The 72,089-nt window shown below is 39.0% G+C and overlaps 1 protein-coding gene across 1 annotated transcript; it reads right to left on the reverse strand.

Moving 5' to 3' along the window:
- Positions 1-16,255: 16,255 nt before the first annotated feature.
- TMEM106B (transmembrane protein 106B) lies at positions 16,256-37,530 on the reverse strand. The gene is made up of 8 exons (XM_079785600.1): positions 37,364-37,530; positions 34,137-34,358; positions 31,134-31,197; positions 29,192-29,351; positions 27,372-27,512; positions 26,573-26,622; positions 24,094-24,147; positions 16,256-22,952 (listed from the first exon to the last, which is right to left on the reverse strand). Exons 2-8 carry the CDS (start codon positions 34,354-34,356, stop codon positions 22,814-22,816), a joined length of 828 nt encoding a protein of 275 aa, XP_079641726.1. The 5' UTR covers positions 34,357-34,358; positions 37,364-37,530; the 3' UTR covers positions 16,256-22,813.
- Positions 37,531-72,089: the final 34,559 nt, after the last annotated feature.

Below are 72,089 nucleotides of genomic sequence, written 5' to 3' on the forward strand. Positions count from 1 at the left end.
TGTGTTTGCATATATGTAAACACATATATGTTTTTAATAACAGAACATTTCTAAAAAGACAAACATCAAGTTTTTAAAATTTGTTACCTCAGGTAAGTGGAACGAGGAACTGAGGATTGATTTAAATAGATTTTACTTAATACTTCATATATATTTGTACTGCTTAAAATTGTATAGTAGTCATAAGTTATTTTGTAATTTATGTTTTCGTAGACTCTCCCATTTGCCTATAACAATGAAGCTTTCTTAAAATACCAATTAAGAGAAGTTCAGAATAATATAAATTAAAGAACCGCTACATAGTTTTTCTTAACTGAAAAGGGGCAATAAAATTAATTTAAAAAGTTGTGTCATTTTCATAAAATTTTTGTTGTGAAACTTACAATTATACTCTTTTTAGAGTAAACAATTTTGCTAATTCAGTACTGCATATACAGTATATTTAAGTTGGAAACCAGTGAATTTAAGTTAATGAGAATGGTTTACAGTCCCATGAGTGTTATCGTAAGATTAAAATTAATTGCTCAGAATTTTCATGAGGCCAAACTGGACAGGTAATCAGTCATAGGATAATGTTATTAGCTTGATTCATGTTATCAAACTGTATTTCTGATAATACCAGGCAATGGGATAGATGGGAGAGAAATATTACATATCAAAATGATAGAACCAAGTTCTTTTGTTTGCATTAATTCTAATATTTAGAGGTCACATTTACAGCAAAGAGTTAGGTGTATTGAGTAATTCAAACACAAAGCTCACATTTGCCTAAATTTATGAAAGCGAAGACACCACAAAATAATGTTTCTTCTTATAAGTTTGTAGAGTGCCTTTAATGTGAAAATTTTGGAAGCTTTAAAAGACTGAATTAAAGATACTTTAAAATGAATTCATTAACATTTTACTTTAGAGATAGAATTAAAGCACACTATTCGTTTGACATATATAATCCGAGGTATGAAGGAATGAAGTGACCTTCCCCAGAATTCATAAATCAGATGAAATGCAATGGCTAATTTTCAGTAGAAACTAAAGTTATTAAGGGTCAGTTTTGAATGTGTACAGATTTTTTGTTTTTGTTTCAGAAGATGAATTCTTTCTTTCATTTTGAAAAAAATATATTTTATATATACGAAGGAAAATAATGTTGTATCTCTAAAGTTAAAAGGCATACCAAAATGAATACCTACAATTCAATCATCCAATTCAGAAATGTGCCAATGCCAACCTCTAGGCTCTTCTTATAATCCTGCTCCTCTCCACCCCAAACTACTGTCCAGTGTTTTGTTTTTATTGCCTGTGCTAGGCAACCGTAAGATAGTCCCCAACGACTACCACTTTCAGTTATTCACACCCTTATGTAATCCCCTTGCTTTGAGGGTGGGCTGGATTTAGTGACTCACTTCTAACAAACAGAATGTGACAGAAGTAATGACTGTCACTTTGGAAATTAGGTTATAAAATTACTAGAGCCTCTCTCTCTCTCTCTCTCTCTCTCTCTCTCTCTCTCTCTCCCCCCCCCCCCCCCACTCTCCTCTTGCTCCATCCTGCTTGCTCTGAAGAAAGTCATTTGCTAAGAGGTCAGTTTAATCTATGAAAAGATCTATGAAAAGATCTATATATTGCCAAGAACTGAGGAAGGTCTCCAGCCAAACCAGGAAGAGCTGAGGCCCTCAGTCCAACAGCCAGGAGGAACTGAGTCTTAGAGATCTAAGTCCAGGAGAAGAGAGTTGTCAGAGCACGTATTCCCTCTCTCTACCTGAGTAGTGTTAATGTTTTTACTTCTTTGTGAAGCTGGTCTTTTATTTATGAAAGACACAAAAGCACAGAGGGTATTTTTCCTCAAACTGCAATGGGACAACCTATGGGTCTGGGCTGCCTGTCCCTACTTGAGCCAATTAAGCAGAGACAGGGTTGAATCCTATATGAGCATTTATTCCAATACCGCCAGCAGAATGGGAGAGCAGCAGGTCATACACAAAAATCTGCTCTGCAAAGGACAAAGATGACCCGGGGAAGCAGGAATTACAGGCATGGGGAGCTGGGACCGGACTCCATTGTTTGGGCAACAAGGTTGTTAATCTTTCCATGTTAATTGGCGGTTCTGGAATGAGAATGGACCGCATCCCAAAGTTGACTCCCAGGTCCTAGGGGTGTACAACTCCCATCCAAGTTAGAATGTCCTTTCTTTAACCAGAACAAGGCAATCACGATTAACAGAGCATCATTAATATTTCTTATAACTATAGCTAGTCCCCAATATTCTATTTGTGTCCCTAACAAAACAAGACTGAATTGAATTCTTCAGAATCAATGAGCAATTCCCAAATAAACCAGGAAAAACAAATCGTTTTTGCTTCACCTGAATATTGCCATGCTAATCATCACGAGTATTTTATGTGAAATTGCTTCAAGAAGATTAAAGATAAATAAGCAAACCCTTTTCCACTCTAAATAAAAGGGGCAGAGCAATTCTCCAAATGTGGCACCTCTGGTAACAGAATGGGCATTGTTGAATGGAAATGGAGAATCTCATAAAAAAGGAAAAAAAAATGTTTAGAGATTTGGCCTAATGTGATCATGTTACAGAATTTACCAGGCAACCGAAAAATACACAGGGAGTTCTCAGAGATAATGGAAAAACCCATTTATTTTCAGACTAGTTTATTTTCAGATGTACTAGTTCAGTGACTCAGGGTTTCAGTTCTCCAAATCCCTGAGTGAATATGGTGGAAGCTTTTCCTTATCCCCTTTGGTTTCTTTGTCCCTCAAATATTGATCAGACTTCCAGGCCTTTCTTGGGCTTTGCGAAAAGCCCCGTGTGTTGGGATGGGGGACGTGAGACCACACCCAAAGGCCTGGCCTGGTACCAGAGTTGATAACCCTCTCCAGGGTTTGTGTATGGTTCTTGGTTTATGGTCTCTGTAAAATGGGAGTATTCTGGGAAACAGGTTCTGCAAGACAGGACAGACATCAATGGAGTTAATTATCGGCTAGCAAGAGTGTGTGTTAGAAGGCAGGTTACTGGCACAGATTCAGATTGCTAGCCCCCCTAAAAATGTCTTATATTCCCCAACAAGAAAAGCTTTCAGAAAAAGAAAAATAAAGACTACTGAAAAGTGAATTAATAATCCACAATGTTTTTTTCTTACTGATATAAAAGATGGATGCCAATCATAAAAGTGCTTTGCTAATTTTGTATACAGTTTTATTTCTTATTTATAGGCAATTACTTTATATTAATGACATACATAAAGTAAAAAAGAATCATTGTAAGTTAAGAAAAACAAACAGAATAAAAATAAGTGGAAGAAACTAATTACACACCATAAAGGAAAGCTGTCACATTAGCACAAAACTTCTTCACCCCTGTCTATATAATAATCTATATAATAATAGAGGAATATGCAAATTAGCCAGAACACTGTAATGTCACCACCAAATAGCAGGGACCTGAGGCTGCATGGTGCCTGGCTGGGGCGAGGGACCTCAGGCTGTGCCCCCCCCCCCCAACCCCAGCACTAGGCCAGGAGACTTCAGGCCATGTCCTCTGCATGGTGGGGCTTGATGGGGGACCTCAGGCCACACCTTCCACCCAGCAGGGCTTGACGGGGGACCTGAGGCTGCGCTCCCTGCCTGGTGCCATGAGGCTGTGACCCCCACCTGGTGGGGCTTGATGGGGGTGGGGCCGGCTGGGTCTGGGTCTCATCCAATGGGGGTGGGGCCGGCCAGGTTTGAGTCTGCTGCATTTGGGAAGTGTGTGCGGGTGGTGGGCAGGGACTTGACTCTAGGTCCCTCGGTGCACCCCAGACTCTGACAGGAGGGAGATTTTCATATACATTTTACTAATTTTCTTTCATCTCTGACACTTCTATTATAGAGAAAGGGCAAATAGCAATATTAAAATATTTCCTCTAATTAATTCCCTTTTAAGGTGCACAAATTTTGTGCACCGGGCCACTAGTATTTTATAAACACTCCCTGACCACCTACTTTTAATACATATGAGAATGGGCACTGCAGCAGTCCAGGTTCATTTTTAGGTTCCCTGGAAAGTGCAATGAAACTGAAGCATGTATATGCCATTTCCAGAGCTTATTTCTTCACTCTCAACATGCCTACTTTTAATTATTAGTAGGAAAGCTTAACCAACTACCCTGGTCTACCCAATGATTATTTCAACAAACATAACCTGTCATAGTCTCACCAGGTCCTTGAGATGAGAAATAACTATGTTTGTTTGTCCACTCCAAAGCGTCTCTAACCAGTTTCTCTTTCTTGGGCTTTCATTTTGACCTGACTGTGCTTTTAACTATCTGACAATGACAGAAATAAAATAGTAATAAGTGCTACTATGACAACTTTTTACCTTGATATGCATGCTTCTAGTTGTTAGTTGTTAGGTCAAAAAATATTTTAATGCTTACATAAAGGAAATTATTTATAATATTTCAGCACAGATAAAATATAGTTCAACTGCCGAAACCGGTTTGGCTCAGTGGATAGAGCATCGGCCTGCGGACTGAAAGGTCCCAGGTTTGATTCCGGTCAAGGGCATGTACCTTGGTTGCAGGCACATCCCCAGTAGGGGGTGTGCAGGAGGCAGCTGATCGATGTTTCTCTCTCATCGATGTTTCTAACTCTCTATCCCTCTCTCTTCCTCTCTGTAAAAAATTAATAAAATATATTTTAAAAAAATATAGTTCAACTATCTATACTAATCTATACTAATAATAGAGAAATATGCAAATTGTCCAGAGCGCCATCACATAATGACCAATTAGGATGGGGGTGGGGCTGCAGCGGAGAGCTCTCAGTACACCTGTGCCTGCATCTGAAGGGTGTGGAGAGTAAGGGAGAGCAGATAGGCAGTTAGGGTGATCAGGCCAGGAGGGGAGAGCAGTTAGGGGGATCAGGCAGGCAGACAGGTGAGCAGTTAGGAGCCAATGGTTCTGGATTGTGAGAGGGATCCCAGATTGGAGAGAGTGCAGGCTGGGTTGAGGAACCCCCCCCCACTCCCGTGCACTAATTTCATGCACTGGGTCTCTAGTGAAATTATAAACGTGTAGCTCAGCCAGCATGGTTCAATGGTTGAGCTTTGACCTATAAACCAGGAGGTCATGGTTCAATTCCCAGTGAGACTGGGCACATATCTGGGTTTCGATCTTGATCCACAGTAGGGGGTGTGCAGGAGGCAGCCAATCAATGATTCTCTGTTATCATTGATGTTTCTATTTCCTTTCCTCTCTGAAATCAATAAAAATATATTAAAAACAAAACATTAAACAAACAAAGATTTAAATCAGGGGACAAAACATCTAATAAGATCCGGTCTAGTATAATTCATAAGACTAAAAAGTATTGATATTTATGTTTTGGAGGTAATGTAAACTTATCTCAGAAGTTTTAGATTTAGCTAAAGAGAAATCCCCAATTCAGAGGATTACTGACTAAAGCAACAGTGTATTTCTTTTAAAAAGATGTTTAGCCCTAGCCAGTTTGGCTCAGTGGATAGAGTATTGGCCTGCAGACTGAAGAGTCCCTGTTTGATTCTGGTCAAGGGCACATGCCTGGGTTGTGGGCTTGATCCCCAATAGGGAGCATGCAGGAGGCAGCCAGTCAATGATTCTCTCTCATCTTTGATGTTTCTATCTCTCCCTCTCTCCTTATCTCTGAAATCAATAAAAATATATTTTAAAAAGTAAATAAAAAATTAAAGTGTTTAAAATAAAGTTTATTGCAAACCAACAAAGGCATACTTTGTGTTTTCAAAGTGCTGTGAACATGGCAAGTATAAATATTTCAAAAACTAAATTCAATTTATTCTAATCTATATATATAATAGAGGAATATGCAAATTATCTGGGATGCCATCACATCAAGAGCATTCATAGGATGGGTGGGGCTGTGGGGCTTTGGGGCAGGACTCCGGGTCTAGCATGATTTTGTTCCACCCAGGCAGGCTCCTCTGTGGCCCTGCAGCCGAATCCCGACGCCAAACTGAGGTTTACTAAACTTTATTGGAGCTGCTCCCCACACCCGCTCCCCTACCCCAGGACCACGCTGCCTGCAGCAGGGCGCCCCAGCAGCCTCCTGACAGGTGGGCGGCCAGTGAGAGCCGAGTAGGATGGGGGCTGCAGGGAGCCACAGACGGGCGGGGTGGCTGGAGCCAAGTTCCTGGGGGTCTGAGGAGAGCTCCTGACAGGAGCCCAGCCTGAAAAGAAGGAAGAGGAATTGGCCATGGGGAGCTCTTCTAATCCCCCTGCACAGACACCCTACCCCAGCCCCTGAACCCCCTAGGGCAGTGGTTCTCAATCTTTCTAATGCCGCAACCCTTTAATACAGTTCTTCATGTTGTGGTGACCCCCAACCATAAAATTATTTTTGTTGCTACTTCATAACTGTAATTTTGCTACTGTTATGAATCGTAATGTAAATATCTGTGTTTTCCGATGATTTTAGGCTCTACAGCAGCGGTTCTCAACCTGTGAAGGAAGGGAGGCCTCAGCTGGCAGTTGGCAGCCGTTAGGGACCCTACCAGTGCATGAATTTTGTGCACTGAGCCTCTAGTTTTAAAAAAATTGACTGGAGTATAACGTCAATGAGAAAATGTGAAAAGCACTCTCTATGTTGCTTAAAGTTAGACAGGGAAAACCATGAACAAATGTATCTGTCTTGAAAAATATATAACTGGGCTCAGCAAATAGGTACTTTTAATTAATTATTAAGGATGCATGTAAAGGGAATTTTTCAGCACACTTTTCTTCCCCCCTCTACCTTATAATTTTAAAAGCTCCTTGTTCCTTCTGATTAATTGTCCTGTTTGTGCATTCTAGCCCCGGAGTCAGAGTTAAGGGGACAGCTAAAATTAAGGGACTAAGAAACAATCTGTCAATCTTTGCCCCTTGGGTAGAAGGCTGCTATAAAACAAATGAAAAATGAAGCATCATTAAGAATAAATTGTAGGTTTTCAGTACGCTGCTTTATTCTCAAAATGGGTTTTCTTTTTAGAGAATCATCTTTTTCCATTTGAATTGGCTTGTATTATAAGCTGATTGTGTCATTCTGTTTTCATCTGAATCTACCCAGATGTTCCTTCCATTTACAGGAAAAATTTCTATTTCACATACAAAGTTCTGTATTTTTAGGCCCCATCTGATGACCTAGGTTTCAAAGTCCTAGGAAAGTTCTCAGCAGCTTACAACTTTTTTTCTTTGAATCTGTATTTTGCTTTTTAATTTGAACAAAACTTTTGTTGACCTTTTGGTTTTGTTAAGCTTGGAATGTTTTCTCCCATATTTCCAATCAGTTAAGTTTTGCATTTCAAAGCAGCACTTCATGTTTTTTTTAAATGTAACCTCCATGTTCAGCTCTGAATGTGTCTCAATATTCCCATAGGAGGGGAAGGAAACACATTCAGGTAACTCTAGCCACTGACAGGAGGCTAACGTCCAGACTCCTGTCATGGCAGGAAGCACTCTCCAGGGTATGTAGGCAAGAACAAGAGAAGAGTGAAAACTCCCCAATAGCTCAGCCACCCTCCCTGGTCTGTATTCCTCCACATCATGTCCCACCAGCTAGAGTGGCCTCTTTCCTCTCCAGGCTTCTCTCTCCTTTCCCAGGCAGCTGAGCACCTGCATGCCCAGACCTGTGCATATTTTAACTGTCTCTTATACTCCACTAGAGGCCTGATGCATGAAAATTCATGCAAGAATGGGCCTTCCTTCCCCTGGCTGCCGGCACTGCTTTTGCTCCCGCCCAGATCCGCCTTTCCGCCTTCCTATGCTGCCCAGAAGCCCAGAGCAGCCGGGGGTGGTGCAGAACGCCTGTGTCGTCACCATGGCAACGACACAAGCGTCACGCCCCGCCCCGCCCCTGGCCGTTTGGTGCCTGTTTATGCAAATTAACCCGACATCTTTGTTGGGTTAATTTGCATCACTCCTGATTGGCTGGTGGGTGTCATGAAGGTATGGTCTATTTGCATCTTACTCTTTTATTAGTGTAAATTATATACTCCTAGCACCATAACCACGTCTTATGTATATAGTATGTGATCAAAAAAATGTCTGGGGGATTCATGAAGGGATTAACAGAGCAATTTACTTCTATTTAAACTATAGATTGACACAAGATTTTTTAAAAATTAAATTAACAATTAATAATAGTAAATTGATGCTTATCTTAAGGGGATTGATCATGTTTCTTTTAGAAAGCATATCTTCAAACGTATAAAAACTAGGTGTAATTATTATAAGAAAGAGTATAAGTGATTCCAATATTTTTTTAAAATTTTATTTTATTGTTTAAAGTATTACATATAGTAGTACATATATCTCCTTTTTTTTCCCCCATAGACTTTCCCCCAGCCTCCCCTGCCCCCTGTCACATGCCCTCATCCCAATATTAACTTTTAGCTGATTGAAATGCTGTTATAAATTTTTTAAAAAGGCAGGATCCTCAGTTACCTAGTGCAAACTGTTGGGCCATCAGTTTTCACCACACTGAAATTTAGTAAAAGTGTAGAATTTTTGTCATAAAGAGACTCTTAGGCCAAATTACATGTCACTTTACAAGAATTGTGTTCTTACTGTGACTTGGAAATATTTCTTAGAGGGGACATCGTTTAAACTCCAACATTTTTTAGATCCAAAGTGTTAACTATAAATCAGAGGAAACTGAACTTTGTTTCTAGGTTCTGAGTTACCCAGGAGTCGACAATTGTGAAGAGAAAATACCAAGATTTTCATGTGTACAAAGCTGAGTCTATATTTGGAGAGAAAATAATTACTTTATATCTTCAAACTAGATTATGTAGAGTTATCCCGGCCATATTTTTCTGTGTTATTTTTTCTTTGTGCTGACATGTGCATATCATCATCACAACTTTTGTTTTAGTGTGGTTATTCCTTGGGACTCTTTTATAGCTTTCCCAGTGCCAAGATGAAAGAGATGGCACACAATGGATTTACAGGCAGTGAAAGTCTCTTTAAACATGTTTGGGAATCAAACCTGGGACTTCCTGGTCCATGGGATAACCCTCAATCCACTGAGCTAGACTAGCTAGGCCAAAGTGATTTTTTAAAAAGTCAGTTGCATATACTTGTGTATAGGGGTTTCTGGTAGCAAGAACTAACCAATCAAATGCAACCTTATTATGCCATGTGACCAATAAGAAGCAACTCTATTATATAACCCATGTATTTATGGTTCAAGATGGCATTCACACCAGACAGCTTTGGTTGTGTTGGCTGTTGTCATGTTTAAATTTGACAATCTAAAGGAAAAGAGGCCAGTGCCCCTGACTAAACAGTCAGGTATTGCAAATTAAAAAAAAATTTTTTTTCACCCTAGCCGGTTTTGCTCAGTGGATAGAGCATCGGCCTGCAAACTGAAGGGTTCTGGGTTAGACTCTGGTCAAGGGCACATGCCCAGTTTGCAGGCTTGATCCCCAGTAGGGGGCGTGTAGGAGGCAGCTGATCAAGATCAATGATTCTCATCAGTGATGTTTCTATCTCTCTCTGCCTCTCCTTCCCTCTCTGAAATCAATAAAAATTAAAAAAAAAAAATTGTGTGGCACCCCAATTGCAAATCGCTGCCCTAGATGCACAAAAACAAAGAACAGGGCTTACTTAAGGTAAATATAAACTTTGATCTAATAATCAAATTGACATGTGACAGATTAGCAGGAGAAAAACAAATTGAAGTTTAATAGCATGTGTACCTCCTGTGTGCATGGGAGGGACTGAGTAACTCACCAAAATTACTAAGGCCACCACCTTAAATACCCCTTAAATACCATTCTCAGTAAAGACAATAGCAGATGTCGGGGAGAGGGGTAGTCAGTGGTGGGAGGTTACCAGGAAAAGCCCAGTAAATAAGAGTATAGTTGCTATGCAGATTTAAGTCCTTGCCTACTCCAGTGATAAGAGTTTCTGGATATGTCATCTCCCTCTTCCTGGTACAGGGCTGAAAACACCCTGAAGTTATATGTCTGGGGCATGACTACCCACTGGCTCTGTCCAATTATGATCAGTTCACCGTATAAGCTTACTTCCACAAACCCTTTTCCATCCACAAATATATACTTAAACCAAACGCCATTATATGGTGATATTTTCGTAAAAGCTAGAATGCATGGGTCTGGGTATAAGGCATGGGAATGGGGGTAGACTCTCATCATCATTCCTACTGACCCACCTGGGGACTGGGTGCTTCACTCTCTCACAACTTTAGGCTCTGCTGAACTAGAGGTACGGGTCTGGAGAGAGGTATGGGATGAGATGCTTCCCATCAGGGACACAGCAAGGGTTTGCAACTAAACCTACAGCGGTGGTTGCCACCTGGGCATTTTGGATTCCTGCTACCAAAAGACAAATGGGCCCACAAAAAAGTTACTATACTGGGAAGGGTAATGGGACCTGATTATCATGAAGAGATAAGGTTGCTGCTAGTAACAGAGTCAAGAAAGAGTGTCTGAAATTTAAATGGTTCTACTAGTTGTCTCTTGCTTCTTAGTTACTCCCAGTGATAGACAATAAACTACAATCAGTTATCACATTGGTAAGGAAAAAACTCAGCATTGTGATGCTGGATTGATATGTAGAATTTTTAAGACACCTAGGAAAAAAAAAGCAGTTTCTAAATTCAGTTGAAATTTAAAGAAACTTAATTGTTATTCTTATTATTTTTCAGTATCCCTTATCATATGGAATATGATTTTAATTAGAAAATAATGGATAATGCACAATCAAAAAGATAAAGTTGTATATATAAAGTCCACTTTTTTTTAAACACTAAAATTTGTTTGAAAAACTGCTGGGTAATAAAACCTCAACTGAAAACTGAGAAGATTGACTTATTTGTCAGAGAACACCTATTTCTAATTTAAAAGGTTATTAAAATCAATTTAAAAAGTCTGTTTTGCCATATCCTTCCATTCCACTTCACAGCACTCATATCAAACCCCACAGGGCTAGAAAAACCACACCAACCCGGTTATCATTTTAAAGTCTGTTGGCACATAATGTAATCATTGAGAAGATTGATTTTTTCTAGAGTCATTTTCATATTTCTGATTAAACCTTTCCATGGATTTATTTATAAAGTTGTGGAACACATCAGAGATGTATGACATAGTAAATTAAGCCCAAGTCGAGACCTCATTTAAAGCAATAGTTTATATTTTACTAGAGGCCTGGTGCACGAAATTCGTACACGGATAGGGTCCCTAGGCCTGTCCGGCAATCAGGGCAGATCGGGGCCTTCCGGCTGCTGACCGCTGGCTGGGGCCTTCCTTCATTCTGTGCCGCCCCCTGGTGGTCAGCATACATCAAAGCGAGCGGTCGAACTCCCAGTCTAACTCCCGAGGGGACAATTTGCATATTAGCCTTTTATTATATAGGATTTTAACAAGCACATTTAACTAATTTGCTCCTGTGAAGGAGGAATTTTCTTTTGAGATATTCGTTCATGTTTTGTTTCCATTGCTGGCTGACTACCTTCTCTGCATGCAAATACCTTCTCCATCTTTTCCACTCTGTCTGTACTGCAGGATGCTGAATCCAGAAGGCATCAGTGACTCCCTTTCCCACAGGCTTTGGCTCCAGCCAATGGGACAAAGCTAGGCGTTTAGAGCAAGTGAGGAGATTCAATCTTTCATATTGCCCTATGCAACAGCACCTCTGGTTGTTTCTGGTCTGCTGACAGAACCCCTTCTCTATAAAGCTTTCTTCTCCTGGAAAACTCCAAAAAGGTGGGAGAATGTAAGGAGGGGATTGGATTACAGGATAGTTAACAAGATTATGTGTTCTCTTAAGGTTAGCTTCTGGGGAGGGTCTGAAAAAGACTTTTCAAAGGTGTTAATCTAGATGCACAGAAACAATGGACAGGACTTACTTAAGGCAGAGATACAACTTTTACTAAAAAAGTGATATGCCTGGGGCGTGGCTACCCACAATAGTCTGTCCAGTTAGGAATTCATGATCAGATCACACTGTGAGGTTCCTCTTGGTTAGAGCACCCCTTTCTCATTCACAAAAGACACAGCAAACAAGCCAACAAACTGCTGAATAAAATCCTATCTACTTTTAAAAAACAAATACAGCTTTAAAACAAAAAAAATTTAAATGTGGGTAAAAAAAATCAGTAAGATAACACAATTTCAAAATTAATTTAGTTATTTGCCAAAAACACTGAGGCAAGGCAGCCTATGCAGGAAAAGGGAATCTGTCTTAAAGGATTTAATGTTTCTATTTATCCAACCTGGTCTGTACCTGGAATCCCAGACTCCTCCTGTTGGGTTCGTCTTTAAAAAGTCTTGAAAGAAGTTTGAGGCTGGAAGGCCAGGTTCTAACTGAACTTCTCAGAATTTTCTTTGTTCTGCAACTGAATGTGGGGATGGCGGGATTTGGTCCCCTGCCTCTAGCTTTTTTTCATTCCAATTCCCACTCCTCTTCCCTGTCCCTCCCTACCCCAACATCACTCTGCCCTTGAGGGATCTTCAAGGCCCAAAGGACATCTTCAGCGCCAAGACCCATAAGACATCGCGTGGTCTAGAAGTGTTGACCCCACTGCAAACAGGCCTGTGTGAAGAAAGGCTCTAGGGAAGAACCCCGGAGGGCTGAAAAGTGGGTGTGGCTTGTGGAACAGACAGTGCTGAGTCCCAGGTACCCATGGCATGGTCTAGAAGGTGGAACACAGTCTCTAGGTGGCCACATGGCCTTGGCCCTGTGGGGAGTGACATGATGAAGGACAACTCCAGCACCTGCTGGGGTAGTGGCCCCTGTGGTCCAAGTCCAAGAATTATAAAGATCATAATGCTACTGGAGTGACAAAATTTAGGATGTTGAACACATAAACTATGGTTAACTGTATTCAAACAATCCCATATAATAAAAGCCTAATATGCTAAGTGTCCGGTTGACTGGTCAGCTGTTCAACCAATCAAAATGTAATATGCTAATGATATGCTAAGGCTGTTCAACCACTCGCTATGATGTGCACTGACTACCAGAGGGCAGAAAGTCAACCAGTCAACCAGTTGCTATGATGTGCACTAACCACGAGGGGGAAGATGCTCTGACTAGTAGGTTAGGTTGCTGCTGGGGTCCAGCCAATCAGGACTGAGCGAGGTGGGCCAGACATGCCCTGGAGTTCCTCCCCAGTTGGCAACCTCCCGCGTCTCTCCCCAGCCCTGATCTTGCACCAGTAGGGTGCCTTGGCCTGGCCTGCGCCCTCTCACAATCCAGGACCTCTCGGGGGATGTCAGAGAGCCAGTTTGGCCCGATCCTGCAGGCCAGGCCGAGGGACCCCACTGGTGCATGAATTTGTGCACTGGGCCTCTAGTGCTGTAAATAAAATGCTGGGCAAGAATATTCCGTGGATGGAAAATATGATCAGAAGCATAGGACTCTGATATTTATTGGCAATCACATCTAGTTCTAGGTAGAACATAAAGTGTGTGGATGTCCCCTCTGCCCTCTCTCAGGATGAGGAACCTGCTCTAAGTTTGGTATGGAGTTGTCCCACTCGGAATTACTCTCCTCATAAAAAAGTGACATTATTTTTCTTTTCCTTCTCACCCTGACAAACTTCCTTTGTCTTGAGGAAAGTGATGTCAGGTAGGTGAAAAGGAAAAAAAAAAAGGATGAGAAGAGCAGTTTCCTCAACATAATCCTCTCAGGAGATTTTTCATTTTATTGATATTATTAAATATAACTTTTATTGATTTCAGAGAGGGGAACGTCAATGATGAGAATCATGAGAAATATTCTATTATATGTTATTTTATATTTTATTTCTTCTATAACTTTAGTCTCACACAGTGCCTACCTTAGAAGAGACTATAAGAAGAAATTATCAGGAGAAATTCAATACAGAAATAACAATGGTATATTAATGGTATATTTGTTATTCATTTATGCTTACAGAACTTCAGAGGTTCCACAACCATTGAGTCATCAAATCTTAGTAACCCTGTGAGTGCACTTGGCTGTTATCATTGTAACTTACTGTAATTCAGACAGATCGAATTTCCCCTGGAGTGCTGAGTGGCTCTTGCAGAAAGTGTTGGTTTTTCAATATTCTGCATCTGAGAATCACATTTCACGTTTATAAAATTAGCTCATTTTCCCTAGGATTGTCTCTTGTGAGTTTACCAGCCATCATCCACTCCAGGTAGCATAGCAGAAATAGTGCTCACCCAGCTTTTAGAAATCCCTCAAGTTCAAAGGCCATTTTGTTTCAAGAGATATGGAGAAGATGCAAAATACTCGAGGGAATAAAAAGTGGTCAGTGGATGGTCTGCTTTCCAACACTATCAAACAATGCTACAATTCTCAAAGGACACTGCCTAGCTATGCTACAGATTTAACTCACTTCTGACATTATCTACCTAGAGATAGCGTCAGATCCCACAGGTTAATGGTTCAGTCCCATGAGGCTGCCCCTGCTTCAGACACCAATTGCAAGTCCAGGTTGTCACCTGAATTTCTGACCCACTGGCTAAAATCTGCGGTTTCTATGACCCCTTCCTTGGATTCAATAATGGCTCACAGAGCTCATTTACTTAGAGTTACCAGGGTATTACAGAGGATATCATAAAGGACACAGATGTACGTAAGGCCACAGGGTCCTGAGCATCTGTGCTCATGGAAGTGAGTTTTACTACCTCCCAGCATCTGGATACATTCATCCACCTGGAAGCTCTCCGAGCCCCGTCTTTTTTGTGTGTGTTTGTTTACTTATTTATTTACTTACTAGAGGCCCTGTGCACGAATTTGTGCACAGGTGGGATCTCTTGGCCTGGCTGGTGATCAGGCTGCTGGGGGCTGGCCCCGATTAGGGCCCATCAGGTCAGCCTGGGAGGGCTCCAGGGCATGTCCGGCCCTCTCACCAGTCCTGATAGGCTGGACCCCAGCAGCAAGCTAACCTACCAATTGGAGAGATTGCCCCCTGGTGGTCAGTGCACATCATAGCAACCGATCGATCAGACACTTAGCATATTACGCTTTTATTATGTAGGATTTTTATGGAGGCTTCATTACTTAGGCGTGATTGGTCAAATCATCAACCACTGGTGATTAAACGAATTGTGAGTTGGAAATAGATTATTTTCAGTCTTTTTTATTTTCTAATATATGCATTTTAAGATATAATTTTTCCTGTCACTTTGGATATATTGAAAACTTTAAAAAATGTAATGCTCTCAGTTCAGTTTTAAGTACTTTCAATTTTATTTTCTATTTGCCTTGTATTCTACACCTTTTAATTTTCTATTTTATTTTTTTTAAATCCTCAACCCGGGATATTTTTTCCATTGATTTTCAGAGAGTGGAAGAGGGAAGGAAAGACAGAGAGAAATATCCATGTAAGAGAAACACAGTGATTGGTTGCCTCCTACACAGGCTCCGACCAGAGCCAGGGCCAGGGAGGAGCCTGCAACCATGGTACAGGCTCTTGTCCAGAATCAAACCTGAGACCCTTTGGTCTGCAGGCCGATGCTCTATTCACTGAGCAAACACACACACACACACACACACACACACACACACACACAACAACAACAACAACAACACACACACAAAAAAAAACCACACACACACACAAAAAATACCACACACATACAAAAAAACACCACCACAACCCTCATGAATTTGTTAATGATTCTTCTTTCTCCCTTGATTAATTGGCTAGGTAGAGCACACCCAGGTAATCTCATTTTCCCCATTATCCTACCAGGATATATATATATATAATTTTTTTTTTTGGTCACAACTTCAGAACATACAATTTTTTAAACCATAATTAAAACACTAACTCTAAGCTGGTACTATGTTTTTCAGTTTAAAACAAAAAGTTTTGAGTTAAAAAAAAATTTTTTGTGATTGGGGAATTCTTTTAAAAGTACATTGGGGGTGGGGAGCAATGTCACCAAATGTTTCGGTTTGTTTGGAGGGAGAGAGGGGTGGAACACTGCAGCTGGGCATTGAAAGAAATAAGATTAAGAATATGGCCAAATAATTTTATAGGAAAACAGATTTCAAGTATGAGACAGACTCCAAAGATATTGGAGATTGGACAGATAGAATTCAGCAATGAATCAGAATCTAAGGGGATGAAGGAAAAAGAAATCAAAGATGATATTAACGTGGAATTTGAATAAAGGTTGTAAGGTCTTAAGAGCTTTAAGCTAAAGGGCTTTCAATATCTAAACTGATTTATTTATGTAAAGATAATTTCAAAAGCATAACCAACATACTTGAATAATACAACTTTTATTTTTCATGCTAAAATTGTTACAAATTTTATTGTGCTATACACAATTACAGGAGTTCACAGTTACAAGTGAATTAAAAATAATAGCATTTGGGGGCACTTCTCATTTTACTATCATAAGCATGTTTTGTTACATGAACAGCAGCAATAGTTAACTGCTCGACTTGGAAGTTTAGTAAGTGTTATGATGGAGGCTAATGTATAATACAAAAAGTACCCTATACACAGTCTCATATCTGTATTACTCTTTATTCCATAATTAGAATCATGGGTTAGAATCCACCGAGTAATGCCATCATTTAAATATTTGACCAGGGAGGTCAAGTCAGCAAGCATTTCAAATGATTTTCCAAAATCTCATGTAATTTAGTTCTACAAAGAAATGTAAGACAAAACACACAAGATGTGGCTTGCTGATATCTCATGCCTGAACAAACCATTACATAATGAACTTATGCATGTTTTGCAAGTTGGCATATGCTCCATGTCACACAGTAATTTTAAGATGAATCACCCAACTACAGCTGATGCTGCATCTCCCAGACTTCTAGTTTCTAAAATTCTGGGGGAAGTGAAACAATTTACACTGTAACAGTCTACATGGTAGTAATATTACCTCTTGGCCATTGGCTCAATACTAATCCCTTTTGGTTTTTTTAGTATACAAAATATGCTGAAAGCATTTAAATACATTTCATTTAATGTAATTAAAAAGAAGGCAACAATTTCCTTCTAGAAGAATTAGATTTAGCTATGAAAAACTTGACCTTTATTATATTAATTTATGAAATATTTTTTGGATCAATACAGACCATAGTATATTTTTAAACTTACAGCCTGTGCTAAACACATGTAAAATGAACTACAAACATAACCAATCATATTATTAGTTTTAAAAGAATTAAAATTACCATATTTCCCCAGTAGTAACTTGATAAACATATAATTTGCTTTCTTCCAAATTAAGGATAATTTAAAAAATCCACTGTGAAATTTACATTCTGACTAAACACAAAAATACACAAATATTAGTTCTAATCAGAAATTTCAGCTGACAAATGAAAATGTTTATTTTGAAAATAAGACGATCTGGGATATAGAAGTGAAATTTTTGTTTCAAGAACATTGTAAATATATTGTTTTCATGTAAAAATACATTTTTTAAAGAAATAATGTTTAACAGTCTTTTAAACCTATATTCTCAAACACATTTTTCCCTTAAAAGTTTAAGATAAACATTTCATTTCAAATATTTTACAAGATAAATCAAATTAATTATTCCTATATGAATGTGAGACAAGTATTTGCTGCTTTCAAGATGTTATGACCGAATGTAACAACCTTTGGCTTGCAACTTAATAGCTTGAAAGTCAATTTATACTGCTAATCAAAGAAGGTTGATACATATTTGTAAATTTAAAATTTTTCATCTTTTAAAAGAAATAAATCCTAACAAAAAATATATTTTAAAAATCAATGATAAACATTTTATTATGCCAAGTATCTACAAAATAATAAAGTCTCCTAATATTATTTTTGAAAACAGTTGATCCTTGAACAACACAGGTTTGGACTGCAGAGGCCAATTTATATCCAAACTGGAGGCCAGGTGCACGAAATTTGTGCACCTGGGGTGGGGTGGTCCCTCAGCCTGCGCCCTCTCACTGTCTGGGAGCACTTGGGGAATGTCCGACTAATGGCTTAGGCCTGGAGGGAGCGGGCCTAAGCCATCAGTTGGACATCCCTAGTGCTGACTTCTGGCTGAGCGGTGCTGCTCCTGTGGGAGCACACTGACCACCAGGGGGCAGCTCCTGCGTTGAGCGTCTGCCCCCTGGTGGTCAGTGAGCATCATAGCGACTGGTCGTTCTGCCATTTGGTCAATTTGCATATTAGCCTTTTATTATATAGGATTGAACAGTGTAATTTAAACCCATATTATTCAAGGGTCAACTCTGTGGATGAAAATCTGTATATGGCCCTAGCTGGTTTGGCTCAGTGGAAAGAGTGGCAGCCTGCGGACTGAAGGGCCCTGGGTTCAATTCCGGTCAAGGGCACAAGCTTGATCCCCAGTTGGGGGCTTGCAGGAGGCAGCCGATCAATGATTACCTCATCATTGATGTTTCTATCTCTCTCTCCTTCTCCCTGCCTCACTAAAATCAATAAAAAAATATTAAAAAAAAAGAAAATCTGCATATGCAGATGACTATATTTACTAGCATATGCTGATTATCAACTGTGTGGTAGTTCTCCATCCCTAACTTTCCCTTCATTGTTCAAGGATCAACTGTACTATCAAACACCTCAAAGTTTTATATGGTAATTGCAACAACCAATATATTTTTGCAATCACTTTCAAAGACTAGAAAGAAAATATGCTAACTGTAAGAGCAATAATGCTTGAGTTACAGACTTGTAAATCTTGAATCTGCCACTTAAAATCTTAACTATATTTCTTAACTTCCTTAAGACTCAATTTTCTTAGATATAAAATGAGAGGTTACAACAGTATCCACCTTAGAGGGCTCTGCTGAGGAGTAACATAATGCACACAAAAGATTAATACAGTGTGTGACACGTAAAGTAACAATAAATATTAGCTATACCTAGCAGTGACTTAAGGGTCAAGTACCTAACAAAGTATATTCTTAAATAAGATGTAATCATTATATAAAGAATTAAGAACTCTAAAAAAAAACAAAAACAAAAAATAGCGTGGGAGACAGTTGGGGACATGCCCTCCAATGAAATATCCAGAATTATATTGCAATAATAAGGCTAAGAACCACAAAGGACTCATTAGACTAACATTTGAAGTCTCCTAGGTTACTTTTATCGTGTTTTGGCAGTCATTTCCTATACATTTTAACACTGCACTGTGTCATCTCCAAACTACAATTCAGAAGATCTGAAGTGAATTTTATTTTTTTTTGAATTTTATTTTGTCATGAATCTTTAAGAAAAATAATTAACTCATTGTCCTAAACAAAAAAGGCATAGAAAAACTACACAAATAAAAAGTCATTTACATGTTATGTATTATATAGTAACCATTTTAGCAATTTCAAGTAATTTGTCTGGTATCTAATGTCTTCATACTGTTCATATTTCAAATCTCAAAAAATCTCTATTATTTATAAATAGTCTACTCTGATGACATGTCATATCTTTATTGGAATGATCAAGTACTAAATTTTACAAAAACATTAAGCTACAGATTATGGTCCAAAATATTTTATTGGTGTTCATTTCCCATTTAAAATATTCCAGGTACTTAGTTACCCAAACCATAGTACATCAATATTATTTTGAGTGTGACTATTAAGCATGTGAACAGTTCCTCTAATTTTTGATCATACTAACCTGAGTCAATGACATTTCCAATGGATATTTTAAATGACAGAGCACAGATATAGGAGACAGAAAAACTAGGTCTGGCCCAGTCAAAGTATTTACTAAATATGTGAAGGTTAGCATGTCCCTCAACTCCTCCATGCCTCTCCTTCCTGTTCCAAAAGCGGAGGATCCTGCCCTCTTCTGTCTAACTCACAGGGCTACGGTAAATCACCTAAGAAAAACATATGAAAGTGCTCTGAAAAGGACACAGTGCTATATACATGTGATATCAACACACACGGGCTTGTTATAGCATTATGCCTTGTTAGAATGGCCAGGCTATTAAAGGTGTAATTTAAGAGAAAGTTACCCTTGGAATTATCAGAAAAAAATATGTAATATCTTTACCATGTCCTTTGGATAAGGTTTGAGAGCAGTTTTAAAAAAATGCACTGATACCTATCCTATTACCATGTAAGAAACTACATCAGACAATGACCTAAGAAAAGATAAGCCTCATTTATTCTTCCCAGATTTTTTTAAAATGGCTAAAATTCAGCCTTACCAGAATGTGTTATTAATTTATAGCCTGCTGTTTTAGGCTTATTCTGGTAGTTACTTAACCCACTCTGAAAGTAGTCATAGATGATCTTTATTTCTCTACTACCTTTTTTTAAATACTTATTTTAAATTCTAGTTTTTTTTTCTGACTTAAACTCACAGAAAGTAGGTATAGTATGTTTTTTACTAAAAAGCAAATATTCCTTCACTTTCCTAACTCTTCATTAGATACTATGAATCCAAAAGTATTTTAGAACCACAAATCAACAAAAAAATCCATTTAATTTACACTATATAATTTTCCAAGGTTAAAAGATACAAAGCAAGAAAATTAGGATTGATTTTTGTAGAAGACATATCTGAAGGATGATTCTGAAGAAATGAATGTGATTTTTAAGGAAACAGGACATGAGGACAAGATGAGAACAAAAAAAATAAGATTTTGTAAAACATTGTTTGGTTTTACACATAGTCACTGAAATATTAGTATCTCTAGGTCACTAGCGACATGGAAACTAGATGGGTAATTGGTCAGGCATGTGGAAACAGATTTGGAAGATCTGATACAGATGACTGCATTGTTGAAGTCAAAGGAGTAGAAATTATGAGGTGAAAGAGGGTCTAGATAATACACATTAAAAGATGTCAGAAGAGAACGAGGGAAAATGAAATGACAATGATTTAAAAAATACAAATAGAATCAGTACACTAGAGAAGTGTGGGAATTTAAGAATGGGAGTAGTCAAAAACTAAGGAAAAAACTTAAAGATTGGGTTTGACCAGAAGTCCATAATAAATATGAAGAGCTGATTTTAGTTTAGCAGTAACACTGGATTAAGTTAGCAATAAATTAAGGGATGACCAATAGTTAGAAAGGAGGGCTTCATAATAATTAAGTAAATAATAATTCAATAATTAGTTATTAATATAAATAATTTAATACATGTTTCAGAATTGAGTCAGACTGATTAATAACAATGTTTCAGACTTAAGTCAGACACTTCGGGGCAGGTGGCCAGGGGAGCCTTATTCTTGTTACGAGGCAACAGAAAGACATTAATCAAGTCGCCCCACCCTCTTTTTTTGAATAGCATAGTCAGCCCCTACACTCAGTGGTATGTATTTAAAAGGTAATTAGACCTTAGTAAGTAAAAAGGCAAAAAGCCCAGTTGGTAAGTGGTATTGAAAGCATAAAACAACAAAGTGAATAAGCCAATAATTTACACTTGAAAACAATTTTAAATAAAATTCAAACCAAAAGTAGAAAACCTTAAAAATGTAACTGCTAGAGGCATGATATCCATGTGATGTGCAAAGTGGTTAAATATTTAAAAGCATAATATAGATTTTATTTTGATATAGCCACTTTCATTCATTGACAGGATTTCTTGGATAATTTCAACCAAAGGAATTTCTACCTCAAAGCATTCATAAAATTGATAATTTGGGTACCTAGTAGTTATGAAAAGTGTCTTCACAATTTTTAGTATGAAAAGCAATATTAAAAAAGAAATGGAGCATCAAAATATTTTATTTAAAATTTACTTTATGCCTGATCTAATATGTAAATGGAAATATATTAACATTCTATAGGTTTCTGAATTTCATTTCCTATTTTATTTTTATGGATATCTTACTTTCTTTTGAATCTGTATCACTTGACATTAAAGCTGTATAAAAACCATGCAGTTTATTTACAATATTATACATTAATTATGTTTGAAGATTATACCAAAATTTCATAAAACTGTAACTAAAATGAAAAGACAAGTAAAACATTTAGAGACTTTAAAAATTTTAGGTATAGAATTTTGCAAGATTATTTTGGTTAATTTATAAGTGTTATTCAAGCACTGGCTTGAAATAAAATGGACAAAAATGCAAATGAGTAGAATTTCAACAAATGAAAAACTAAAAATGTTTAGTGAAGATAGAAGACTATACCATATAGATGGAATACTTCCTTGTAGCAATGGGAATTATAAAATAGGATAAAAGGTTAGTCCTTAAAAGTCTTTCATAATGAATAAGCTATCAGTAATAAGTCTATAAAAACTTTCAGAAATAAAGTGTTTTGAATTATATTCATTACCAAACTTATGTTTTTGGTAGTGATTGGAGCTGTGAACCTTAAATATTTATTTTTCTGTAGGGAAAGTCTCAGTTTCCACCTTTGGGGAGTGGGGGTTAAGGGGTGGGAGGACAAGAAAACCAATCAGTAACCTTAGATTTAAGTAAAGATCCTGGTACCAATATCATGTTCTTGGGAGTAGAGAGCTGCAGAGACTTGCAAGTCCACATACTTTTAGCTGTATAGAGTACTGTAAATGTAGAATAGTATAAAATTTAGGTTGTTCAATGTAAGATCCCCTATCAGAAAGTAAGTCCCTCATCCTTCAGAGTTTAAAAAATATCAATAGGGCCCTAGCCAGTGTGGCTCAGTAGACAGTGTGTCAGTCAAGGGCACATACCTCAGTTGCAGGCTCAATCCCCGACCCCATTGTCTCTCTAAACATCAATGTTTCTCTGTGTCTCTCTACCTCCGACTCTCTCTAAAAATCAATAGAAAAATATCCTCAGGTGAGGATTAAAAAAAAAAAAATCAATACTGTTTCTTCTTCTCTAGCTGCATCTTGTCCAGCTTTCACTGTTGTGGCTGAAGGACATTCAGGTACTCAGACTGCCCCAGCTGGTAAGTCGTGTTCCTTCCACAGTCGACGTACTGGTACCTCTCCTGGGATATCTGTTCAGAGTGTCCAAAGTATGTTGTTGTCACAGTGACTCTAAAAATAAAATAAATGCGGAGAAACATTCAATAGTTACATATATAAAAGTTTTCTCAATTAAGCATACTTTTATACATTAAAATTCTCTTCAGAGAGAGATTATTTGATTGATGATAGCTTCATATTCTAGACATGGGTCTCTTAGGAAATATCTTCCCAACAGACAACAGGAATGCTGGCTGAGCAAGCCTTATCCAAATAATTATATACAACAAATGTAATTTTTTTCAAAACACCTATCTTTAGTTAAAAATATAGCGTAAGTTCATCATACTATTAAAAATCATACAGTTATAGAAAAAGGGTTCATCAAATGTTAGGCTCATGGCCCAAATTCCAAACCTATAACCTACAATGTTTTAACAGCGTAGGGTAACATCCAATATACAAACCAGTAACGTTATTTCTCCTCACTAATGCTAATGATCATTTACCAAAGGGAGCAAGGAATTGGATGCTAAGTTCAGTCCTCCCCTCTGTCCCAACCCCTGACATTTTCCTGAGGTCTTGCAAGGTCCAGGTTCACTATTCAGCAGCATGTGATCCTGTACTAATACTTCTTGAGCTCCCAGCTCCTCATTTGTAACATGGGATAATAGTTATTTGACATCAGAGCACTCTTGTAAGACATAAAACCCAATTGAGATGGCATTGTAAAAATGCTGTGTATGCTCCAAGTCAGTGATTTTCAACCTTTTCAGCTCATGGCACACATAATCTAGTTACTAAAATTCTGCAGCACACCAAAAACTTATTTGTTGATCAAAAAAGGGGTATAATTTTGGATATACAAAAAATAAAATAATAGTGATTACCTACCCTTTTTGCTTCAAAGTATGTCAGATGCAAACTTATGCAACATGACCAGTAAGATGCAACTCTATTATGTGACCTATATACTTATGGTTTGTGACAGGGCATTCACACTAGAAGGCTATATTGTGTTGGCTGTTGTCATTTTCTTTTTCTTTTTGTATTTGACAATCTAAGGGAAAAGAGGTCAGTGTCCCTGACTAGTCAGGTATTGCATGCTTTAAAAATTCTCAGAGCACATCAGTTGAAAATTGCTGCTCTAAGCCAATGTTATGAATCTGAAATTTAAACAAAGAAATGTCTTTTTCAAAAAATTCATACTCACTGCATCATGAGAACTATGTTATGCACTTTGATGGATGGCAGTGTACAGAAGTCACTGTTAAAGAGAAAACAATGTGAACACATGATACCTATGACATAAATGTAAAAGTTTAATTACAATGCTTCCTATGCTAAAGCTAAGTGATACTATTAAGATATAATAAGTAAGCAGTATTGATCATTTCCTCTATCTTACATAATGATTAATATTTTCATTAACAGGTGACCTTTCTGTGCATGAATGACGCTCAACCAACTGAACCACATGGGCCAGGGCAATTTACTTTAACTTTTTAAAAAATTTATTTATTTATTTTTATTGATTAAGGTATTACATATATGTCCTTATCCCCACATTGCACCCCACCCCCCTGCTCATGCCCTTACCCCCTTGGTGTCTGTGTCCATTGGTTAGGCTTATATGCATGCATACAAGTCCTTTGGTTGATCTCTCCCCCTTTACCCCCACCCTCCCCTACCTTCCCTCTGAGGTTTGACGGTCTGATTGATTCTTCTCTGTCTCTGGATCTGTTTTTGTTCATCAGTTTATGTTGTTCATTATATTCCACAAATGAGATCATGTGATATTTATCTTTCTCCAACTGACTTATTTTGCTTAGCGTAATGCTCTCCAGGACCATCCATGCTGTTGCAAATGGTAGGAGTTCCTTCTTTTTTACAGCAGCGTAGTATTCCATTGTGTAGATGTACCACAGTTTCTTAATCCACTCATCTGCAGATGGGCACTTAGGCTGTTTCCAAATCTTAGCTATGGTAAATTGTGCTGCTATGACCATAGGGGTGCATATATCCTTTATGATTGGTGTTACTGATTTCTTGGGATATATTCCTAGAAGTGGGATTACTAGGTCAAATGGGAGTTCCATTTTTAGTTTTTTGAGGAAACTCCATACTGTTCTCCATAGTGGCTGCACCAATCTGCCTAATACTGTCGCCACTTTGTCTCTCCCCCTACTTTTACTTTTCACCTTTTGAAATTTCACTAATCAGTTTGTTGTTCAGAAATTTTATATCAGGCTGATAGATGATAAAAATTTATCACTATTTTACTTAACAAGAGTAAATAATCATTTAGAAAGAATTTATAAGTTTTAGAACATCAAAATAACAGAGTATTACACATTAGAGTGGAACATCAGTTTAAACTTAATTTGTTCCACAAGAGATTTGTTTGAAAACCCAAATCATTTTCCCCATTAGAAATAATATAAATTGAATGAATCCATTCCAGACCCCCAAATGATTCCCTGTTTTGACCTTTCTTACATCGAGTACATGTCTAATGTACTGTTTAATCTAAAAAGAACAAAACACTTTACTTATTAAATTTATCAAACCACCCCTTACTAGCCTTAAAGGAATCACTTTTAGCACTTGTTCCAGGGCTATCTTTCAGGTCAGCATGCAGTGTCTTTGCTTGTTCATATATCACTGTCTCTGAAATGTTGTCACTGGCTAATGGCTTTTTATTTATCCAAATCAACAGCAGTTTTCCTACCTCTTCAATTGCCTGTAATCATTTTTCTTTCACAGCCTCAGCAACACTAGCACTCTTTTTCTCCCCCCATTTTTTTAAAAGAACTTCTTTACCTTCTTGTTCTAAAATATAAATTTCATTATATATTTTATTATTATTTTTAAATCTTTTAAAATTCTTTGTTGTTGAAAATATTACATATGTCTCCTTTTCCCCCACTGACCTTTCCTGCCCGCTCTGACCTTTTCCCAATGTTTTTATTGATTTTTAGAGAGATAGGAAGGGAGAGGGATGACAACATCATTGATTTTCATGCCCCCTACTGGAGATCAAGCCTGCCTCCCAGGCAGGTGCTCTTGACTGGAATGGGATCAGGGACTCTTTAGTCCACAGGCCGAAGTTCTATCCACTGAGCCAAATCAGCTAGGGCCATTAGCACTCTTGAGGACCTCTTTATGTTTTAAAATTGTGCTAATGGTTGATTTAGCCTGCAACAAAAACATTCTCTCCCAGTTGCCTAAGAGAGACTTTTTTGTCATGCTGAGGTATCAGCATGAACATTGAAAACCAAAGTTTGGTTTACTTTAACAACCCAGACTTTTTTTTTTCTGTGAACTGGGTTGAGAACAGAATTGTTCGAGATGAGAGACATTTGAGAAATGAGGCTTGACTGTATTAGCATTATTAATCTTCCCATACTAAAACATCAACAAATAGAATATATGAGAATATGATTTTAAAATAGTAAACATAAAGTGACATTGTATATATGATCTTAATTCTGGGGGAAAAAAAAATCAGGTGTTGCACATAAATGTCATGTATGTTGAAAAGGGAGAGGAAGAAAACAGAGATAAGCAGAAGTCAGAAGGAATATTCCAAAATGCGGTCTTGTGACTGCTAAGATTATGGGAGATAAAATACATACATATTTAATTCATACTTTATAATTTAATGAGAGAAAATAAAAATCAGAACTTACTACATATAACTCATTTCCTCTGCTATGATAGTAGGTACTGTGTAATCAATCTGGAAGGCAAAAAATAAAGATAAACAGAGAGAATTGGATCAATAATCAAACATTTCAGATACATTTCATAACTTCAAAGAGTTCAGAAATCTTTCCCTTTATGAGTCTGATACTAAGACTTACTCTTATACTAGAGGCCTGATGCATGAAATTCATGCATGGGTATAGTCCCTAGGCCTGGCCTGTGATCAGGGCCATCTTCCCCAGCTGCCCGCAGCTGGCCCCATCACTCACCCCCAGTTCCCCATTCACCATCTGGTGATCGGTGCCTGACGGTCGGGGAAAAGAACCGAGAGGTCGGCTGTTCCCATCCGCTCATGGGCCCCGGGCCTGCCGAGGGTGGCCATATGGCAATGGGAGCCTGCTGGCCAGGGAAAGGGACCAAGAGGTGGTCGGTGTGCCTCGTAGTGACTGGTCCAGAAGTTGTTCTGCCGTTAGGGTCAATTTGCATATTACCCTTTTATTATATAGGATATTCACTAGAGGCCCAATGCACGAAATTTGTGCAAGGGGCTCAGTCTTCACAGCCTGGTGGCTTGCCTCGGCCCTATCAGCCCCGGCTTCATCCAGAAGGTCGTCCAGAAGGTCGTTCGGCTGTCCGATCTAATTAGTATATTACGCTTTTATTATTATAGATGGGGCACATTGCAAAGTCAAGTTTTTGAGGAAACCCCCACCTCCCTCAAGGTAGTACGATAAAGTTGAGACTCATTTAACTTCTTCAAAGTATTTCATTACTGAAGCTTACCTGTCTCATATCCAGTGGACCAATGTTTGTTATGTTGTTTAAGCGTGACTTTCCAATAACTGTTTTTGAAAACTGAACTTGTGCAGTGATGTTTTCAACTTCAACAGCATAATAGTTATTGTTTGTTATATTTAGCGTGTTCTGCAAAAGAAAGGAGGCAGAAAATGTGTAAGTTATCTGAAAATAAGCAAAAGGAAGATGTATTCAAACTAATAAAAATGACTTCAGTTGTGGCCATGCTTCATTATTAGAATAAAAGTTTTAACAAAAGTGTCAAAGCATATCAAATGAACCAATTCTTTGGTTTTATGTATGAGTACAATGTATTGAATATGCTACAATAGTGTAAAAACAAAAAAAAAAGGCCCAGAAATGGTACAGGCCAAGAATGTTAGAAAAGGTATTTGCGGCGTTAGCAAAAATTCAATAAAAATAATTTTTAAATTTCATCGAAATGTTTACTAAATGTTAATAAAGTTATTTCTTATTCTAATAAATACAAATATGGCCATATAGCAGCACTTTAAATAAATTTGGTTTAAAAGAAATTGGTATTTTAGATTATACACAAATAGAAATTTCTACCAGGTCACCATGGAGAAAAAATGGAAAAGATTTAAGTCTGTTTGGTTGGAAAAAGATAAAGGTACATCACTAGGTCCAACTTTTTTTATTCTAATTCACAACTGTCTCAAATTCAGAAACAAATGTTGAAAAGTAAACAGATTATACATAGATTAGAGGCCCGGTGCACAAAATTCACAGGGGGGGGTGGGCCTCAGCCTGGCCTGCACCCTCTCCAATCCGGGACCCCCGGGGGATGTCCAACTGCCTCCCGCAATATGGGACCGCAGGCTCCTAACCGCTCACCTGCCTGCCTGCCTGATCGCCCCTAACCCCTCTGCCTGCCTGCCTGCCTGATCGCCCCTAACCACTTCTGCCTGCCTGCCCGATCGCCCCTAACTGCTCCCCTACTGGCCTGATCGCCCATAACTGCTCCCTTGCTGGCCTGATCGCCCCTAACCACCTCTGCCTCGCCCTGCACCCGTGACCCAGGATTCCCTTCTCCAGCCAGTCACGGGCACCCGGGACCCGGGCTTCCCTCCTTCTGGCAGTCCGCAGGCACCCAGGACCCAGGCCAGTTTCGCCTGGGCCGGCCACAGCCACAGGGGAGCCTTGGGCGGGCGGCTTTGCCTGGGTCGCAGCCGCAGGCGCCCGGGACCGCAGAGCGGACAGCTTGTCCCTCTCCCAGGCCGCAGCCACAGGTGCTGGCGCCCGGGATCATGGGGCGGGTGGCTTGTCCCTCTCCTGGGCTGGGCTGCAAGCGCAGGCGCAGCCACTGGTGCCCGGGACCATGGGTCGTGCGGCTTGTCCCTCTCCCGGGCCGCAGGCGCAGCTGCTGGCACCCAGGACCGTGGGACAGGCGGCTTGTCCCTCTCCCAGGCCACAGCCTGGCTGGTCCCCATACCTCTCTCCCCAGTGTTGAGTGTCTGAGCCGTTACGGTGTGATGGTGTGAGGGCGTGATGGCCATTTGCATATTAGCTCTCTATTATATAGGAAATTTTGGTAGTAATTGTTTAATTCATTTATCCTCCTAAAGGCATCTTCAAATGCTAAATGATTCTGCATACACAACTGACCGTATTTATTATTCACCATTTTCAGCAGAACCAGAAATGACAGAGACGGTTAATACTGTAGACTCATAGAACGCAAGCTGACCAGCATCACATTTAATCTTCTCTCAACAAGGACAAAGGTGTTGCTTAATATCATAAAGGAATGAAGTAAACTATTTTTAATATAAATTTTTACTTACTGTGATATTTAAATATATTGTACGCTTTTCATCATCATAACCGACGTATGCTGATTTGACACCAATGTATTTCACGTCGATAGAGCGAGGGAAAAGGAAAAACACAGCCAATCCAGAAATCAGCAGACAGACAAACACAGAAGCCATCACATACAGTTTTCTGAAAAAGAAAATGGAATATTTAAATATATGTGCACCAAAAATTACACAATGAAACATATGGAGAGGATATTTCCAACTTGAACTTCCCCCATTATGCTAGCTGTGTAAGATGTATTTTATCAACTTTTTACATTATAAAAGTATTAAGTAGGCTTGGGTATGAGTCTACTAAGTACTGAAATGTTCTCCTTAAAAGATGTATTTACCTTATCGGAGACTAGGATTTCAGACTTGTTACAAATATAACATCACTGTAGTGACTCCCAAAGTGGGCTGCACATTAAAATCAAGACAGGGAGCTTTCAAAATATATAGATTTCAAGACTTCCTCTTGATTTCCCTAAAGCAGAATTTTCACATGTGAATTCTGCCACTGTGATTCCCTAAAGTGACTACTCATCAATAACCACCTCTGAAGCTCTTAAAACAATGAGATATCAACATGGCTTATCAATTTCACCTCAAGTTTATAGCCATTCTCTGTTGTTATAAAAGGTATTAAAAAATGGCCAGTATGAATATCCAAGACTATAGTTTTGAGATTATTTCTCTAGTGGCTGAACCTGTTCTCCCCTTTACAAACTGGATCCTACCCCCAGCAGGTTCTTCTCAGGGTGTGCCTGTCCTTTCTGTAAGAGTTTTTATCCCGTTTCCCTCAGGCCTTTGAGGGCTTAGGATGGCCCAGTCCACTCCGATCTTTTCATGGTCCCTTACTGGATCTCTGTGGCCTTTTTCGCACTCTCTCCACGCTGGAGCATGAGGAGCACTCCCATTTGAACACGTTATTCTCAGAGGTATTTGCTCAAAGTCCTCTGGGTGGGATCCTCTTCCTATAGGTAAGGTATTTGCTTTGGGTATCAGTGGCGTTGGGACTCTTAGGAACTCTCTGCTTGCTTCCATTCACAATTTCCACACAGCTGCTCAACATGTTAAGTCCTTGCTGTCATCAAGGCTTGAATACCCATTTTTATCCTGTGGCTAGTGGAAACACCCATTTTTAAAAAATAAACATGTTTTCTCTATGTGTGTTCCCTACTATTAATTTAAGTTTGTCTGTTTTAATAAATGGATTTGAGAAGATTCAGATACTATGCTGCTTTCAAGACCTTACCCCAACTAGGAATCTCTCTCTCTCTTTTTTTTTTTTTTGATGACACAAAAGCATATGAGAGCATTACTTAACAATCTGATAGCATTTTCCCCTTTTAATAGTGTTAACTAGAGTAATTATTATATACTAGAGGCCCGGTGCATGAATTTCATGCACCAGGGGAGTGGGGGGGGGGGGTCCCTCAGCCCAGCCTGCACCCTCTCCAATCCAGGATCCCTCTCGCAATCCAGGACCACTGGCTCCTAACCGCTTACCTGCCTGTCAGCCTGATCACCCCTAACACCTCTACCTGCCGGCCTGATCACCCCTAACTGCCCTCCCCTGCTGGCCTGATAGCCCCTAACTGCCCTCCCCTGCCGACCTGATCGCCCCTAACTGCTCCCCCATGCCGGCCTGATTACCCCTAAATGCCCTCCCCTGCCAGCCTGATCAGCTCCCTAACTGCTCCCTACTGCTGGCCTGATCGCCCCTAACCGCCTCTGCCTCGGACCCTGCCACCATGGCTTTGTTTGGAAGGAAGGCAGGACTACAGGAAGATGTCTGGTCGACCTGGTCTAATTAGCATATTACCCTTTTATTAATACAGATAATTTGAAAAGCAAAAACAAAACAAAACAAAAACCACACAGCAAAACAATTTGCCACTTTTTTATGAGTATAATCACTTACGTTCTTCTTGGCCTTAATCTCTGATCACTATATGGAATCAATGCCACCAGCTGGTTTTCTTGCCCTAAGAGTTAAAGAAGTTTAAAAATTTATTAACATGGTTAATTAAAAATGTAGTGACTGCTCAACAAAGTCTGGTTTGGAGAGACCAAAATACCATGTGGTTCTCATCACATTCCTTTAGTAAACTGCTCTCAAAATCTTCAGAAATTATCCAACTTGGATCTTTGTATTAACCATTAAAGAACCAAAGTTAAATTCTCTTTTAAAGCTTTCCATAATGCTTCAATTATCCCTTCCAGACCCCTCCATAACTCTCCCCTCATTTACACTACTCCCAACACACCCACATATGAATATATAAATATAAATATAAATATATATATATATAGTATGAATATATGTCTCTTTGTGTATATATACATATTGCATCTTTGTGTGTATATATATGTACATATTGCATCTTGGTATTCATTTAGATAAACTACAATCCTGGTTAAAACCAACCCTTAGCTACTGTGCCTATATCCACAGTTAAATGTGAGAGAGAAAAACATCCAACTATACTCACTGGTCTGATTTTAGATCACTAATCTCAAGTAGCCCTTAATGATGCCAACAATCATACTAATTTTCTTAGTTCACACTCTCAACCTGACATACCAAGACCACCATTTCATAACTTCAACTTTTTTTGAAACATCCAATATCTTCTTCCCCATATTCACTCTGAGCTCAGGATGTAGCAAACAGAAGAGAACTTTCGCAAGCTCCCACCACCACATGCACCTAAACTATCTACTGCTGTGTCCACACATTCTACCTTCTTTCCTGTTACTAAGAGTAGCCCCCTGCACTAGGTCTAATAATTCTCCCGGCTCCTGCATTATCAATGCTTTCTCTGTGGATCATTCTCTCCAAATATTATTCACTCCATCTTATAAAAATCCCTCTTCTGACCTCACAGTCCCCTCCAGCTATACTACTTCACTCCTTTTTTACACAGTAAAACTCAATGCAAAAGCTATCTTCCCACTATATAACCGCTCTTCCTATGTACCTGATTCCACTCTACACGGGATATACATCACCAAATCCAATGGGTCTTTACATCACCAAATCCAATGGTCAGTTCTTAGTCCTCACATTAATTGATCTATCAGTAATATTTAACACAGTCGATCAATTTTTCTCCTTTGTATATGTTCTACATTTACCTTCTAGGACACCAAATACAGATTTCCTCCTTCTGCTCTGTCAGTGTCTCCTAATTCTTTCTCATGCAACTGACCTCAAAATGTAATGCTCAAGGGTTCAGTGCTAGGGCTTTTTATTCCACGCGGCTGAACTTGGTGCTCTTGTTACCGGTGAGACTACAAGACCTTGGTTCTTATCTTCTTAACACATAAAGCGCCAAGCCTGTTTTGTCTTCCTTTCCGTTTAGCCTGAGATATCCGGTTTCACCGATATGCTGGCGGCACCAGTGACTGACGAGGTCCGGACGGAAAGTATAGTGTCAGTCACCGGTGACTGACATGGTGTTTAACGTGTTAAAGGAAAGGTTTCAATCAAGAGACAAAGTGCAGAAGAGCAAGCAAGAATTTATTGACGGTAGCAAAACCACACTTAGGAACCAGGAAGGGCATGGAAGAAGCATCTGGAGAGCCCAGGCTGGGCTGCCTTGGCTCACTGGGAAGTCAGAGAAAAGGGGGCCTTGGAGGCAGGTTCAGGGGTTATCCTGGGACAAATTGCTGCCGCCCATTGCTCCCCTGGTTGCAAGCCTCATGGGGTCCCTTGGAGTTCGGGAGACTCATGCCTGTGGGGGAAGAGAATGGCATGGCCTGCTGGGACCTTTCTTTTCATGGGGTTTTCAAGGCTGGACATTTAGGAGAGTCCTTAAGGGAGGATCAGTAGAATATCCATTAGCTTTATGCTGATGTACCAAAATGAGATTTATTCTCTTCATCTGTCTGTCCTTGGGTGTGGTTGGCAAATGGCACTCACTGGATTTCTGTTACCTGTCTCCCTGAGGAGGGTGATTTAAGCTATTACCTACCCGCTGGTTAGGGAGAACTACAAACCATTTACTCTTAAGTGTCCTTGTTTAGGGAAGATAGGATTTACTAGGTGGCTGAAAACTGCTGTTTAACTATCTGTTTAGTTTCCCTATTTCACTTGTCCTAGAATTTTCATACCTTCTTACTATCCTATAACATTCTCATCCATCTCAGCTTTAAGTATCACCTGTATACTGATGACTCCAGCCTACACGTTGCACATGAATTCCAGGCCCTTGTTATAACTGCCTATTGCACATATCCGTGTAGGTGTCAAATATGCATCTCCAAACATACATAACTAAAACTGAGCTCCTGAGCTCTCTCCTGACATAGACCTTCAAGCCTTTTCTCCATCCTAATAACTAGTTCATTCTTCCAGTTGCTCAGACAAAAAATACCTTTGGAGTCATCCTTGATTCCCCACTATCCACTTCCAGTTGCCAAAAAAGCCCATTGGCCATACTTCAAAAACATATCCGGGTAATCTGCCCCTCCCCTAGTCTGGTACATTAATCCCTTCAATGCAAATAATCCTTTTATTCTCAGTCACTACCACTGCAAAGATAAAAATCATCACATTCATTCAAAGGCCAACTCCTCAAATATAAACTTTTCCAACCCAAGGCATCTATCAGAGACTCTGCTAGACCTCCTACTGCCACTCTGTCCTTTCCTTGGGCTTCTCCAGAGTCACATTATCAACTCTAACCAAGCAGATAGCGAGAAGAGCACAAACGTGCTTTCACTATTTCTATTGTTGCCATTGCTCCTAAAATAGCCTGAAAACAGCACACGGGAATTACTTCCCTCTGATTTCTATGATATTCCACAAATTGATATTTTTTTTCCTATTTGACTCATCATCATATACCATCCCCCTTCATGCAGTTCCTCTTGTGCCAATGCCTGAAATCATTCTTTAAAGGGAAAAGAGTGCACATACCCCTAGGAATTCTTCCTGTTCCTTGACAAGTGGGGCAGGTGACACTGTCTCTTCCCGTAAATTCCACATATGGAAACTGAGAGACATCTCCACTTCTTCCATCTTCATTATGGACTTCATTACCAACCAGCCCGTTCCTCATGTTTTCAGTTGATGCGACTCCACCGTAAGCATCTTCTTTAGTTGAATGCAAAGGCAAATGAGAAAAAGACTTTCCCATGTCTAAAGAAAAAGAATAATCTTATAGTAAACTTCACACACAAAACATGTATGCGCAAGAACCTTATGAAACACTTATACCAACCTAATTAATTTAGAAAACTTCAGGGGAATGTTCAAACATTCAGACAGACTACTTTGGGAATTAGAATTATATTCAATCAAAGTAATGTCTGAAACAATGAAGCCACTTACTTGAGTCCAAAAGTGTTCATCTATCAAAATATCTATATATCTATATAAAACCCTAATATGCAAATAGACCGAACGGCGGAACAACCGGTCGCTATGATGTGTGCTGACCACCAGGGGACATGCGGGGAACATGGCAGACATCAGCAGTGAAGGGATGGTGGAGCAGGTGAGTGAGGGGGGCCCCAGACCAAGGCAGGGAGCCTCTGGTGGTTACTGAAAATTCTTTGCTCCCGTGTGCTGTGGTCCCGCCTGCCGCTCAGTGCCATCAGTGGGTGTGAGAGGCAGATGCTGGCCCCAATCGCCCCTCAGGGATTCTCCACCTCTCCCTGCTCCTGAGGGGCGATTGGGGCAGTAGCCACTGCTTGCACCTGCTGAAGGCGCCAGCCCCGCTCACACTTGCTGCTGGCGCCGGCCCCAATCCCTCCATGCCATCAGCGGGTGCGAGTGGGGCTGGTGCCATCAGCATGTGGGAGCAGTGGCGGGGTTGCTGGCAGACAGGGGACCAGGGGGCCTGGCGGAGGGGCTGGACGGGGGTGCGGAGGATGGGCCAAGACCTGCCCCTGTGCCCACCACAGCCTCGCGGTCCACACTTCCTTTCAAGGTGCATGAATTCGTGCACTGAGCCCCCTGGCTATGAAATAATATCATATCAGACTTGTGATGAGAATGGGCTTTCAAACAACATTACAACTTAACATACTTTCTCTGGGTTCTCTGGAAAGTAATGTGGGCTTCACATTTCTTAGAATAAAACACAAACACATATTGCCTTTTAACCAATTAGCACCAAAGGCAAAAGTTTCTTTAACAGTTAAGAAGGTAACAATTAGGTATCACCAAGCAAATTCAAAGTAGTATTTTTCAATCTTTTAAAATTCATGCTCCTTTGTCATAAATAAAATTTAAAATCCCTCTCATCCATACATTTTTTTTGCTTTAAACATTTAAACACTTGCAACAAAAATAACTCAAAAACCAAATTCTACATGTTTTTCTCTCATTCAGCAGTTGGCAGAGTTAAAATTATGAAAGGAACATTCCAAAATATTGAATACTAGAGGCCCGGTGCACGAAATTCATGCATGGGGGGGGTTCCCTCAGCCCAGCCTGCACCCTCTCCAATCTGGGACCCCTCGGGCTATGTCCGACTGCCGGTTTAGGCCTGATCCCCGGACATCCCTCTCACAATCCTGGACCGCTGGCTCCTAATCATTCACCTGCCTGCCTGCCTGGTCACTCCTAACTGCCCCGCCTCCCGCCAGCCTGGTCACCCCTCACTGCCCCCCCTGCCAGCCTAATCGCCTCCAACTGCCCCTCCTGCCAGCCTGGTTGCCCCCAACTGCACTCCCACCCCGCCGGCCTGGTTGCCCCTTAACTGCCTCCCCTCCGCCAGCCTGGTTGCCTCTTACTGGCCCCCTCTGTCATCCTGGTTGCTCCTAATTGCCCCCCTCTTGCCCGCCTGGTTGCCCGACGCAGCCTCCTGTTCAGTCGTTTGGTCATTCCTCACCAACCCCCCTGCCGGCCTGGTCACCCCTGCAGCCTGCTTGTTCAGTCGTTTGGTCATCCCTCACTAACCCCCCTGCCAACCTGGCCGTAGGCAGCCATCTTATGAGGGCATGAGGGTTAATTTGCATATTACCTATTTATTATCTAGGATAACTTACCCGTACAAAACATCAATTTCAAAATTTTAGCATAACTGTCAAAAATAACGTGGGGAAAATTAAGTATAAATTTAAAGCCATTTTTATATGTATAAGTTCAAAAACATAATTTATGACTTCTACAAATGCATTATCTTCTCTTGATTTGTTTCAATGACATTAAATCCCAGCCAAACCAATACTTGCCAGGCACAGGTATGTCTTAGGAGAGAAAGACACAGAAGGCAAAGCCAGGGGCTCTGTCTGGACCTCATCTAACAGTTGCCTTGATAGAGTCTGCCTCAGAAAGGTGTGTGTGTGCCCTGCCTGCTTGGCTCAGCTCAACCTATGAACCAGGAGGTCACAGTTCGATGCTGGTTGCAGGCTCTATCCTAGTGTGGGGCGTGCAGGAGGCAGCTGATCAGTGATTCTCATCATTGATACTGATGCTTATCTCTCTCTCTCTCTACCTCACCCTTCCTCTCTGAAATCAATAAAATTAAAAAAAAAAAGAAAAGAAAGGTGTTTCAAGGCTAATGGCCAAACACCACACTTTGTCAGGTACTGGGCATCCCCACACTTGTTACTCCATTTTCCTCAGAACCCTTATGAACTTAAGCACTTTTATTCCTGGAGGCTGGTTGGCGTATAGAGAGGTTCTAAGCCGCCTTCTTCTTCTGTGTGCTCCAAGTGTTTTTTGTTTGTTTGTTTGATCGCAGCCTTTTAATTTACTGAAAACCAACATGGAACTCAGACTCGGTAGGAAGAGAGAGGAAAAAAAGTACAGCAGTCCATCCAATTTAAATGGATCGTAACTTCCTGCGATAACGAAGGAAGCCAGTCCCTTCCCTAAGCTACAAAACAAAAACCCAGCCTACAGTCTACACCGGAAAGGTTAAAATGAAGACCCAGCCAACCGTGCAAGCAAACTCAAAACCAGCAAAACCAGCGGCCTCCCAAGGTGTGGGGGCGTGGAACCAACCCATGGCGTCGCAGCCTGAGCCCCTCCGCAGGAGTCAGCCTGGGTCGGAGGAGGAGGTGGTGGCACAGCACCTCCATCAACACAGCCCAGAGCTCCTCCCCTGTCGCCCGGCGGGCCCAGCTCCCCGGCGGTCTCCCCTCCCTCCGCTCTGGAAGGGGACCTGGGGCCGCGCAGCGGGGGTCGCTCACCGGCGCTGGGTGGTCCCGAGCTGCTCCGGCGCGCACAGGCCCGAGGACAGGGTCGCGGAGTCCGCGGTCAGGCTGCCCGGGCTGGAGCGACTGGCCTGCAGCAGGGCCGCCGCGGAGTCAGGGGGCGGGAGCGACGCGAGGGCGGAATCAGCTGATGCCTGCCCTGTTGCAACCTGCGCCCGCGCCTGCGCAGAGCGCGCTCCTGGGCGTGCGTGTGTGGCCAGAGCCGTGCCCCGCGCCTGCGCCCTTGCTCCGCCGTCCCGAACCGGAAGCGCAGCTGCCCTGAATGTGCGCGCTTGCGTTTGTTACCTTGGTCTCCCAAGACTTCAAGGTAAAAACTGGCCGCCTGGCCCTAGAAAATGTAAAAGTAAGAGTATTACTCCGCCCTTCCACCCCCCGTTGAGGCCATTTCCCTTTGCAAAGGGGAAAAACGTGCACGAGCTGCTTCAGGTCCTCGCTCTGAGACTGGACCCCGACCCTGACCATCGCGGCGCCGGGAGGGGGATGAACTGGATGACAGACTCACGTCTGTTTTAATTTAATTTAATGTAATTAAGTCGCACTTATTTTAACTTAGAGCCTCTTGTTCAGTAGAAGGAAAATATAAGCGGGAGGGAATCCAGTTTGTGTTCGCTTTGGTTTTGGTTCGGTTTGTTTTTGCACAGGGCGTCCCCCGCCCCTCCCTTTCCCTTCTCGGTGGTTGGTCAGCGGGAGTGGGAGAGTCCCGTGCTCGGTGGACCTTGGGCGACTTTCCTCGACGCCTCCAAGGTTAGGTTCTCTCATTTAGAAAATGAGAACAACAACAATACACAGTTGTTCTGAGGGTTAAATGAAATGCAGGGAATAACTGTTGAGCACAGACGGGACTCACGGCTTGCAGGAAGTTGAACATTTCATGAATTTAAGTAACATATTCTCCCAGTATTTGTATCTTTAGTAGCTCCTGTATTTGTAGTTTAAGGGTATGCATTAATATAATCAGAACAGCAATCTCAGGTGAGACAGTAAGTGACCTGGGAGACAATGGGACTGTTCAAGTTGGAGTTCTAGTACTAAGGAAGGGGAAATCACAGAAATGTTTTTCTTCGGAGGCCATAACTGTAGCTGAAATTAGAGAATGATAGGCAAGTTTTATGGGTTCAGCGGGGCAGTTTGCCAAATCCAAAAGGTCAGCCCAGCTGGGATGTAATACTTCCAGATTCCAGGGTTAGGCAAGATGGTTAGAATTAAAGAAAAAGGTTTTAGGAAGAGGCCATCCTTTAAAAAAAAATCAGAGAGGAAGGGAGAGGGAGAGAGAGAAACATCAATGATGAGAAGAATCATTGATCAGCTGCCTCCTGCACACCCTCTACTGGGGATCCTGCGGCAACCTGGGCATGTGCCCTGACCGGGAATCTTAACTGTGACCTCCTGGCTCATGGACTGACCCTCAACCACGGAGCCATGCTGGCGGGGCCATCCTTAAAACAGTATGAAAAACCCTGAACAGACAGCCACCATAATGCAAGTTAAGGATCTAGGCAAAAGGTTTAAATAATACATGTATGGTAGGTGCTAATCCAAGAGTGGAGCTTAATAAACCAAGGACCTTTAAAGTAAGTTCTACTTACATGTTTCCTACGAAAGGTCAAAATTGTTCTCCAAGTACAGGGAGGCCCAAGAGAATCATTGATCGGCTGCCTCCACACTGGGGATGGAGTCCGCAACCCTAAGCATAGGTAGAGAAAAAGGAAAGCATGATGGGAGTGAGAGACTCTGGGAATAAGAAACAAGGCCGGTTAGAAAAGTCACAGTGGGTTTCAGTGGCTTTTTCCTATGCCAATGCAAAGGAGGACAGTAAGTAAAGTTAAGTGGGAAGGGGAGAAAAGGAGTACTTTCAGTCTTTTAGTAAGTGATTGTCACTACTACCTAATGGAGAATTCGGTCCAGGAACCCTGGAGAAGGTATTCTGAAACGGTTATAAAATAAAAATAGAGACCGATCAGGGTTTATAAAGTTATAAGAGACTTGCTCCACTTCACAACAAGCACAAACCAGAAAAGATTTGTTAAAATCAGTTAAAAATGATCAGAACTGAGGGCACAAATAAACATTCATAAATTTAAATCCAGAAGGTAGTGATAGCTAAGAGAGGAGAGAATGACAGTTTCTTTCATTTCCTACAGAACAGTTTATGGTACATCAAGTAACTTTTCCTACATGAATGCACCATAAACAGGTAATAGGAGACCATCCAAATGTTGAATGGCTGTGTGCGGGCTGGAATGCTAGATTACATTTGCTTGGAGCTCCAGTCCAGAGTGAGTCTTCTGCGCCCACCCTCTAACTCTGTCCCAAAGGCCATAAGTGCCCAAAATTAGCATGTGAGAGTCAGGATGGAACCATCCCTTTGAGGATTCCAGGCCTTTGTTAGGTGTCCCGAGCAACCCTCTGAAGGCTGGGGCAGGGCAACGGGATGGAGAGAATTCTACTGAGGCACAGAAAGAGAGAGAAGACTGCAAAACACACAACAAATATCCATCCAAGGACATACAATTCATATGGAATACTAGTCAGCAATAAACAAGAACAAATTACTGATGAAAGCAACATGATGAATTTCAAGAACATTTTGTACAAAACAGTCTGAATGCAAAAAAAAAAGTATACAATCACAATGTGTTTCCATTTACATGAATTCCAAGAAAAGGCAAAACTAATATATGGTTAAATTGGAAAGTAATTGCCTCAGATAAAGGTAGCAATGGACAGGAAAGGGGAAAAAGGAACTTTCTGGGGTTATATAAATGTTCTTTGTCTGGTTTTTGACAATAGTTAACAGGTTTCATGCAACTGCCCAAACTCATTTAACTGAACAGTTAGGATTTTCAATTTATTGTATGTAACAATGGTTCAATAAAAAATTAAAAATTCATACTTAGAAAAAGTATTAGATCAACTTTTCTTTCTCATCACATTACTTCATCTTCCAGCCTGGAGGTTCCTATTTATCTTGGATTTTCATTAATTACTGACACTCAATGCTTCATACTTTTATACTTCAACAATAGGTCATAAATTCAGTTCATTAGTTTGGGGCCCTATTTGATGGTGATATTCTATAATTCCCATTAATATTCAGAGTTGGGTTCTAAATTCCTATTATATAGAAGACTAGTAGCCCCGCACACGAATCCGTGTGCCAGTAGCTTGCTGCCACCCTCTAGTAGCTCTCTGCCCACTGCCCCGCCCTCCTGTTGCTCCCTCTGCCCACCTGCTCCTCCCTCATAGCTTGCTGCCCTGCCCCCTCCTGTAGCTCTCCGCTGCCCGCTTGTACCTCGCTGCTCCACCCTCCTGCTGATCCGTGATCCTGTTGTTACTCGCAGTTGTAACGACCATTTGAACATTACATCTTTATAATACAGAATTTGCCTTTATGTGGCCTGTGTTGACCAGTCTCTGCTCCATTTTCTTACTTCTGTTGCCCAAACTGTTTTCCTGGATTTAGAACCTATTGCCACTTCTGACCATCAGTACCTGCATGAACTTTAAAGCCTCCTCTTGTGCCTGTATATCCTTATCATTCATCGCACTATCTCTGTAATGCTGCTCCATGAGATAGAGGAACATGTTGGTTTTGAATACTATAAATTTGAAATAAATTACTTTTCATGAAAATTAAAATAATGAGGGTGAATAATAAATAGAAGTTGACACTTTGACTCTATTTATTATTTTGTAATAATTCTTCATTGTAGAAAGTATTACATATGCCCCCTTTTACCCCCACTAGCCTGCCCCCACCCCAGGCCTTCAGCATCCTATTGTCTGTGTCCATGGGATATACATATGTGCATACAAGGTCTTTGGTTGATTACCTCCACCCACCCACTTTCCCCCACCTTCCCTCGGAGATCAGCACTCTGTTCCATGCTTCCATGCCACTGGATCCACTCCATTCATCAGTTTGTTTTGTTACTTAGATTCCACATAGAGTGAGATCATGTGATACTTGTCTTTCTTTGACTGACTTATTTCGCTTAGCATCAATCTCTCCAGGTCCCTTCATGCTGTCTCAAAGAGTACGAGATCCTTCTTTTTTATTGCTGCATAGTATTCCATGGTATAAATGTACCAAAGACTTTTTATCCACTCATCTACTGATGAGCATTTGGGCTGTTTCCAGATCTTAGCTATTGTAAATTGTGCTGCTATCAACATAGGGATGCATACATTCTTTCTGATTGGTGTTTCAGGTTTCTTAGGATATATCCCTAGAAGTGGGATCACTGGGTCAAATGGCAGTTCCATATTTCATTTTTTGAGGAAATTCCATACTGTTTTTCATAAATGGCTGCACCAGTCTGCATTCCCACCAGCAGTGTACGAGGGTTCCCTTTTCTCCACATCCTCACCAGCACTTATCATTTGTTGATTTGTTGATGGTAGCCTGACTGTATTTGAATAGATGCAATTTTCTCTTGTACACCTGGTCTGAGCTTATCCTAAACAATTTGGATGAAACATTTAAATTTAATACGAAATCATTGTGTATTATATATTTTAAACTCTCTTTCATATTTACCATTAGTTATTTTCTGATTTACTTGTAGGATCTTACTGGATAGAGACTAAGAAAAGAAAGAAAATAGGCATAGGTAATATCCAGAATTTTGAAACAGCCTATAGCTATTGAGTCCTATAAACCAACAGTTGACAGTGGCTTCAAAGAGCTGATATGAGATGATGGCAGCACCATGCCATTTGCACTTTTTTCATGAGAAGGAGTTATAGAATATTGTCAGGTACTAGAAAAAAAGAAATGAGAATTATGTCCTGCAGAGCTGGCTGGTTAATCCCACACAAGTGTGCCCTTTTGTTGTTCATCTGGTCACATTTGTTTCAGCCCCTCGGGGTCTGACCCTGGACGTCTGGGCTTGAGTGTTTACTAGGATGACTATTTATTTATCAGGATACTGATGCTTCAAATGGAATTGTGCCAACACTCTGCCAGGACACTCCAGTCCGTGCTCTTCTGCATTTCCTGTCTTGTTCTTCCTGCCACTGTGGTTTCAATCCTGTTCGGCTTTCTGCTTGGGATGTGCCCATCACCTTCCAATCTTAGTTTTACATGTTTTTACTTCTTAATCATTATTTCCCTGCTAATGGTAAATACTCAGTACATCATCAGTATCTTCCTTTTATTGTCCTTATTGATAGAGTTAATGATCTAGCCCAGCTGGCATGGCTCAGTGGTTGAGCATCGACCTATGAACCAGGAGGTCATAGTTCAATTCCTGGTCTGGGCTCTATCCCCATTGTGGGACGTGTAGGAGGTAGTCGATCAATGATTCTCTCTCAGCATTGATATTTCTATCTCTCCCTTTCCCTTCCTCTCTGAAATCAATAAAAATCTATATAAAAGCCTAAGTGACCATTCGGCTGTTTGACCGTTCGACCGGTAGCTATGACGCGCCCTGACCACCAGGGGGCAGACACTCTGACTGGTAGGTTAAGTTGCTGGCCGTGGCTTAGCTTGCTGCTGGAGCCCTGTCAGTCCTGCATCTGGTTCACCTGCACCCCTGACCCAGAGAGGAGGGAGGAGGGAGTCTGATTCCTTGCAGAATTGGCCATGGGTTAGCTTGCTGCAATATTAAAATATTTCTTCTAATTAATTTTATTTTAATGTGCACAAATCCGTGCACGAGGCCACTAGTATATTATAAAAAAAAGGAGTCCTAGCTGGTTTGGCTCAGTGGATAGAGTTTCGGCCTGCAGACTGAAGGGTCCCGGGTTCGATTCCCGTCGAGGGCACATGCCTAGGTTGAGGGCTCCAATCAATAAAAAAAATTTTTTTTAAAAGAAATGCCAATTAAAATTAGATTAAAAAAAAGACTTAATGATCTACATGGAAGTGCTTCCCTTCCCCACTTGCTTGTACTTGGACATTTTTTTCAATATAATCATTTCTATGACATTTGCCAACCTATTTTCATTGAAATAATTTAGAAAGCTCATAGAATACTTGGAACCAATACTTTGAGTCACAAATAAACAACACATGGAACATTTGAACAGACTTTGGCACCAGCCAAATGAATGAATTGGAAGACAATCTGATGCTTGAATCTAGTACCTGATGCCGAATGGAAAATTACAGAGCCTCACTTCTAACCTTGACATTCCTAAAAGGTTTTAGTTTCACAAGAGGTCAGGCATGCATAGATAATAAGTGGAGCACCCAAACAAAAATAAGCCTTGTTCACAACAGTCATCTGTGAGAAGGTTCTACATATTTTTGTTTTTCCTGCTCCTGGCACTAGAACTTGGCTAGAGTAATAATGTAGAGGTCATTGTTGCACATGTGCCTGGGAGGATTGTTTTATTAGGACTCTAAAAAGACTTTATGTTTATGTTTAAAATCACTGAACTCACTATGGAATGATAACTATACAAATTGTACTGTGCAATCAACTGGGAACATAATTATGTGCAATAGACAATGGGTTTACATATAGCTTTTCCCCAAGAAATTGCCATAAAATTTACCCTGTATATGTAGGGACATCACTTTTTAAAAATAAAGTCTGGGTTCATTTTTTTGTGATTTCCAAATAACTCTTGTCTCTTGAGCAGCTCTTGACCAAGGAGAGACCGCCGCAGAGGATGCATGGATTGGTTATCCAAGCATTCTTCCATCTTATGAAACAGAAAGACCTAAAAAAGAAAATGAAATGAGATTTCACTTACTATAAACTGTCATATACCCTTAAAACACACACACACACACACACACACAAAAACACACACACACACACAAAAAAACCACTATCCTGGACAATAGCACCACTAGCTAAAGGTTTGTACCTTTAATTTATTTTCATTTTTAGAGGAAGTGGAAGAGAGCGGGAGAGACAGAGAGAGAAATATCTATGGAAGAGAGACATATCAATTGGTTGCCTCCCGCACGCACCCTGACCAGGGCCTAGAATGGAGCCTGCAACCGAGGTACATGCCCTTGACTGGAATCCAACCCAGGACCCTTCAGTCCTCGGGCCAGTGCTATATCCACTGAGCCAAACTGGCTAGGGCTAAACTGTCAATATACCTTAACTAACTGGTCAAAAATATTTGACAGTAAGATGTTATATATAATGAACTAGGAGTATTGTCTCAAATTTGGGCCACCTGGAAATTATTGAAAGTGAAAGCAGTACATTAATTCATTTTTTTTTAATGCAGGGAAACCAAGTTAATTTAAGTTTTATCGATTGATTTGAGAGAGAGAGAGAGAAACATCAATATGCTGTTCCACTTATTTATGCATTTATTGTATGTGCCCTGACCAGGGATTGAACTCGTAACCTTGCAGTATCAGGATGATGCTCTAACCAACTGAGCTTCTTGGCCAGGACTACATTAATTCATTTTTTGTAAATAGTTTTCTTTTTTTTGTGTGTTTAATTTATTTAAGTGTTCATTTTAAAATACTAAAACAGCATGTGGTAATTAATCCTAAAGTTGAATGTTTTCAGCTTTTGTTTCTAGGTGGTGAGATTTCTGGTGTTTCTATAAGTCTTTATTTTACTTTGTCATAGTTTTGAAAATTTGTGAAATAAAAAAATGAAGACTTATAATCCAAAATATGAAATAATATCTAGTTTGAGATTTTTCTTAACCAGGGAGGGCTATCAGGAAAATGGCAGTGTAGGAGTTTCTAGCACCTTCTCCTAGAAGCATCCATTTGAATAACTGTCCATGCACAGAAGAATCTTCACAAGAGCTAAGGATACCAGGTGAGGGATTCCTGGCCCCGGGCTTACCCCAGCACCTGCCGGCTCTAGGATGTTGAACAGATAGATACCTGCACTCCCATGTTGACTGCAGCATTATTTACAATAGTCAAGACAGAAACACTGAAGACACTGTGGGGCAGAGATCATCCATCCTGCTATGCTCTGTCTGAATTTCTAACCCACAGAAGCTATGAAGATAACAAATAGTTGTTTGGAGTAATTTATCACATAGTGTAACTAGAACTGAAGGTGTATCCTCTCTCTTCAGGTTATAGCGGTCAATAAATAGAAGTTGGGGCCCCCTTATCAATACATTTTATTTAAGTATAACATAAGAAAAACACCAAAAGTAAATATCCAGATAATGAATAATCACAAATGAATACTTGAGTAACCAACACCCAGGAAAAAAAGCCATGTTCAGAAATGACTTATCTGTGTTTTTTTCTCCCATTCATCCTTCTGTTGTCAGTGGAAATGGGGTATCCCCTTCCCTACTGGGTGCTGGGGATGGGATTCTTAAAATATATCGTGAAAAATAATTTCCTGAGATCTGCACAGGAGAATGAGTGATCTTTATTTACATGGGTTTCCAAAGTCCCATTTCCTTAATCCAGTCCTAGAAGAAATGTAACTGGGGCTTCAGCTAGGAGTAAAGACAGTGTCCAGAGTTTCCACTCCATGTTGGCGTTGGGTCCGGCATAGCATCCGTCTACTTGCAGTCCATTAGTCCATTACGTGGGGTCCACAAGGCTGTGGGCCACGTGGGTGAATGCAGGGAAGCCAAGAGTGCACACCACCTGCAACAGGAATCCCAAGGGAACCAAGAGCACCAGGAGCCAGGAGCATGCCAAGAGAGCGAACTTCTTTGTTTAGGGGATTAGATATCACAAATCTGCTTGCAGTGGCCACACCTACTCTGGCCAATGACCTGTTCTCAGGTGTGTGATTGGTAGGCAAGTACCTTCCCTACTTTACCCAGACTTTACTGAGCATGCATCTATTCTCTCCTGTGCAGTCCCTCTCTCCCCCCCGCCCCCCCCCCCGTGATCTGTGAAGAAATGACTGGTGGCTTCCAGGGGAGTATTAAACGGCAGCTTCCTGGCAAAGCTGCACAGATGGCATGCCTAGAATACTTGGCCTTCCCTTTGCTCCTTTCCTGTTATGAATAACTAGATTAATTACAATGGTATCACTTCCACCAAATGAGATACAGGAATGTTCTCTCCACCTGCCCACTCTCCCTTCTCCCTGTTGAAACCAAACAGTTCTTGGCTTTGTATCTCAGAATGAAACACCTGTTCGGAGGATGTGTTCTGTCAGCAGTGTCAGGGATGTACAGCTGGGGGCATCCTTTCTCCACAGTTTCCCGCATTCCGTTTTACCTGAGCTGCTTTGGGCAGCCCTTTAATCTGTTATTTTGTTGACAGTGAGTTTCACATCTCGGTTCTCTTCTAGCATCATTTGAGGGCGATGGTGATTTCTGAGAGAAGAATAGGCAAACACTGGATTTATTTATTTAAGTGATAAACTATTAAAACTTAAAAAAACACTTTTATTTAAACTTTTGAAAACTGCATTTCTTATGTATTATATGTAATTTGGCCTTGATAACGGGATGGATTTTGAGAATGGAGAGGGTCAGTGAAAGGAGTGCCCTCAGGCCTCAAAGACCTCTCTCCATTTCTACTTTCAATCTGGGCAGATCAGTGTACCTCAGCCAATTTTAATGGGATTGTTTGACTTACAGAATTTCAAGTATTCTCTATATATTCTGCAAAAACAGTCATTTATCAGATATATATTTTTCTACGAGTGTCCTTTTTCTATTTCTAGATCCAGTCCAGACTATTGTAATGTGTTTAGGCCTTATGTTTCTTAATTTCCTCGGGCATTTTCTCAGCATTTCCTGTTTTTTAAAATATTTTTGTTGATTTCAGAGAGGAAAGGAGAGGGAGAGGGAGATAGAAACATCAATGGTGAGAATCATTGATTGGCTGCTTCATGTACACCCCCTACTGGGGATCGAGTCCACAACCCTGGGCATGTGCCCTGACTGGGAATCAAACCTTGACCTCCTAGTTCATAGGTCCATGCTCAACCACTGAGCCAGGCCAACTGGTGTGCATTTCCTATTTTTCAATACCTTAAGACTTTTGAAGATTACTCGTTAGATATACCATAATTTGGGCATAACTGATGTTTTCTCATAATTACATTGAAGTTCTGGGTCTTGGGGAAGAATACCATATAGATGAAATGCCCTTCTCAAAGCATCCTACCAGAGGCAAGTGATACCAACACCCGTTATCATCAGTGAGTGTAAACTTGATTACTTGTTTCAGATTACATATGCCAGGTTTCTCTGTTGTAAAGTCACTCTTCTCCCTTTGCATAATTCTGTTCTTTACAAGTGAGTCATTAAATCCAGCCCACTCAAAAGAGTAAGATAATTTGGCTTAATTTTCTGAAGGGAAGAATATAAAAAAGTCTATATACATGTTAAAATGACCGTAATAATTAATAGGTATTTGGGGGGGGGGCTACTTTGAAGCTATGCATCTATCCAGTTTCTCAGTGGTTGAGCATTGACCTATGAACCAGGAGGTCTTGGTTAGATTCCCAGTTAGGGCACATGCCTGGGTTGCAGGCTCTATACTCAGTAGGGGGCATGCAAGAGGCAGCCAATCCATTATTATCTCTCATCATTGATGTTTCTGTCTCTCTCCCTCTACCTTTCTCTCCCTTAAATAAATAAAAAAGAGGAAAAAAAAAAGCTTCAGTGATTCAAAGGTTGGTTTCTTTATTTTACAAATGGCAAAACCAAAGCTTGGATGACTAAGTAAATTGTGTGAGGTCATATGTAGAGCTGGGACCAGAATCTAGACTCTAATACTAGTAAGTTTTTCCTTTGATTACCCTTTACTGCCACATCTAGGAAGAAATAAATATATCAGATTTAAAAAATGTAGGGTTAAACTATTCTTTAAAAGTTTTGCAACTAAAATGATTTAAAACTGGCCATTATATATAATATTGGTAAAGAACTCCTGGTTTACTTGGTCTTTATAACTGTTCACTGCTGTGAAAGGTGACGAGCAATAAAATAAGTTTACAGAAATAAAACAAGTGCTCTGGCCACCACTTATTTGGCAATTGTCAGGAGAGATGAATTAGTCAGCACGAATCCCCCAGAGGGGGCATGATGTGTAAGACTAATAAAATGATACCTGATGATTCCCTTGGAGAGTGAACGAATAACCTCAAAGAAGGAATCAGAATTAACAAGAAATGAGACCAATCTTTCACAGCCCGGTGAAGGTTAGAAAGATAAAGCTATAGTACTCCAAAAGCCATGAAATTACTTCTAAAGGCAATAATCGATTTAGTGGGAAACATTAGAAAACTACAAGTCAAAAACAGCATCAACAAGAATGGTAAGCCCTGGAGGTCACAGCCATCGAGAAAGTGCCTGGTAAACCCTGATTCTCTCCTCCTGCTCCTCAGCTAAGATTGATTCTAGGCTGAATCCTGAGCCTGAAACAACTGTTTCTTGAGGGGAAACCGTTTTACCTACTAAGAATTACCCCTCCTTTACTTTTTACAGAAAAGGAAGCGAGGAAAGAAGAAGGAAGGAAGGGAGGGAGGGACAGAGTGAAAGAAGGGGGGGGCGGGAAAAAGAGGAAAATGTGCGCTATTGTCTGCTTTCTTTCTAGATTATTTATTTTCTTTCTTGATTATTTTCTTTACTTGATTGATTGATCAAAAATCCTCCAATGAAATAGATTAGTTGAGCATTCTCATGTTCCTTACAATAATATAATTGTGTAATACATCACAATTAATGATTTTCTTGATTATTTCAAGTCTTTTCTGAATAGTATGCTTTGCTCTGTGCTCTGATAATCTGCATCGACTTCTCACATTCAATTGTCAAGGGGGAAATTTCAATCCATGTTATTTATTAAGCTGGCATTTTGTTATATTCTGTGAATACTGAGATAGTCTCAGTATTCTAGCCAAACACTGATGTCTAGTTGAGTAGTTTCTTATTGCATCTAAGATAATCATTTCCTGTGTGAGACAGAACAGCTCTGGACATTGGCTAAGGAAATGTAATAAAGGTAGAAGGATAATTTTTTGGTTTTGTAAAATGAGTACATATTTTTCGTTAATCACAATAATATTAAATATTAAAAGAAAAATTAAAGACATAAGCCCTAGCTGGTTTTACTCAGTGAGTAGAGTATTGGCCCATGGACTGAGGGTCAGGGATTTGAATCCGGTCAAAGGCACATAACTCAGTTGCAGGCTTGATCCCCAGCCCCGGTCAGGGCACTGTGCAGGAGGCAACCAGTCAATGTTTCTCTCCCTTCCACTCTCTCTAAAAAATTAATTGAAAAAAATCCTTGGGTGAAGATTAACAACAACAATAAAACATTAAAGACATCAAAACAGAAATTAAGATGATTGAAAAGGAGAATGTGTGAATACATTTTGTTTCTTTAATTTTACTTTTACATTATTTTATGTAAATACAAATACCTCACTCCCAAGTTCTATTACCCAGAGAGAGCCACTTTCAACTCAGTTAATGGTTTATTCTAGTGCTTTAGTCCATATTTCTAAATAACAGGCATACTGATATTTCCTGATTGTCAATTACAAATATCTATTTGACATTCTAACTTCTGAGAAATGAAAATAAATCTAAGGCCAAACTTAATTATTATGTGCATATTTGGTTTGTTACTACACTGCACTTAAGTTTTAATTATTAAAAATCTAAAATAATAATTATTTCATGTTGAGAAAATTAAAAACTCTGACTATAAATTACCTCACAGAATAAAAATGCTAGTCAGACAACTGTATACCAACCAATATTTCATGTTTACTTTAGGGTTTTGAAGAAAAATATTAGTATAATGATAATTCAGGCCTTTACTCACAGTAGAATTTTTTTCCCCCTCACTGCAAAGTAACTATCATTTCAGGTCCAGTAAGCAAATAGACACTACCCATTCATTTCATGCAGGCCTCTGACGAGCTGCCTCTGGAAACAAATATCTCTCCTTGCTCAACTAGTTTGGGTTCAAACTGGTGACTCAGAGGTGAAAGGTTGTGTATTCTGTTATCAATCATCTAAGCTACCCATTGCTCCATCAGCAAAGCACTGGCTCAGACAAGAGAGGGGAGAATTATTTGATTTCATTCATTGACACATTATACAACTCTGTTAGCACGTATCATCTTGTATAAATTATGAACATCAGATAAAGCAGCTTTCTTTTATTTAACACGTGGAACATGTGAAGAAAATGTGCAAAATACAATGTTCTGAAAATTGCTATGAACTGATCGTGAGAAAATTCATTTGCGGTTCCTAGGTATTTCTTCTTGTCTGTGACTGTCAGACAATGGCAGAGTGATGGATTGAGTCCCCCCATGCAGATCTCCGAGAACGCAGTCTCTGGCGTCCGTCGGATAACATTACAGACCTGACTTGAACACTCAACTGCTCACATACTTGGGGGAATAAGTTATTTTACTTTTCTGCTACACAATTTTTTTATTGCTTTGCCATAAATACACAGTAGAGAGTATAAAATGATCATTGAGCTGTAGCTGGCAGAGAAGTCAAGAGCTGCACTTTGGGATATTCATTACTTTATGAAGATAATTCATCTAAATAATTTATCAAAACAGAATACAAAAAGATGAAGACAGAATTTAGTCTCGTGATTAGTTGGCATTACTCAACAATCATTTGAAATACACTCTTGTGCTTTTCTCTAAGATAACTTCTAAAAGCACTGAGGCAGAATATCTTTTCTGGAAGGATTCCAAATGGTTTCAACTGCAATTATATGCCTAATTGATTAACTTCTTACTTTGTGCCATTAGTGTTCTAGAATATAGAAATAAACAAAATCAACAAGTTACTTAGCATTATGTAATTTACTTTCTACTGAGAAGACAGGATATAAATGGATAAACAAATAATACTAAGGATAGTTTGAATAAGTCCTATAAAAAAATGAAACCTAGGGCAAGAAAGTGAAATGGGAGTATTGCAGTTTTCTACTTTTGATAGGTCATGTATGAAGGGCCTGTATGAGGAGCTAGCATGTGAGCATAAGTTTGAATGAAAAAGAAAGTAAGTTGTGAAAATATTTAAGGGAAAATATTTCAGAGAGAAAGGACAACAATTTAAAGGCCCATAGTAGGGAATTTGCTTGGAGTATTTAAGAACTGGCGAGAAGATCCATGTGCCTGGAGGAAAATGAATGAGGGGAGGAGACAAGGTATGAGATAAGAGAGTTATTCATGGGCCAGATTATTTGGAATCCCAAGTCATATAAAATACTTTGGATTTTGCTCCAAGTGTCATGGGGGTATTTGGAAGGCTTGAGAGCAGGGACTTAATAAATTATTTACTTTTTAAATGGTATCTCTGGCTGTTGTGAGGGCGTAGACTCGAGAGGGTCAACACTTGAAGAATTGATGGTGTGTGGAACCAGATGACTATAAGAGGTATTCTTATTTTGGATGTAATGTGTAAGATTGATAGGATTTTTGAGTCTCAGAAGAACAGAGCCATCAGGATGTTTTACCTGATCAGCTGTATGAATGGTGGGCCATTAACTTAGGGAACATGAAAGAAACACAGATTTGAATGGTAGGAGGACCAATACTCTATTTTAGACAGGTTTAATTTGTGAGAAGATGCCTATTAGATACTTGTATTTGTTTTCTATACTGCGTAAACTAACTTAGTAACTTAAAACAACCCACATTTATTATCTCACAGTTTCTGTGAGCCTGGATTCTGGGCATAACTTAGCTGGGTTTTCTGCAAGCCTGCAGAAACAAGGTATCAGCCAGCTGGGTTCTCATCTGGTGGCTTCATTAGGGAAGGATCTGCATCCAAGTTTACTCAGGCTGTAGACTGATCTTCTTTCCTACCTTTTTAGGATTTATGAAAGATTACTTCTTTAAAATCAGCAAGGAGAGCAAGACTAGAGCAAGCCAGCTAGCAAGTTGGAGTCATATATAATGTAACATAATCACAAGAGTGACATCCATCATATTCAAGCCCTACGTCCTGGCCACATTCCCTCCCTTTTTCTCTCCCTTCCCCTCTCTCTCTAAAATCAATAAAAAAAAATCCTAAGGTAAGGATTAAAAGAAAAAAGACTGCAGAAAATAATTGTAGGGTCAGTTTTTTTATTTAATACGTCAATCTTTGTCTGCCTTAACATGACTACCACTCTTTACTAATGGTTTGCTGATATCAGATGCATAGAATGTGCCACACAAATACTGTGCTAAGAGCTTTGTAAAGGTCATCTTACTTTATTCCTATAATAAACTTATGAGAGCTAATATTATTGTTGAGAAAACTGATGCTCAAGGTCACACAGCTACTAAGCGATACAATCAATGTAGTGTGACTCAAAAATCTACACACTTAACTGCATCCTTTATAGGGCCTCCCTTTGTGGCTTGCTTAGATCTTTGATTTCAAGATTCCAATTTTGATAATTGATTGGTATTCTTCATGCCTGTATGGTTTTTCTATTCTCCTTTTTTTTTGTTTTACAACTTTTTATTTTGAAATAATTTTAGACTTATAGAAATGTTGAAAAAAAAAAGTACAATTTTATTCTTCTTGATTTATTTTCTCTTGCTTCCATCCAGATCATAGCAACTTATTTCCTCCTTCCCTTGGGAGCTCTCAACATGTGTCCTTGCAGGCCACAATAGCTTTTACACTGTATAATAGACAATCTTTTACCAACTTCAGTCTGTTCACTAAAGACTAAAATACCTGCAAAATTAAAAAGTGAGTTAAGCTAGTGCACAGGATGGAATCAGAAAAAAAAATCTATTAGTTTGAACCTAAAGAAAGAGGAAGTCCAAGAGGAAAGATGGAAAATATTTTTGAGTCTTAGCTGGTTTGGCTCAGTGGATAGAGTGTCAATCTACAGACTGAAGGATCCCCAGTTTGATTCTGGTCAAGGGCACATGCCTGGGTTGCGGGCTTGATCCCCAGTAGGGGGAGTGCAGGAGGCAGCTGATCAGTGATTCTGTCATCATTGATGTTTCTATCTTTCTCTCCCTTCCTTTCTGAAATAAATTTTTTTTTTAAAAAAAAAAGAAAGGAAAATATTTTTGAGTAGGAGAAAAAGAAGTAAACATATTCATCATTTTTATAATTATTATATGGTAGATTCTATGAATTATACATAAGAATAACCTAGAAATTATGGCTTGAGGAATGAAACCATAACTTACATTTACTTTCTCAAATATTAAAAAAGGATGATACAAAATATGTTTCTCATTATAATGGAATGCTTTATAGTAGAAATTTTAGTTGGTTTCTTTTTTTATTTTGTACTCAGCTTATGATGAATGGTTATAACTAATACATATTGTGCAAGGCATGTATTTACTGTGGTTCAAAATATATAGAGAATGAGGTTTATATCTCTTTCACTCTAAGGGTTGTTGTCCTTGACCCAATGTTAACAGTAAGTTGTGTGTTTATTGCATATTCAAATCAAGGTGTGCAAGAACATAGAAAATCCTATTTCTTACTGAAAAACAGTTCAAGATAAATCATTCTAATGAAAAAAAAAACACACACCTCTACAATTTACATTAACTTTTTAATGGAAATCCTTAATCCAGTTTTTCTGCATAAATAGAATACACACTTTATAGAATATAAGAAAACACAGTAAAATCTACTGAAAAAATCTGACATGCCTGTGGCGTCACACTTTCAGATTCAGTAGTATTTCTATGGGGATGTGACATCCTTACTGTAACAAAGAGCCACAAGCCTGATGGCTTAAAACAATAAGCAATTTCTTGTCTCACAGTTCTGGAGACCAGAAGTCTGAAGTCAAAGTCCAGGGAAGGGAATTCCCCTGCCTTTGTTCTGAGGCCCTGTTCATGTAGTCTCCGGCATTCCGTGGCTTATAGATGTATCACTCCAATCTTCATTTGACATTCTTCACGTGACAGTCTTCCTGTGTGTCTTTGGACCACCTTCCCTCTATTTGTGTCTGTCTCTCTGTCCAAATATTCCCTTTTTGCAGGGACACTAGTCATATTGGAGTAAGGCCAGTATAATGACCTCATTTAAACCTGATTACCTTGTAAAGACCTTATTTCCAAACAAACTTACATTTGGAGGTACTGAGGGTTAGGATTTCAACATGTCTTTTTTTGGGATACACAATTCAACTTATAACATATATAAAAAGCTACACATTTAAAATATTTTAAAACATTTGTGCTGAAATATTGAATTCAGATTACATAATTGAAATTGATGCCCTCAGGTTTACCACTTCATACAGACTAACCAAATTGTTATTTAACTTATTTTTAATTAAACTTGTTCAGATTCCTATATGTTATTGAACATTTATTTTTTATTCTTTTTATATGATTCAACATGACAGAACATAGACTCAAGGAGAAATTAATAGTATTATCACAACAATAATTTAGAGGAGAAACTCTAAAAGCAGTAAGCAACAAATATCACAGAAGTTAACTGTAACATTAAAATTAAGATACATAATTATGAGCAATATTAGACATCAATTTATATTTAAATTCATGTTAAATAAATCACCTGTGGTTAAGATAATATACATGTGATTTTAGCTATAGGCATGAGTTTAAAAAGGTAATCCCAGTCTCTGAGTCTACTCTGTGTTCTGAGTATATCCGTATAGTACTGTTTAGAGACAAAGTATTAATGTTTATAACTATCAAGCCATTAGAAATTCAGTGAAATACTATTATGTATATATTTCATCTGTATAGCGAAATTTTTTCTTGGTACATTTTTGCCTTGATTAGAGGTGTCCATAAATAAAGACCCTCAATAACTCAGTACCCTGGTTAAGATACACTGCTGCTGCTACTGGTACTACTGCTATTTCTACCTGACATAAAATAGCAGTTTTTATTTCTCATTTGTCATAACAACACTATGAGGTAGATACTATTGTTATCTACAAAATAGAGATAAGGAAAAGGAGGCACAGAAAGATTAAGTGACTTGCCCAAGCTCACACAACAGGTTATCAGATCTGAGATTAGAAACCAGATACATACACCTATGGATGAGGACAGCGGGGTGGAGGTAAGAGCAGAGGGGGGATGGGAACCGGGTGGAGGGGAGATATGGGGGGAAAAAAAGGAGAAACAATTGTAATAATCTGAACAATAAAGATTTATTAAATTAAAAAAAAAGAAACCAGATAGTTTGACTTAAGAGGTAATCTATTACTGTTATCAAAGAGTATTATAAGTAATCCATATGAAATTATAATGCCATGCTCTTTTGTCATTTTCCCTAATAATTATTTTAAATCTAATACAGTTTGTCTTCACAAAAGAAGTAGAATTGGAAGCCTTACTTAAAAAATTATTTAACTTTTTTTTTATCAATGTTTACTTCATTTGATTTTTAGATTTTAGTCATGAAATGGAAATTAAAGCGTGCATTTTGTAGTTCTGTCTTGGATTCAGGAGCGAATGAAATAGGTGAAGATTTCCTCACCAGGTCGTGGTCACATCCTAGTGAGGGAAGAGGGCACCAGCCTCTTAAACCTGTAAAACTCTTTTTTTTTTTTTTCATGGTATGCATTTGTCTCAGCACATTACTCCTACATTTTTTGAATCACTTGGCTATTTTGCCATTTCCCCCCAAAATTATGGTTGAAAATTTTAAAAGGTCACTTAGATTTGTGTCTAAGTAGAATGGACTAAAATTTTAGACTAAGTCTATTCATTAAAAAATTACTCCTATACAGTAGCATGAGATGACAAGTTACCCTAAAATATTTTAATTTTAGTGATTTTCAGTTGTGAAGTATCTGAAGAATAATGAAGTTTAGAGACACCAAAATATTTTACACAGCAAATTCAAATTCATTGGCCTCATTTTTCAAATGTTTTGAAGAATAAAGAATACAACTTTGGATGATTCTAGATATATGCAAATCACTTTCCTATCAGAGTTATAGAGTATATGCCCATATAAGTTAATTGCATGACTAATGTTTAATTTCTTTACAGAATAAGTTGCATATAAAGTCAATGTTGACCTTTCTTGAATTTCTTCATCATGGTAACCAGTACTAAAGATGTAAATGCAATCTGTAGGGTTGATTGTTCCTAAGAAGGCTTTTAAAAATAGCAAGCATAATACCAACAAGTGTTATTGATTGAATGAATTCCACCAAGACCAGTGGTTTATTTTACTCATTCTTTATGTAGCAGAATTTGCTATAATTAAGGGAATAATTATAGTCTCTAAATACAAATGATCTCAATTTGCATAACATTTGCCTAATGTAATTAATTCTAATATTTTACTGCCTTTACTCTGGAGTTGTTTTTGTGTTGTTTTTTTTTTTTTTTTTTTTGCACTTTATCTATGAAGAAAAAGGGATTGAATACCAAGTTCTGTTTTTTAAATTATAAGTAATTCTTTCCTCATTATTTCTACTTCTGATTCTGTTCCAGGATCTTAAAGAAAGAAGTTAACGCAATTGTCAGAACTATGCATTTGAGACCTAACTCCTCAAAATAAACAGGAAATAATCCTCCACAGATTTGCACTGTATTTGGGCAAGGATGTTGCAGTTTGATACTAATTTTGCTCACTTTCTAATCCACCCAAAGAGCAGACTGACACTAAATACTACTGGGCCACACTCTCAGGTTTTCTAATGTGTGAGTCAATGTGTATATACTTTGTAATAATGTACTAGAGACACAGAAGTGATAACAGATTTATCAACAGTGGTTGGATAGTTACCAACCATTTCACTTTTTTGTGCTTTGTAGGAAAACATCAGTACAAAGAACTCACGCTTGCTTTTCTGAACTTGTGATTTTTTTTCCTGAAAGAAAATATAATCTCTGCTTAAAGGAAAAAATATGGTAAGTGGCTTGAAGAAATTTCACACACACACACACACACACACACACACACACACACACACATACATTTAGTGCTAGAAATTTTCCTCTTGGCCACTGCTTTAAGCTATCTTCTTCAAATTTTGATATGTTTGAATTTGTATTTTTTAATTATTATTTAGATTTATATGTATTGTTTAGGAGTATATCTGCATGACTTTTTTAGTAGTTGCTCTATTATATATATGTGTATATATGCATGCCTAGTTTGTATTAATATATAGCACACTCTACTGATATCATCTCTTCAGTAGTTTGAGTGAAATATAAACATTGTCTCCCCTTTTCTTATTTTATCCCCATTTATATTTTAAAAAAATATTTCATCTACATATATTTAAAACCACATCAACCAGTCTTAGAATTTTTGCTTTAACTACCTATCATAATTTAAAAACTCAAGAAAAGGAAAGTCTATTTTATTTACCCATAATCTTGCCTACTGTGTTCTTGAACAACAAATTTTCTTAGTTTTCCTTCATCTGATGACATTTGAATTCCCTTTTATGTGGAAAGATATTTTCATTGTGTTTAGGACTGTAGGTTGACAGTTTTTTACACTTGAAAAATATTATACAAGTCTCTTTTGCCCTCTATAGTAAGGTATTCTTTTTCTCTAGTTATTATGGTTTCCTGATGGTATTATTTCCACCACTAGAAATTCCTCTTATAATTATGAATACAGCAAGCAGTGACATACTTGCTCAGCCCTTCCTCTAATCATAGTTTTTTTTCCTTCATGAGAAATAAATTAAGTAGCACATTTAGATTTGAAAGTAATTCTGCTAATTTTTGTTTTAGATGCCTTAGATGATCATACAAAATTAGAAATGTTTTAATAAGAAATAAGCCACTCAAATTACCTACCCATTTCTCCTTCATAAGGGCAGTTAAAAAGTTTGACAATTAAATATTTAATATTCAGCTAGCAGTCTAGTTTTAAGTTACCTTTGTGATCCTAAGAGACATTTTTTTCCATCTGAGAAATTTGCCTTCCAGTTTTCCCAAGTTCAGTAAAACTCTCTACTATATTTCATATATATATAATCCAGAAATAAGTGTAATTCTAGACTCATTGCTCATCCTACTCCCCAATTCAATACATTCTACCATCCCCCCAAACCCATTCTTTTTTCCTTTTTATTGAACTTATTGGGGTGACATTAGTTAACAAAATTATACCAAAAAAGTCACTCTTGAATCCATCCACTTCTATGTTCACTGTCAACTAGGCTGCAGTCATCACAGCCATACTCCCCTGCCTATCCTCTCTATTCTTCATGTAGCAGCCAGTACAATTTCATGGCCTATGCTAGCTAGCATCCCTTTCTATGATTTGTGACTTCTTCATTGCTGCCCCAGCTCCCCCTCCGCTTTGGGCTTACCTGTGCATAAAATGGCATCTTTTCACAGATTTCTGGATAATATCCACAGATGGGCAGAACTCAGTGAGTGTGGGAGATACAGATTTGCTTAGGTCATTTTTCTTAAATTCTTTCAACAGCTTCCAATGGTCCTTCAAATAATGCCCCCAAATCCCAACAACCCTACCTTTAGTTGCCTTTCAGTCTCATATGCACAACCCTACTATTTGCTCATTTCATGCTTACCACTCTGGATTTCTATTTGAGTGTCCTCTGTTTTCTCCTTCCTCACAGCTTCTGTGTATATTGTTCTCTCTTCCAAGAATGTTCTACCCCTTATCTTTACCTTAGCTTATTGGTGGTCCTTCAAAGCACAGAATGAGTATTGCTATGCAGGTAAATTTTTCTAATGGACTTGAATAAGATAAATTCCCAAATTATACATTTCCTTAGCAATACTCAACATAGCTAGTAAATACTGGCACAATATTTTTCCTTCTCTATCAGTTGTTGAGTGTAAACTGAAAAAGAACTATTTTATTAACCATGTCTATCATCTGAATGCATGATATCTGGTAGATAGTAGGCACATAATAAATACATTCTTTAGTCAACAAATACCATAATTTAGAATTTATTATGTACCTAAATTTTCTTCCAGGTTTATTTGTGTCCCTTACCATGCTAAGTTTTGTCAAAGTAATTTGTGCGATTAAATAAAAAAGAGAAAGTTGGATGACTAGATTGACTAGAGTTGCAGTGTAGCAAAGCAAAGAGAAGGTAAAGGAGAAACAGTGATAATGGAAAATAATAGTCTTCCTCAAAACATAATAAAACAAGACCCAGAAGGCTTCTCCATTTTTTTCGTTCAACACAAGCTTTGCAATATAGTTTAATAATGATACTTAGAAGCTAATTAGCTAGACCAGTGTCTCATATCTTTATTCCTATTCAGTTTTGGCATTTATATTGGCCATTAACACTTCCTCTAAGTGACCATGTGAAATTTAAGCCAGGCAATTTACTTCCTGTTGACAGATTTTGTAATATGATTGATGGGGACAGAAGGTGAAACTATCTGGTAAAATGAGTTTTTTTTTGCATTATCTATGTATTTCATATATCAATGCCAGTATTTCTCAAACTTAAGGTCAAGACTCAAGAGGGAAGGGTTACAATATAATTTAAGGGGTTTCATATATGGGAACTATTTGGAGGTGGAAATTGTGGGCTTTCTTGAGAATAGGAGTCTTCTTTCCCCCCCTCAATTCTCTACACTTCCTTCTAACTAATGTGTTAAAATTTAATAAAATTATGCCAATTAGAATTTATAAAATCTCTGTTATATTATTTATAATATAAACACATTAAAAGCAAACATTGAAGAATGTTGAAATCACCGGTTTGAACAATGTTGCCTGCAGTACCCTACAAACTGTGTTAAAATCAATAGCTTGATTTACTTTCCATTTATTCACAGAAAGAATATGATTATATTATGAGAGAAAATAATAAAAATGTGGACTAGATACTGCCTATCATATTAATTACTGATTATCCTAGAGAAGAAAAAGTTAAAACGGTAAAAACCTGGTTTTACTTTATAAAGATATATTAAGCTCCTGATAGAGTATTAAATCCAGGATTAAACAGATTTCCCAGGGTCTCTTTTAAATTTTGTGTTTGATTTCATGCCTCATTTATGCTACTGTGTTCTATCTTTCCATTTCCTCTATTATATCCTCAAAAAAGTCCTTTAATTTATGGACCATAAAGATTTCTATTACTACCAAAAATGTTATGGCCTAATTAGACTCATATTGAGTCAAGCAACTTTGGTTGAATATTAAGCCCATGTAAATGTTTTTCTTTTTAGTACATTAAACTTGAAAAAAATAGAAGAAAATGTTAATTATTTTTCTTATCTAAACATTACTAAAAGAAATAAAGATTATGATGATAAACTTTTATATTAGGATTGTTTATTACAGGTGACATTATTATTATCTGACAATTCAATTGGAATCTCATAAATAAATAAGCTAATGTCTGCAGTCATATAGTCTATTTTCCTGTAAGCCATTATTAAAATGAAATAAAGGGGATTCTTTAATATGCACTTAAAAAATCCAAATTACATAACACGCGCGCGCGCGCACACACACAGACACACGCACAAGTAAGAAACAAACAAAATATATGTAGCAACAGTTTTCAAGAAACTGGACATTAGGCAATTAAGATAGAGATCCCTTGAGAGAGTTTTCAAACCACAACACAGGGAAGAGGAACTTAGGTGGAGTTAGTAGACACAGTAAGTTGAGGATATGGAACTGAGAATCTAGCGAACCAAGGCAGATAGAGTTCACAGAACAAATTACTGTAGAGAGGGGAGCTACACAGACAGAAGAATCCAGAGATCTTAAGAGGATCCTCCATTGAGTATTCAGGTGATTACGACCAGTACCTGTGTGTGAGGATGAAGGGCTGGGGAAATAACCTTCCAAAATGTAACAATGGTCAGTGCTCACACAAGGCCAGGAGTGGTGCCCAGCAAACACTGGAAAATCTTCAGTGTCATGGGACACTGGGCAGAGTACAGAGAAGAGTATTTCCTCGGTAACAGAGATCAGTTGATCCTGGAGTGAACATTACATTGTTTCCATATGACAAATATTGCAAACAAGACCAAGAAAAATAACGTTTCCAAGTAATTTAACTGGATCCTAGCAATAAGTAGAATAGGAGAAAGAAAAATGAGTAAGGAAAGAAAATATTTGAATAACACTAGCAATTGACTTGACCTAATTGTCATTAATAAAATACTCTACCAAAAGCAAACATTCTTTTCAAGTATACACAAAATATTTACTAAGATAGATTGCATTGGACTATAAAAAATTTAAATAAATTTAAAGGTATTCAGGTTGTTCAATATAAGTATTGAACACAAGGGAATTAGGTTAGAAATCACTAACAGAATGCTATCTGGAAAAAATCATGCAACATTTAGAAATTAAATAATATTCTTATAAATAACATATGGGTCAAAGAAAAAAAATCAAAGGAGAAATTAGACAGTATTTTGAATTGAATGATAATGAAAATGCAGCTCAGCAGAATTTGAGTGATGCTACTAAAGCAGTATTTGAGGGACATTTATAGCACTAAATGCCTATATTAGGAAAAAGAAAGGTCTAAAATGAATGACTCCAGTATCCACCACAATAAACAAGAAAAAGAATGGTAAAATAAAACCAAACTACTGTAAGTGGGAAAAGGAAATAATACCAGAGCAGAAATCAATGAGAATAAGAGCAAGGTGGCAGAATAGGAAGATCCAACCCCTGTTCCTCTGCAGAGACACTGACTTAACAATAATATATGGAACAAAAACCTTTATGAGAACTCTTGAAACCAGTCAAGAACCATGCAGTACACCAGGCAGGAGAAAAGTTGAGGACAGCCGCACTGAAATGAATGAGAACTATTTTACTTTATCTCCCATTGCGCCAAACCCAAACACCACAGCCTTTGGGAAGAATTGCAGCTCACGACTTCTCCCCGGGGGGAAGAGAAGAGTAGAACATGTGTCCAACGTGTAAGATTTTCTGAGGGACTTGTTTCTCTTTGGACTGACTTGGAGCACTATGCATGGTTGGAACCAGCATAGTCTGCAAGCAGGGGGTTGTGGGGGTGTGGGTGGCGCACTGAAAGTAACAGAGAATGGGGGTAGCTTGCTCTGGTACCAGGAGACCCGCAGTGCTACAGACCCAGGCCAGTATAGCTTGGTGACACCAGGAGAATGCACTCAAGTCATGGATTCTGGGGATGAAGGGAGAAGAGTGGAGCATCCATCCAGCTTTATGGAGAGCTGCCTGAGACACTGGTTTCTTTCTGGCTTGACTTGGAGCCCTGACAGGGAACCAGGATACTTTGGATGCCTGGCAGCCAATGAGAATAAAATGGAGCTGGACAACTTGCTGCAGGAATACCACAGAACCTGCAGTATTGCAAACAGACACCAGGGGGAGCAAGAGATTATGAGCTCCTGAAAACGAACTGGGGAAAATCTCTCTAATTGGGAAATTACACGTGTAAACCCAGAGAAATTGCCTCCCCTTGAAAAAGGTTTTTGACGCCCCCAGAATCTCTAGTTGTGTTAACTGGGTGAAAGTCTTTCCTTGTGCAAAGTCAACCCATAAAAATTGGAAGAAATGCTTTGTTTTCAAATGCAAAAACTCAACCAAAAGAAACAAAACAACAAAAAATCACAGGGACACAAAGAAACATGGTCAAACAAAGGAACAAAATAAAACTAAAGGAACAGAGATCTACAGATTACCTGATAAAATAAATTCAGGATAATTGTCTTAAAAGAGGTCAGTGATCTACAAGAGAACACAGACAACTAAACAAAATCAGGAAAATGCATGAATGAAATGAGAATATCAACAAAGAGACAGAATGTATAAAAAATAACCAAACAAATTCTGGAGCTGAAGAATACAATAAATGAAATGAAAAATTCAGTAGAGGGGTTTATCAGCAGATTTGATTAAACAGAAAAAAAATCAGTGAGCTCAATGACAGGTTATTTGAAATTATTGAGTCAGAGGAGCAAAAAATAAAGGAAGAATAAATAAAAGGAAGAAAGCTTAAAGGACTTAAGTGACACCATTAAGCAGCCAATATATACATTACTAGAGGCCCGGTGCATGAAATTCGTGCACGGGGTGGGGTGGGGGTCCCCTCAGTCCAGCCTGCACCCTCTCCAACCTGGGACCACTGGCTCCTAACTGTTCACCTGCCTGCCTGCCTGATTGCCCCTAACTGACCCGACCCCCCCCCCCCCCCCCCCCGCCGGCCTGGTTGCTCCATGCAGCCTGCTGCTCAGTCATTTGGTTGCCCCTAACTGACCCCCCTGATGGCCCAGTTGCCCCACACAGCCTGCTGCTCAGTCATTTGGTCGCCACCTCACTGAACCCCCTGCCAGCCCAGTCACCCCACGCAGCCTGCTGCTCGGTCATTTGGTCGCCCATCACTAACCCCCCTGCCAACCTGGTCGCCCCATGCAGCCTGTTCGGTCATTTGTTCGGTTGCTATAGTCACTTAGGCTTTTATATATATATATATATATATATATATATATATATATATATATATATATATATAAAACTCATATATATATATGAGTTCTAGAAGGAAGAGAGAGATAGAGATAGAGAGAGACAGAGAGAGAGAGAGAGAGAGAGAGAGAGAGAGAGAGATAGCATATTTGAAGAAATAATGGTTGAAAATTTCCCAAATTTGAGGAAGAAAATGGACACCAAAATTTAGGAAGCTTTAAAGAAGTTCAAGTAGAATGAACTCAAAGAGGCCAACACCAAGAGGCACATTATAATTAAGCCATCAAAAGTCAAAGACAATGACTAAATCTTGAAATCAGCAAGAGAAAGAAAATTTTTTATGTACTAGAAATCTCCCCTAAGATTATGACAAGATTTCAATGCTGTTTTTATTAATAAACCTGACAATTTGTCTAATTACTATACAATAAAATTTGATATGTTAACTATTTGAGGCCTATTTTGAATAATGAGGTACTTACCTGTCTTGTGTGTGTAAGTATCATTTTGGTGATGATACCTAAGGGTAGAATTGCTGACATGTCACAAGGACATATACATTCAGCTATGTTCAGCTTTAATAGGTGCTGCCAAATAGTTTTCCCAAGTGGTTTTACATGTTTTGAGCAGCATAAGATAATTTCAGCTCTGAGCTTGCTCGCCACCACTTTTTGTGGTCAAACCATGTATTCAGTCTTCTTATGTAGCACTCTCTTATTGTAGTTTGTACTTGCATGCCCCTAAGACTATGAGTATATCTTTATTTTATCACTGGTGACTTAGATAAGTGTACTCTCATTAGTGAAATGCTGCTCAAGTATTTCGCACATTAAAATATTTTCTTGCCATGTTTTACTAATTTGCAGTTTTTTAAAAAACATATTAGAGGTATGAGTATTTGCCAGATAAATCTATACTAATAAAAGGGTAATATGCTAATTAGGACGGACGTCTTCCGGACATCCATCCAAACGTCCATCCGGACAAAGCCATAGTGGCTGTGAGGGCTTAGGGCTGGCACCACGCAGCAGAGGCGGGCGGGTCCGGAGCTTGTGCGGGAGGGGCGGGCCGGTGAGGCGCTGCCGGGCCGGTGAGGCACTGCCGATGCAGCGCCGTGGCCCCTTTTGCAGAGGCTGCGAGAAGGCGGTGCCACGCCCCCTTCCGCAGAGGCAGCCACAGAGGCAGCAGCGTGGGCCCGGTCCAGGCGCCACGCCTCCGTAGAGGCTGGCTAGGATACAACCTGCTGTGTCTCAACCTCCCACCATCCCTCCCCAGCTGGCCTGGCCCCAGACTGTCCCCACCCACCAGTGGGTAGGGGGCAGGGCCAGCACTAAGAAGTGAGAGCCAAGGGCCGGCAGCTGTGGTGGCCAGCAGTGGCAGCAGCAGCAGGGTGATGGGGGCAGCACCTTCCCCTGATCAGCCTGGTTGCCTCCCGCAGAGGAGGACATCCCCTGAGGGCTCCTGGACTGTGAGAGGGGGCAGGCCTGGCTGAGGGACCCCCCCACACACACACACACCAGAGCAGGAATTTTCGTGCACCGGGCCTCTAGTATATTATAAATGTCTTCTTTCAGTTTTGTGTCTTCTGATGAACATAAATTCCTCATTTGAATCAAGTCTAATTGAACAATCTTTCCTTTATTGCTGGTGTTTTTGTGTTCTATTTAAGAAAGTATTGACTTTCATTTGGATATAGTATATTTTCCTAATGTTATCTTCTGAGTTGGGGCTGAATGTAAAGATTATTAAAATGGAGAAAGAATGGAGGGATTAGGGTGTTAGGAGTATCTCATCAGTGGTTTTCAAACTTTTCTATACCTTAGAAGACATCTGGAAAGTTAAAAAAAAACCCTGATGCTTCTCCTGCACTCTAAACTGACTGATTCAGAATCTCTTCGTTTGGAGCTCAGGCATTGGTATATTTTAGTTGGTGTAGAGAGAGCATTTAAGCAGAGAACATCAGCCAAAAAAAAGGACAGCATGGAAGCAAATTTGATGAATATCAGTTTGGGCTAGACTCTAGGCTCCAGAGAGTGATGTAATTGTGAGTCACATCAGAATTAAAGCTGTGGTTTGGAGAATTTTGAGTCCTGAATAAGGATTTAGTTTAATTCAACAAATAGTGGGGGTTGAACATGGCTTTTGAGAAAATGAATATGATTCATTAATACATTAGAAGGATTAATGTGGCAGTGTGGTAGGGGTAGATTGGAAGTGGGGGGAAATAAGAGCAAGTATTCAAGCTAATCCCTGCAGTCTGGCTTCTGTAACCCTGCTAATTATCTGAAACTGTATGGTGAATTCCCTGTGTACAGGATATTTCTGGAAAGAGGATCTAAAGCTATCATTACATTTTCAAAGGAATCTGAAAAGTTTCAAAGGCTAGAAACAACTGAATTAGGGTCATTACACTTTGCCACTTAACAATTATTGAACACCCAAACCATGTTTATGGCAGTTGAAGTGGAAAAAAGACTGATGTTAGAGATGTTTGTGGGTGAAATAAGGGGTGTTAAAACTGATTGAATGTGTGTTAGGGGGGAATATGAAAAGATGAAAGATGGGGAGAATGAAAATATGATTAAGAGGAAAGTGTTCAACAGGAATGAGCAGTGGAAGAGATATTAAGTTAAGCTTTTAAACCTTGAATTAGATAGCTGGAACTGAATTTCCAAATAATCTGTGTTACAGTTGATCAGAAAGAAAAGTCAATAATCAATCCTGGCTCTTTATGTATTTTCCTTAAGTATTCACTGGTTATGACAGGTAAAAGACTAATTGTCATCCTAGTCATTTATTCTATGCCAATAAAAATAAATCCTTTTATTTTCTGCATGGTGGTTTACACATAAAATAATATTTAAAATATGTATTGAAAATAGAAGGAGATCTTTTAACCATAGATTTCAAGAAAATAATTATTTTAAATGATAAAATTATGTACTTAAAAGTTTATATTTAGACACAACTGTTGAAAGAGCTTAGGAATTCATTATAATTATGAAGGGATAATTTTGTTCATGTATTTTGTAGACTATATTTTTAAAAATTTATCTTTATTGTTGAAAGTATTACAGATGTCCCTTTTTTCTATCCCCATTGACGTCCTCCACTCCACCCTGCCTGTCACACCCCCAGGCCTTCACCACACTATTGTCTGTGTCCATGGGTTATGCATATATACAATTAAGTTCTTTGGTTACTACCCCACCCCCGCCTACTGAAGGGGTAAATTTGTTGTTGTTGTTGTTTAAAGTATTACATATATCTCCTTTTTTTCCCCCATCAACCCCTACCCAGCCACTCCCACCCCCAAGACAAGCCCCAACCGCCCCGCCCCAGTGTCCATGTCCATTGGTTATGCTAATATGCATGCATACAAGTCCTTCGGTTGATCTCTTACATCTCCCCATCCTCTGCCTTACCTCTGAGGTTTGACAATCTGTTAGGTGTTTCCCTGTCTTTGGATCTATTTTTGTTCATCGTTTATGTTGTTCATTATATTCCACAAATGAGTGAGATCATGTGATATCTATCTTTCTCCAACTGGCTTATTTTGCTTAGCATAATGCTCTCCAGTTCCATCCATGCTGTTGCAAATGGTAAAAATTCCTTCTTTTTTATAGCAGTGCAGTATTCCATTGTATAGATGTACCACAGTTTTTTAATCACTCATCTGCTGATGGGCACTTAGGCTGTTTCCAAATCTTAGCTATTGTAAATTGTGCTGCTATGAACATAGGGGTGCATATATCCTTTCTGGTTGGTGTTTCCAGTTTCTTGGGATATATTCCTAGAAGTGGGATTACTGGGTCAAATGGAAGTTCCATTTTTAACTTTTTGAGGAAACTCCATACTATTTTCCACAGTGGCTGCACCAGTCTGCATTCCCACCAGCAGTGCATGAGGGTTCCTTTTTCTCTGCATCCTCGCCTTCACTTGTCCTTTGTTGATTTGTTGATGATAGCCATTCTGACAGGTGTGAGATGGTATCTCATTGTTGTTTTGATTTGCATCTCTCAGATAATTAGTGACTTTGAGCATATTTTCATATGTCTCTTGGCCTTCTGTATGTCCTCTTTCGAAAGGTGTCTATATAGGTCCTTTGCCCATTTTTTTTTATTGGATTATTTATCTTCCTTTTGTTAAGTTTTATGAGTTCCAAGGGGTAAATTTTTAAAACTCCAAATTTTTCACATAGGGGTAGTTAAAATTATTGCACAAGGAGCAGACAGATGAACTAAAGCTTATCACTGCTTTACAGTTAAGGCTATGGTGAATGAAACAATTTGTGATTAATGAGAAGAAAATGGCAGATTCATATCTTCAACCATATTATGTATGTTTAGGGCCAGAATACCAGGTAATGGCATTAGAAATCCTTGGGTTAAATAAAAAAGAAGCAAGAGGCATCATAGATTTGGGTTTTGGAGGATTGGACTCAGAAAGAAAAACCACATTCCATTTATACCAATCAAATACATTGAGTGTTGCTCAAGAACAGTCTTTGCAAATGGTTGCCACTTCAAACAGAAAGTGAGTCATCAAAAAGTTTATCTGCGCTTATCATTAACTTGCCACTTGATTTGTACAGTTTCAGTAAGCACATCAGCTTTTCATGATAAAATTAATTTAATTTTCTAAGATTTGACAATCTGATAACTTCATAGGGGCTTAGTTTTCTTTCTTTTCCTATACCTCTCCATACCCCCAATTTTCTTTTTTTACTTGTGATGCATTCAGAAATTTGTTAGGCATTACTGAAATCAGGGATCAGGGAAATTGGAAAGTCTTATTCTGTTTCACTATTGTTGGTTATTTTTTAAGCATACCTTAGCAACCTAGAATCAAGTTCACAGATGGTGGGTACTGTGGATTTTAGCAGATGGGTGGGAGGAAAAGCCAAAAAAAGATGTCATGGGCAGATGCTGATGAGAGTATTTGAAACAATAGGCAATGGGATCTGAGCTAGATAGGAAGGACAGTAAAGTAAGATGATGCCACCAAGCAGGAAAGATGTAGTAGACGTTGGGGCCATTTAAATATGTTTTAGAGCATTGAGAGTGGGAACAATTAAAGCAAGATAATGAAAATCTGGTGTTTATACTCAGAGTGTGCAGTCTAAAGTCTTTTATAGAGTACATACTCAATAAATACTCTTTCTAGTGCCTTTTTTTCAGCTCACTAAGGATAAGATAATTTTATGTGTGATATTATCTAACTCCTTTGATTTATAAAAATGTGAAATTATTATGCTTTAAAATGATTACTAAAGCTAAATAAAAATAGAGGTACAGTGGCTATGACAGGTTAGGAAAGGAGTATAGTAAAAGAAAGTGCCTTTTAAATGACTAAGACATTATGTTTACTTTAACATTAGTTTTTAGAGTCTCTTTCACTGAGGTAATTATAGTGTTCATTTTTTTTTGCAATGTACTGATTAAGCACAGTTGGAATGAGACCATATGAAGCACTAAACTACTGTAAAAGAAAATATCACACTATTAACCAGTTTTTCATTTTATATGTATATTAAGTAACTTGAGGTATTAAATTATAGATATTCAAATTACCTTTATTATCGCTTTATGGAAAACTTACTTAAAGATAGTATAAAAATCTACCTACTATAAAAGTGAGTAAAGATACGTGCTGCAGTAAATTAGCTATGATGCCAAATCTTATATGGAAAACACTTTTGGGGGGATTTTATTATAAAAGTAATAACAAGAGGCTAACGAACAATTAGAACTGCTGCTAGATGACAGGATAAAAACATTAAAAAGGCAAAACATTAATTTATGATGAATTATAATGCCTGATATAATCCAATTAAACCTTGGTCAAATTCATATTTAATTTTGTTAAAAATAACTTAAACTTAGTTGTTGATACCTTTATTTCCCCTTACCAACCTAAGATGTGATTGCTCACATTTTAATGAAGTTGGGGGAGGGCCAAATATTAAACAAACAGAGATGAAGAGAGGTTTTGCTTTACCATTTATTTCTATTGTTGACAACTGTTCAGAATTTATACAAGAGTTTTGGTGGTTAGAAATAAGTGGAAGTTTCTGGCAAAGCAAAATGTCCTCACATTCAGATGGGGGTCTGAATAAAATTTATGCCTATGCAAATATAGGACTCATAGTGATCACCATGCTTTTTAAGCTGTCACTCATAAAATAAATAGTTTCTACTGTCAAGGAGCTTACCATCTAGAAGCATAGACAGATAAGGAGATAAGGTGTCTATGAAGCTACCAAGATGTATGAAGCTTAGGACTGTTTTCATCAGACTAGGCAATCAGAGGGAGCTGCACAAGGAAGATAATACTTCAGTGGGAGCTGGATGGGCAAATTGGATTTCATCTGTTTGGGGAGGGTTTGTGGGCCTTTGTGAACAGAGATAAGGATTGTAGGTGGGGCCAGGATATTGCAGACAGAGAGATCAGATTGTGCAAAAGTCTGGAGGTGTGAAGGAATGTTTCACATGCTAAATATTAAAAATAACGATGCATGGCAAGAAATGTAAGAGAATTATGAGGGATGAAGTTACAATGTTGGGCAGGGGCATATTGTGGAAGGACATATGCTAAGGTAAAGAAATTTATTGTTCAGCCTACAAAAGGCAATGGAAGGAGAAAAAGCAATGGAAAGATTTTATTTATTTTTAAAAAAGTACTTTTTCTTTATTTTTATTGATTTCAGAGAGGAAGGGAGAGAGAGAGAGAGATAGAAGCATCAACTATAAGAGAGAATCATTGATCGGCTGCCTCCTGCATGCCCCCTACTGGGGATCAAACCTGCACCCCGGGCATGTGCCCTTGACCAAATTCGAACCCTGGACCCTTCAGTCCGCAGGCTGATGTTCTATCTATTGAACCAAACCGGCTAGGGCAGCAATGGAAAGATTTTAGAAAGACTCCTCTGGTTGTGATGTGGGAAATGGATTGGAGAGTGTATCTGGAGGGAAAAAAAGATTTAGAATCTTAATAAGCATGTGAAAATGGAAATGGCAAATATAATCTATAATAAAAGCATAATATGCTAATTAGACCGGGATGGGGCCTAACCCAGCAGTCGGACATCCCCCTCCAGGGGTCCTGGATTGTGAGAAGGTGCAGGGCGGGCTAAGGGACCCCCCCCCCTGCATGACTTTGTGCACCGGGCCTCTAGTAGAGAAATATTTTCAAATGCAGTACCTTATCACAGAAAACTGAAGAATTTCTTTGCTGTCATCTTGCAAACTATGTTCTTGTGATCCTTCTAAAACATTAACTTGTATATGTGACTTCCCTATTGAAAATCTTTCAATGCTTATCTGACTAGTTTTTAGACCTCCAACATTAGGTCAGGCATTATCCCCATAAAACTGAATTTCTCATGCCCCTGCGTAGTCTAGGGGATTGGCATTTGAAGCATGTGGGACTTGGGACTAGATCCACTGAATATTTTTATAACTGGGTCTAATTAAAAATACTCTATACCAAACTCTGGTGGTGAAGATATGAAGATGAGCCTAGAGAGTGGCCATTTCTCCCCAACTAGGCAGAAAAAAACTGGCCTTCATTAAAAATTATTTAAATCAGTAGACAGAAGTTGAGAAGAGGAACAGAAAAAACTGGAGTTCTTGATTTCACTTGCTGTGATTCCTGAAACTATGTTACTTTGTGTATTCCCAAGGCTTGGTTATTTAATTCTTCCACCATTTCTGGAAGGTCTTCCAGTGCATTGTCTCTTTTTGCTCAAGTTTATTTGAATTGGGTTTTTGTTACCTGCAACCTGCTAATATTTCCTCCTTCTAGCCAACCCTGTCTCCTATAAACATGACACACTCATTCATTTCTCTGTCCTTTTCATGATATAACCTACTTAATAATAATATCCCATCTATTGACTCAGTTTCAAAAATACAAATGAGCGTATTCTATGTATAGTGATGTATGTTGTACACTGTTGATGCAGAAATGAGTAATACACAGTGTCTGATCTTGAAGGGCTCACAACATATGAGAAAGCAGACATACTTGCAGAAAGGACTAACCTAAGTGACAAGTGCTGTTTTAGGACTAAGAACATATTATTATGGGACACATAGGAGGGAGCCAGTCCCTAGGTAATTTTACTAGAATAATCCAGACTATATTAATCAGCCTCTTCTGTGAACTCATGTTGTCTTCATTTTGCCACTTAATACTGTACTGTCTTTTTTGTTGTTGTTATTCAGTGGTTTTGTGAATGTATATCTCTTTCCCACAATTGTATTTTAAGCCCTTGCTGGGTGAGGAATATGATGTTATTTCCCCTTTGCACTTCCCCAAGCACCTACCACTATGTGCTGCATTAGAGCAAATAATACATAGACTTATAGATGCAGAGTTATAACAATAAAATAACAAGAACTCATCTAAAGTCATTGTTTTTCCTTAACCGAAT

The sequence above is a fragment of the Cnephaeus nilssonii genome, assembly GCF_951640355.1.
Source record: "Cnephaeus nilssonii genome assembly, chromosome: 12".
Classification (NCBI taxonomy): domain Eukaryota; kingdom Metazoa; phylum Chordata; class Mammalia; order Chiroptera; family Vespertilionidae; genus Cnephaeus; species Cnephaeus nilssonii.

Excerpts from the sequence above, each read along its gene's own strand:
- TMEM106B (XM_079785600.1), bottom strand. The coding sequence starts at position 34,356 with ATGGGAAAGTCTTTTTCTCATTTGCCTTTGCATTCAACTAAAGAAGAT. Across the intron at positions 31,198-34,136 it reads AACAGGAAGAATTCCTAGGG|GGCAAGAAAACCAGCTGGTG; the intron begins GTATGTGCACTC and ends TTTAACTCTTAG. Across the intron at positions 24,148-26,572 it reads GAGGAAATGAGTTATATGTA|TGACTTCTGTACACTGCCAT; the intron begins GTAAGTTCTGAT and ends TCTCTTTAACAG.